The sequence below is a fragment of the Gambusia affinis genome, linkage group LG02 (genome assembly GCF_019740435.1).
Source record: "Gambusia affinis linkage group LG02, SWU_Gaff_1.0, whole genome shotgun sequence".
NCBI classification, from domain to species: Eukaryota; Metazoa; Chordata; class Actinopteri; order Cyprinodontiformes; family Poeciliidae; genus Gambusia; species Gambusia affinis.
Window position 1 is genome coordinate 24,270,857 of NC_057869.1, and position 72,089 is coordinate 24,342,945.

Here is a 72,089-nt window from a genome sequence, read left to right on the forward strand (position 1 = left end):
GAGCTGGAGCCATATATATATTTTCTAGAAATGCTGTCATGGCTGCAGAAGAGACTTCGTCTGTCCGGAGGATTCACCGCTGAGTTTTTGCAACTACAACCCACATAGTTACCTGTTAATATTCATTCGCAGCAAGCATGTGTGCACTCTGATAAGAGTCTCTGCTTCCCTGAGCGTGTTTCCACTCAGCCTAAGACTCCAGGTAAATATGAAGAATGAAGCGATGCAAAGACAGTTCTGTTTTTCTCCATGAACCCTGCCTCCCAGGTGTTCTGCTCAGTCAAAGATCATTTACTGCTGGCTGAACCTATAGCCAGTCAAGGTTGTTGTGAAGTGACTGTATTAATGAGTACCGTGAAATATGTCTGGACATAAATCTTGGCAGGTGTTTGAAAAATTCTCCAGATTCATGCATAAACAGACTTGATTTTTTCTTTATTTTTTTAAGTCGACTTATGAAATTATCACAATTGACTAGACTCCCGGTATTCTGGTGAAACATATTAACAGGTGGTTCCTCAAAGCTTGATATGTAATCTCCTACATAAAAGTCTCAGGCACAAAAAGTAGCAATACACTTTAATAAGCAGCATTTAGAACAGGGGTCTTCAAGTCTAGGCCTCCAGGTTTGGTTTCCTGCAACTTTGATGTATCCCTGGTTCAACACTCCTCAATCAAATGGCTGAATCACCTCCTCAGCATGCAGTCAAGGTCACCAGAGTGCTGCTAATGACCTCATTATTGGAGTCAGGCAAGTGGAAGCAAAGCCACATCTATAAGTTGCAGCACTGGCCTTTGAGGACTCCATTTGAAGACCCTTGGTCTGGGGAAAACCATGAGTTATTGCTTCCTGAACTTTAAGAAAGTCTCTCAAGCAGTTGTTAAGGCTTAAGCATTGATTAATCTCTTCAAATAACCACTTATTAGCAGTAATAGTGAATAAACTTTAAATTAAGATTACCTTGGTACAGCTCAATAACTAGAATCTGAACCCAGAAGGCACTCAGAACAACAAGAACGGTTACAAAATTTTTTAAATGTCGTATCCATCTGCAAAATGTGTTGATTGGGTTTCATCTCCAACTCTACTACAGGTTTATAAGTAAACATGAACAGTAGGCGTTGATTCATGAAAACATTCAAGGTATTAAGTTAGAGGCAAGCCAGTTGAGTTTTGGGTATCGCCCGGGTAGAGAATACAAATCTGTGAGTAGCACGGCTCGCCACTGGTATTTACCCTGATGTCTTCATCATTGCAAGATAGCTGCGGTGTTCAGCTTCTTAGAGGCAGAGGCAAGAGGATATTTGAAGAGCTCAGTGAGGTTGGAAGTCAAGGGGATTATGGTCACGACGTGGGAGCATAAATCTACAAACTTTGAGGATAAGATTACTTAGACTGATTCCCCTTTACTTTGTAGAAACACAGGATTGTTAAAGTCAAAGGGAAAACAGATGCAGCAAGTTAGTAGTGATTCAAGTTGCACAGATAAGGTTTGTGTTAATTGTACTTAATGTAACCGTAGCTCCAGTTTGATGCAGTCCAGTTCAGAAATTGATTCAAATGAGGACACGGGCTGAAGTCAAAATTCCTTTAGCTAAATTAACATCCAAATCATATAAGTCAATTGAGGGCAAACTTGAAACAGAGATGAGGTCAAAAACGCTGCCAAGACCGGCAAGGAACCAAATCAGAGAGGTGGTCAAAGACATCAACCCGAACATGGAGTCTGGACTGCAGAGGAAAACGGAGTCGATCTGGCAGAGTGTGGGGACACGGAGAGTTCAGCTCTCCGTGTCTCGGAGAGTTCAGCTCTCCGCAGAGGCAAGAACAGGTGAACATGATGAGCTTTATTGGCTAGAGTGAGCTGCAGCACAGCTGCACATGATTAGGCATGAAGTAAACACAAGATTTGAGGCCAAAGCACGCTGAATCCAGATCAGGCAGTGACCAACAGAATTTCGAAGCCTCACTCAAGCATTTCCTAACTCCTATGATTGAAATGTGGGTATTTTTGGAAATCTGCATGAATTTAAGTTCATCCATCCATTCATTGAAAATCTATTCTTCTTACCTCTGTTTACTGAAACCTGGTACACTCTGTGTTTGCGGAAGACTAGAGCTAGAGATCCATGGGCTGACCAGCTAAATAAGACAGATTCAAGAAGAGAAACCAATCAGAATTGTTTAAGACTGATTTTAGTCTTGAAACTGACTCTAGTCAAAGAAACTTAACTACACAGCAGGATACACAAAGACCAGCATTGAGAAAACTCAGACTGCAGCACAGAGCTAACAGCATCCCCGTCTCAGTGGAGTCCGAGGACACAGACAGGCAGACAGACAGACAAGCAGACAGAGAATGGCGTTTGAAGCTAAGCCTGCCAAGCACCAGTACATCTGGCTGAGAAGCAGAGAACAGATATCTGACAGAACCAGAGCAGAAACCCAAGTTGCTTTGGAGAAAGTAAAGAGTCATCCAACCCCACAGTAGGAACGCTCACCCTGTTTTATAATTCAGATTGTTTCCTGGTATCAGAACCAAACGATGCAAATTTGGAGGTAAATAGAATCAAACGTTATTCATGCTGTTTTCCAGACTATTTTCTATCACGACCTCTTTAACAATTCAAGAGGAAAAACAGACCATTTTAATTTCTGATTGTTTTGTAAGAGCAGTAAGACCAAAGCTGTGTAATGCAAAATAAAGAATCTCTAAAAGTTTCAAGAAGGAATTCGTAAATGTTGACAATTAATTTAAACAGATATGAATCACTACAACACAATGCAACAGACCTCTTTCAATATTTTTCAACTAAACTTTGTAACTTGGCCGTCTTAGTTCATCCTAACTAAATGGTGGCTAAACAAAGAGATCTTTGTTGATGTGTGATAATGTCTCACACATCCTAATTACGATGTTCTGCTGAGTTCCTGACACATTTTGAACATCTGTAATAAAAGTAAACCTATCTGAAAGAACCGGTAACAATGACTTTGCGGAGAAGCTTAAGAAAACAAAATCCACCCGTCATCCTCCCTACACGCAATGAAGTCAAGTCAGATATTTGGCTCTAAGTTCATTCTGTGTGTACGGAAATGGCAGACTCTTTACGAGAGGGCCTAACATGATAATTCCAGTGAATAAAAAGAGCCTTGATCTTTATTTAACCACTTCAAAGACAAATCTGCTGATGTTTGGGATGGAGCTTGTTCCACGGGCAGGAACTCTTGTAGCACAAGGCTGCGCTTCCAGCTGTTTGCTTCTGAACAGGAGATGTGAATAAGTAATTACACTTCCTGCATAAAGAGGGTTTAAGTCTGTTTACATGGAATACATAAATCAGCTACTGTATTAAACTTCATAGAATGACTTTAATGATTCATGTACTCATTGCGGGCCTATGGCAGTGTAAATACAGCTTTTAAGTATTTCAACGGTTGTATAACATTGAGTTCTTCTCAAAGCAAAGCAGAAATAATTTAGCCCTGCTTAAAGAGGGCAATAAATTAGTTATACTTGTGCAAATTCTCTGGAACATGTCTGCATTGAATTCAGAATTTTGCCATCAGGAAACAACCAGAGAATTTTTAAATACTTAAACTTTAAGTTCAATAGACTCTCTTGTTGTTTAATTTGAAGTTCTGACCAGCTTATTGGTTAATATATAATGCATGACAATATTTAATTTTTTCAACAATTTTTGGGTAAATATATCACCTTTTATCAAGTCTTATGCTATAAGTTGCTTTAAAATTATGCATGTTTTCAACTTAGTCCTATTCACCAGTCATAGCACTTATACAATACTCAAGCTAATGTAGCCGACTAGAAGATGCAAAGGAGTGCTAGTTTAGAGTTTCCTTAAGGAAAATACTTTATAACTCCAGTTATTTTTTGTTTTTTTTTTATTCAGGGATAAAATTGTTACATTTTGCACAAACTGACTTGTAAATTCTGAAGTTTATGTGGATTTTCTTTTTGAAGAAATAAAATGCAATATTAAAAAAAATCATAAAGATTTTCAATAAAATCACTTAAATATATAATGGCCATTTTTTCTTCAAAATTCAGCCAATATTTCATTAACACAAAAATATTATCAGGGATTGAAACTTAACAAATTGGTGATAATCTTTAAATGACATTCTTTAAATCCTCTCAAAAACAGGAAATATAAACATTACAGTGCAAAACTTTATTAAGTTGCACACAAAAACTAAGAGTGAAACAATCAGTCCTCTCTAGAAATAGTCTGTCTTGATGCTAACATTTTCTCTCAGGCTGTAAGTGAAAAGACAGGAAAAAATATTACTGCCTATTGCAATTGTTGCAACATTTCAGACACATTGTTAACTTTAAATCAGGTTATTTGGGAATAACCACTATGACGTGGCTCAATGATGAAGCCACTAAGCAGGTTTATGGAGCTGATTGCTTCCAATGAGTTCATGCATTTCACCTGAAGGTAAAAGTGAAAAAAGAAAACAATATTTTTCAGGTAAACATAGGAATGAAGGTCAGAGACTGTTGTACTGGGAATGTTAGTCTGGGTATTAGATTCTCCCAGATCAGCAAACAGGGGAGCTGCTGCTCGCTTCCAGCTACTTCTTCATTAATAAAATTTACACCAAAGTGTTTGTCAGTTTTCAGCCAGCAAAACAGCAAGGTACATCAGGTAATACATGACTCACGCAAATTTCCCAGGATGACCTGCTTCCTGATGTCACTTCATTGCACACATGTGACCTCCATCTTGCACTGGATGCATACTGTCTATAACTTTTCAGTAGCCACAACAAGAAAGCCTCATAGGCTATTTCTACAAACCCACCAACATTTGATTACCAGACTAATCATCCTCCTAAAGATCAAATTGCTTCATTGTCATTAAGACCTTCAAGACTGTTCAATCATAACCAGATCTCAGCCAAAAAAAAAACTTTATTCCACCACTAACCGAACCATAATACTTTTCCGCCTCTAGTACCGACCAAAAAGCAGCACGGTTTTTCCTGAATAACTAAGTGTCTCAGCAACCGGTCAATGTCCAATTTGGAGTTGTGTGCGTTGCACAAAAGGTGGAAGCCCTCTTCCACTAGGAACACAGTCCATACTGATCTTTGTGTTTAAGTGGCAGGATCATAGCACTGAACCTGTTGCCTTGGGCATCGCGGATTCTGAGCTCCAGATACTCAAGAACCTTTTGGCTGCAGCTGAAGCTGGCTTGCTTGGCTTTCATTTGGTGGGGAAGTAAATTTAGTTGTGATCTCATGAAATAAATACTAGGCTTCTTTTCAGACTGGTGGAAAGTGATGGTACATGTGGTTGCAGTGATAATAAATGTAACTTAAATGTTTTAATCAAGTAATGGGACAGAAATATTGAGTCAACTTAAGTTAGTTTATTTTTCATTTATGTCTGTAGTTGAGCTCTGGTTAAATAAAAACGACAAAAAAAGTAAAAACAAATGTGTTGAGAATCCTAAATCCAAACCACATTTCTCTGGATGAAGAAGAGCATGTTTTCTTCTGTATCTCGGATTAAAAACCTCTGGTTTCTGCCCCTGTCGTGCTTTTTGATGAGCACAGACCTGTCTGATCGCAGTAATGGATCGTTGCTGACAGCACTGTCGCTGTGATGTTTTGTGGTTTTTTTTGTTTTTTTTTACTCTGAGCAGAAACAGAAAATCTTTCATTTGACCAATCAAGAGTAACATCTTTGCTACATCAGAGTGAGTCTACACCTCGCTGCAGGATGCATTTCCATCTGTCCTGATCTGCGTCAGCTCCGTTTTCCACAAAGGCACGACCCAAATCAAGAAAAGCACTCGATCTGTTCTGCATACTCAAGGCTGTTTTTGTTTTATTTCGACTGTGAAATTTTGAAGCACATCGTCAACAATCTTGGGGGACAAAAATTGCTCTGTTGCTTCTGCATGTTAGCCGGAATGATGTTGTTGTGAAAAATGTCGACAAGAAACATTGGGTTAGCATATAAAGTGTAGAGCATCCCTGACCTTAGACTAGCCCAGATGAACCATTACCATCAAACTGACGTGAAACGGCGGTAAGGTGCATTAACAGCGTGTTCCTCCTTTAATGAGGAGCACTGTATCTTGCCCAGTTCCTTTCATTAACATAATATTAGCATTAAAAAGGCTCAAAGTAAGTGCATTTTTCTGAATAATGCAAGTAAAAGACATGTCGTCCTCCATGCGTCTTTTCCACACGCACGGAGCTGCTTTTCCTCTCTGAAGTAAATGTCTCTAAAAGCTTTTTGAGGGGGGGGAGTGGAGTGCAGTGGAGTGGACAACAAAGCAGAGCAAGAGGAGGCTATAGTGCCAAAAGAAACCGAATGGTGACAAATTATGAACAACTCATTACACTGAGATGGTAGTTTGAAGCAAAACACAATCAGACATGGAGGGGGCGTCTCCTGGGACGTGTCGAAAGGTGCCAGTAACTCTGTCAACGACGAAACGAGTCGCATTCAATTTCCCTAAAGAACAAAAACCTCGTTAATACTTTAATGTCTGAAGAAATAGGATTTTTCTCCGGTCTTTCCACTCCGCTTGGTTTAGTAATTTAAATTGTTTGAAAAACATAATTAAGATAAACTGATGTAGAAAAGGCATGATGTGCAAGTGCTGTTGAGTCCACAATTATTCATACCCCTGGGAGATTTAGGTTTAAAGTGAGGCAGCCCGATTTCTGGCTGGATCTGTGGGAAGAGCTAAAGATGAGGGAGATGGCGAGAGGCCTTCCAACCTCAGAGACTATGAGCAAATTAAAAGTAAATTAAACAGCTTTGATGTACAGTACAGACCACAAGTTTGGACACACTTTCTAATTGAATTCAATGAGAAGGTGTGTCCAAACTTTTGGTCTGTACTGTAAATAAAGGAAGGGCATAAATAATTTTCAATGTTTTTTTCTTCTTCAATATGTCAGTCATTTGATAGATTCCTACTTTTAAATAAATAGGTACTCTACATTGCTTTAATGTAAATTTTACCTGCCTTATTTCCTTCCAGAAACAAACTTCTTGGCTAAATGAAAATGGATTCAAATCCCATCAACCAGTCTACAGCTTATAGTGATTTCTTTTTCTTTCTTTTTTTTTCTAGAGTGTACAAAAAACTTTTTCCAAAGTGCCAGCGGACAATTTATGTCTGTTTCTTTGAACAGCTGGTGTCCATGTTCTCCACTCTATCAGCACCAACATTGTTCAGGATGCCTGCTTTCAGTTTTTTTGCTGGATTTTAAGTGCACTGAAGATATTCAGATAAAAAAAAAAGTCACGTTTAAAAATAGCCTCAGTTTTGGTTTGGAGCTACGTTGTCTGTGAATTTATTTGTTCTAATTTTTTAACACATAAGAATAGCAAAGAATATGAAACCAGGCTTATAACCTTGATACCTCATACTGTCCTGAAATATTCATAACGCTTTATTTTTACCAAATTACTCATAATACTACTCCGTTAACAATATTAACAATAAATCCTTAGCACCGGGTTTTTCTGTTGCCACCAAAAGGGAAGGAAAATTTGTCTGATGGTGGGTCAATGGAGATAAGTAACCATTTAAAACATTGCAGGGAAGTTTAAATTGCTGCACTTCTGCTTCTAATCTGCTTTAGCTGGGAGATAATCACGTCAAAATATAAGATTCAGCACTTATCAAATGTGAGGTTTGCATTTGAAGAACACAAGAGCCCCATCTCTAATATTCTATTTGCATTAATATTGCCACATAAAGCTACAGTGTCGTGAATCGATACTTGATGCAGAGCCGGGTTCACAGCCGCTATTTATCTGTAAGTGCTGACGTTTGTTAGCTTTGATAAATCCCGTTTGAAATGTTTGTGTAACCTCAGCTTGGAGTGCTCCTCATAAGTGATAAGAGATCGAAAGTACAGGCTGGGATTGTAAACAGCGTCGCCTGATTCTAGCGGGTTCGCCGAGATAACATTCAGTACACAACAGAGGAAGAACCAAACATGTATTTAAACAACATTCTTGCCCCCTACTTTAATTGCTGGTTGTGAAGAGCAAAGCAGTTTTCAGGTGTGTTTACTTATTAAACCAGTGGAAAATTTAAGCCCTGGCTTTGTCTTAAAACAGCTGAGTTGTATTTCAGTTACATAAAAGCATTCATTTTTGATTCATATACTTTAACTTATATCATCGATTAGAAAACATAATTATGACACTGTGCTGCACTCTGTATTGGTAGATAAAATGAGGTATTTTTTTTCCCTTTTTAGTTTAAATCTAATTTTCCATTGAAGAATAACAAAGTGGTGTTTGCTAAAGGAACGTTGGACTGATAATAAATCCGTCCATATTGTTCTCGACATATCGGAACAATATGGATTGACTGGACGGCTATCATATTATTTATTCTTATTGGATAAAATCCATCAATCATAAGATTAGTCGTCTTGACAATAAACTCTAACTTATGCTTGTTTTGGTGTTTTTTAATTGGTTGGTCCTGAGAGCATCACTAAATCTCAATATGCTGTAAGATACGATCAAATTTGCTGTTCAGTGATAAAAATGCATGGCTTAAAATAACAGCTGTACTGAAGCAGCATGCTTGAGCTCAAGTTTTATTTTCAGAAAAGTAATTGTAATTGTGGGGACACGTGCAGTGACTGGTCTGTTGCCAAGAATTTTTAACACTTTGTCATTTTTAGCATTGCTTCAATAAATATACCCAGTCTCCAATCAACACTGCTGTACTTTTTCATTTTCTTTCGTCCAGTTTTAGTTTTAGGGAAATAAAAAAGAAAATAAAAAATATCCCACGCCATTAAACTTGAAATACAGTTACCTAGAAGGTGAAAACAGACTAATAAATGTGGTTTTGAAGCGTTTCATCGCTCGGCGAAGCATGATTGGTTAGAATCAGATGAAGTGGAAATAAGCAGCCACTAAGACAAAATAATATTTGAGGTTTTGGTTTGGCACTTGCATCCGGAAAGGTCACGTTCCCAGAGCTGTGGTTGAGGTGGAAGCACAAGCGGAGGAAAAAAAAAAAGGATCAGCCTAAAACTTTATTTAAAAAGAGAGATAATAGCATCACGGAAGAATGGTGCCCTAAGTCCACTCTCTGCCGTTTAGCTACGGAGCTTAACGATCAGCCTGTCTGAGGGAGGGCATTGCCCTGCCATGCCGCCGAGCCTGGCCTCTCAGTTTCTCTGGTGTCTGGTGAAACGGTGTAACCCTCTACTCGTCTCTCGGATTGAGTTATCAGCTGTTTGGATGCCGTGGTGTTAAAGAGAGCCTCCGTGTGGGCCAGCACATGTTTCCCTGGTGGCATCATCAAATCCCTGTGGCTGGACTCCCCACTTTGCTTAATATCCCTTGTCAACAACTGCTTTGGGTTCACTTCTCGCCACTGGTATTCTAATCAGTGACTATTATGAGCTAAACAGTTACACCAGCCCTGAGGCCAGCTGCTGGCCATGTTTAGATGGGTTTGGATGCACGCCTGAATTGCAAGGGCCTGCCAGCATGGGGGCAGTGCAGTTTGTCAGACGCTTCACAAATGGACTCAGACGCACCGTAAAAACACTTAGAAATTTATTTGTCTTTGGTATAAGGGCCAGAAGACGATTCCTGCTTCAGTGGTTAAAAATTTACTCTTGTCATGATTAGTCTGGGCAGTTTATCATGCAATAACTGACTTTTGTGACCTGGTTAGAAATAGAAATACACCATTTGGAGCACTGTACTAGTAAAGAATTGATCTTAAACTCTGTCTAATTAAAAATGAGTTAAAGTGTCTAACTGTGTTTCTCTAAATTTGTTCTGTATGTTATCGAACATTTATGAGATTTGACAAAACACACAAAGCTGTAGCATTTAGAAAATAATTGATTTACCTTTTTACCTAATGTTTGTAGAACTAGAATATTTCATTGTTTCTCTTTTATTCATTCTTCATTGCTAGTAAAGGAGGTTTACAGTCAGAAATCTCTTTTGATATTTATTACCTTATTTGTATCATGAAGTGATGGTAAATTAACATTTATAATCTGTTGATAAACTCTTATTATTCTGCTGAGAATAAGCAGACATGATGTAACTTTAAATCATATTATATTTCAATTAAAAATCACATTGACTTTTATTGGAGTTGTTCCCATCAGTGTTTCTTTCTTCATATTACATTTTTGTTTTCATGGCCAGTTTTTTTCCTAACTATATTTTCTATTTTCTTGCCAATATCTGTTTACTGTGTGTTTGTTTATTTCTTGCAGCACTGGAGCAATAATCAAATGAAAGAAAACAGAAACGGTGTACTCAGTCAATATTCTATGACAAAAAGGTTTAAAAAGAAAACTCCAACCTGCCCACCCACTTCACCTCACTAATATTAACACCATCCAGCACTAAGACTTTTCAATATTTTATTGATCAACTTAGAACAATTAAAACAGCTGGACAAAACATAATGCACAATAATAGTACTTCATACCATTAGCCACATTGGCCATGATTTCCATCATAGACATGAGATGTTTCCTATGTGCCAAATAAGCTTCAATATAATAACAGATGAAAATAACATTGCAATGTGATAGCTACTCTAACTACATGTTTTAGCATTTCTCTGTGAAATGTAACCCGCTGACTGCTTCTCCTACAAAAGAAAGAATCTTCTTTGTTCACTTCAGTCTTCACCTTACTGGTTGCCCTTCCCAATATGGTGGACATGTTGATGTGTCGCTGCTGAGACACTCAACGTGGCATCTAGTCATTCTTTCTCCGATGGGCCACAATGCAGCTTCTGCTAAGGTGCACTGCCTCGTTGGTACGGTAGCACAGCCTTTCACGATTTGTATTGCAACCATGGATGGAAGTAGATGGGTGTTTCTTCAGCTTTAATACACACAATGTGGAGGGGAGTGAATAACTCTTATTTCATAATAATTAAAATCATCATTTAAAAACTTAAATTTGTTGATCTGAAACGATAAAGCAAAAACTGAAGAAATCTGGAAGGGCAAGAAAACCTTTTTGTACCTCACATTAAACTATCCTGCATGTCAGTCTTTCTTAGTTACTAATTTCCTTTCAGAGCTGCGTGAAAACATCACTTGACACAATTAAATTGATCTATCAAAGATGTGGGGTTTTTTTTTTGTTTGTTTTGTTTTGCCACATTGCTCAGCTTAAGAATTTGCACACTTGAGCTGTTTCCTCTCACTGAATGAGAGACTGTGTGAAAGTCAGAAAGTGATGGGCAGTGGGCGGCTTGCCAGCGTCGGTGATAAGTGGTCTACTGCGGGGCTATGAGTGTGGAGAAACCAGATAGTGGGGCCGGCAGCACTCAGCATGTTAGAGGTGAGAGACTGCGGCAGCAAGGGCAAAACACTGACAACAGCATTACTTCTAAGTGGACAGCTTGAAGATATTAACGCGAGACACTGTTTGGCCATGTGTAGCGTTAATGATACATGAAGCAGAAGTGGTGCTGAGAGAAAATTTAACTAGGCGATTGTAAGTCAAGGTGAAACTCCCAACAGCGAGTCCCAGACGTCCGTTTGCGCTCTGGCCGTCTTTGTTTCCAACTGTCTCAGAAAGCACAAACCACGTTTGCGACTGTGGCAGGGTTTTTTATCTCACAGTGAGTTTCTGTTACAAGTTTCAAGTCATGCAACATCTTTGAAACCACGCTCTGCTTTGATTGGCCGCCTTTAGAAACATCCTGTGGTGCTGCGTTTAGCTTTTCGCTCTCGTTTTGACAGCAGCTAACGGGCACTTTTGAAGCTTTTCTTGATTTCTGAAACATGTGACTTATTGTCCATAACTTTTCTTAAAAGACTGCCCCACATAACCTTTGTAGATGTATAGAATAGTCAGAAATGTTGCAGGAGGGGTCAGATGCAGAAAATCTGTAACTGAAATAGCCAGTCGTTGTTAACGTGGAGATGTTTAAAGTTTAGTCCGGATCTCTGGAACACAGATGTGATTTGATCGCATTCCAGATCCTTGGAAGACTGCGCGCTGTCCTGAATTTATTGCAGTGGGTGGAGTGAGGTAATTAGAGCTATCGATCTGGCTAAATGATAGCCTTCTTAGTGCTGAAGGGCATGCGCTCAGCAAGCCCTGGTGTTATCTGATGACCCATAAAATCAATGGCGTGGCAGGTGATTTACCTCATTCGATTTAGTTCAGAACCGAGTGGGTTCGCATGAACGAAAACAGCACACAATGCCGTGCACTGTGTACTACACTCAATATAGGCATGCACGAACTCTGCACAGTTCCCTCTGCGGTATACATGAATACAAAAACCTCATCTCGTCTTCAGTCCTGCATGTAGGTGCTTGTTCCCTTGGAAACCACATTTTGCTCTGGTCCATAATGAACTCAGTTCTTTAGTTTCCTGCTGAGCAGCTGATGAAAAAAAAAAAAAAAAAAAAAGATCATTACATGGAGGAGACATTTAAAATGTCAGTAAGATGTCAGGCTGCTCTCACCTACTTTGTACATCCCTCTTCCTTTTTTTAATAGACAGTTTACATTGTAATAACAAGGCAGTACTTCTCTGCAAACCACGGATACTTATAAACCTGCAATTTTCAGGATTGCAGTCTAACCTTTGTTTTATCATCTTAAAGTTGCAGCTGGTTCCCCCCAGTAAAGATGAGTAAATCAAAAACCTTAAAGTAAAAGACATTTTTTATTGCAGTAACACAATCTTACACTGAGAAATTGAGGAAAAACCCAGGCTTTAAATTAAGAATATTGATTTAGCTGGGGAGAAATACATGTATAGAAACCTGCCTATTAAAATAGGCAGGTTTAAACATTTTTGTAGGGGGTCTGAAAATATGCTGTATGTGGTATTTGTACCCTTAAAAATATATGTTAAATAAACAAAACTGAATTATTTTTTTGAAAATATGCTTTCTACTGTTGGACAATGCCTCCTAACCTGCAAATTAAATTGTTGCAGACCTGGAGAGCTCCTCCATTGACAGAGTGCTGCATCCTAGGTGCACAAAGGAACGTTATCAAAGATCCTTCCTCCCAGCAAACTCAGTAACGCCTTATTTCCGCTGAGCAGTACCGATTTTGTAAATCATCTGTTGGGGGGTTTTTATACGCATGCATGTATATGCATATGTACTTTTTCTTAAATTTCTACTCTGCGGCTCATTTCTGTGAATCAAAGTACAGCACGCTATTTTGAATAATAATTTTGTCTTATGCTATACAAATCTCCTATTCGTTATGTTTTTCATATTATTACTTTTGTGTGAATCTGCATACTTTGACTTGCCTGTCACTGTTCTGATGGTACACCTGAATTCCCCCACAATGAGGATTGTTTCTACTCTAGATTTGTTTTATTTTTTTAAAGTTGAACTTCTAATTAGTAATCCACGACTCTGATATCTGGAGTATAAATAATACATGTCACTGAGACTCATTTTTTTAGCCACATAGTTCTAAATTTATTAATCTGTGCTTTCAGCAGCCCACCCACATCGTGGCCACTGTCCCAGTTGGGAGTAGAGTGAAGGTTGTAATTTTATTGGCTGTGGTCTGCCAGAAAGGTTTATGTACCAGGGCTTCCTTTCCTCTTCTTGCTCTGCCGTTAAATCAGTCTGACAGTTAGTGAGAAAAAGATGAAGTATTATCAATCTCCACCTGAGGCAGCTTCATATAAACTCATCAGAATTTAAAAATTGCATTGCAGAAATTCTCCAAAGCCGTATGCAAGTACCAATGGCACCGGGTCTAGTTTGACTTCAAAACTTAAAACCTGGCATTTTCTGGTTTGGTGGTAACCATCCATGTTGATTTCATTCTTCCCAGACTGAAGGTTCCCTGTTATTATAGCATTGGAAAGTCACAAAAGAGCTGCCACAACAGAGTCTCTGATGCTTGTTGTTGTTTAGTGACTGAATTTAGCATGAGCAAACCAAAAGGCAAATGAAACACAGACAAGAAACTGCAGTAAAAGAGCTTTACATTCTTTTTACTTCACCACCAAACCACCACTTTGTTCATTGTAATTTATAGTAGGCCAATAGTCAGTTTGCCTTTACACCAATTAGTCTGTCCAATTTGTACCCATTAACAAACCATTTAGCATACATGTACTGAATTATTGCAAATCTCGTTAAATATATTATTGAATTACAGACATAAATATTCACATAAGTGCTGAAATGTCACATTTATGGTATGTTGTATAATTTCTACAGATTTTATCTTGCACTGTGGTTCTGATCCCCAGTTGGGGCAGTCAATTTCTATTTATTTATTTAGATACAATAGATTATCACCCATAAGCAAATTATATCTTCTTTGAAGATATAATTTGCTGGACCACATCTTCTTACAGCAGGCTATAAACAAAATTTATGGGAAAATGACATTATATCATCAGTAGCCATTTTGTGCGTGAAATGTCTCCAAGAAGATGCGAAGTGATTCGTGGTCGGAATCAAATGCACCAATGTTTTCAGGTAAAAAAAGCAAACGTATGTGGCGGCCAGTTGACCAGCACCACTTATTGTTTCCATACCAACGTCACCAACAAAAAGCCAGCAGCAATTACCAGATTGTTCCACTTACTCCTGAGGCCGCCACTGAATGGCAGATACATGTAGAAGTGCACCACCACAAAGCATGTTTAAGCCTCGAGTTATTCTCCATAAAACCACCTTAACGCCCGGATGTAAGCAACTAATTTCTCTGGAAATCAAAAGAGTTGGTGTGGCCCGGAGCCAGGGTTTCTCTGGTCAAAACAGAAAGGATTGGTTCTCAGTTAGACACCGGCTCCAACCACAGCTGTGGGAAAGGCTCCCATGTTGGCCGTGTGTGTGTGTGTGCGTGTGTGTGTGTAAAACACTCATTCGCTTGTTAAAAGCAGAGAAGGTCTCTCCATCGTCACGAGGTCCTCTTTCACTCTCCGGCTGATGGACAGGACCAGGTCACTTTGTTGACCTTCTTTTCCAATGGCAGCCACTTGGATGGTAATCACGAAAAATAACACCACCGCCATAAAGAGCGTTAGCCTGAGCCGGCCTGTGGACCTGGTCACAATGAGAGCTCTCTAAATGGGCTTATTAATCACAAACAGCACAAGAAGCAAAGCCGTTCTGAATTCATTATGGATCTGTTGGAGCAGACTCAATCATTAGGTATCAACAAAGGTGGACGGCGAACACTGACACCTCTTGAGAGCCTCGTGCCACATTCCAGCGCCACGAAGCACAATAACAATTCATCTAACCACCATTTACGAAACGCTGCTGTGAAAATATTCTAATTATGTTTCATATCAAGGTATTACAGTGCATTATCATTTTGCATTTAAAGACCAAACTTAAACCAAAAGACCTGGGTCTGTTTAAAGCAGATTTTTCTTCTGTTTTCATAGTGTATCTTCATAGTATAGCTTTGATTAGGCCCCGTACCTACACACCAGCCAACAGCACATGCTAATGCAGAGGTTACACAAAAAAGGCCTTCACCTTTTTGATCAGGCACTGCTCATGTCTGTGTTTGTCTCTTTTGATAAGGTCCTTTCATCTTGTTTGCATTGATTAGAGGCTGACGAGTCACAGTGATACTTAAGGGCTCTATTCATGTCTGCTGCCCCCGCGACACACACTGGGCCCATTGTGGCGAGGAATGTCTCCTTTCAAGGCCCGAACTCGCCTGTGAAAGCATGTCAATAATCCTGAGTCAGTGGGCGCTTTAGAACGCCACAGCGACCGTCCAACTGAACACACCGCGGTGGAAATCCAGCCCCCAGTGCTGCACTCCTCTAATTCAAAGCAACTGGGATGACTGGAAGTGGCGGCAGTTGAATGGATGAAGTAATTAATCTCATGGATGCTGGAATATAAACAGCCTCACAAACGTGATGTCACTCTCAGAGGAAGAGAAAAACAGCATTAATCAATTTCACCCCTTGCTCATAGCCCACAACGTCCAAAAAAAGGTCTTCAGGCTAGATTTTTTTTTTTTTTAGCGTTGCAGAGACAATTTGTTTTTTACACTTCAGTCCTCCATCAGAGTGAGCATGGTTTGATTTTGTTAAGGATTCCTACACCGCCTGGAAACACTGAGAAAGTCTGGGTCTGATTTAAGCATGTTTAATGTCTTGATGAGCATCCATCTATCCATCCACCCACATTTGTCTTTAGCCGTTTGTTTGTTCGATCAATCATTAGTTTGTCTGCTTTTGACACTATCTGTCCGTCTGTCCTTACATCCATTTGTCCTCTTTAGACATTAGCCATCCATCCATCCATCCATCCATCCATCCATCCATCCAGTGGTAATCCTAGGCTGAGTCTTTAAGACTCCCTATTTCTTGTACAAAATGAGAAGAAGAAAGTATAACCAAATGAAACTGTGGTTTGGATTATTTATTTACGCAGAGAATGTGATATCATAAGCAGATTAAATGGGATTTTACTCTTTAGAGGCCACTAACCCTATTAAAAATATACATCAATCATATTTATTTAATGGCTGCTTTTAGTTGGTGTTGGGGGTGTGGGGGGGCAGCGAAAGCCAAAGGAATCCACTGACGAAGCTTCTGCAGAGATGAGGGTGCAAAGAACCAATCATTGCTCTGTAAAGAATTAAAAGCACCTCTGCAAATAGCCTCAATATTTGTGCAGTGCCTCGGAGTGGGAGTTTCACAGCGTCTGGGTTTCCAGTGCAAATAAACAGTGCAGAGGTCTAGAAGGGCGGAGCGGCCCCACTTCTCCCAGCGGTGAAGCCCACTTCTTTGTTGTTGCTTAATCTAGGCCACTCTCTATTGAGTGGGATGAAAAGTGAATCTTTGTGTGTGTGTGCGTGCGTGTTTGTGTTTGAATTGGCGTCCATACGTGTGTGTCTGTGTGTGTGTGTGCGTGTGTGTGTGTGTGTGTGTGTGTGTGTGTGTGCGTGTGTGTGTGTGTGTGAGATGCATCCATGACCGGCTACGTGTCAGATGAAGCCGTACGATAACGTCTGTTTGTATGCGGTTCTTGAATCAGAGGCTCGGGCCTGTGGAGACAGTCGCTGTGTTTGCCAGTTCCCAGATAACCCACATCCTTACACAGGGCCTACACATACCAATCCCAGGAAGCTCAGCGCAGAGCAAACTGTCAAATATCTGCGCCACTGACCAACAGCTCCACTTAAATAAACACTACAAGCCCACTTGACTACAGATATGATGAATGGACGATGATGTTGGAAATCTAGCAGCTCTCCTTCCTCTGCCCACTGAGGCACCGATCTTATGAATATGTGTCCCATGTTTGTGGGTTAATGCTCCTCTTGAGTAGCGTATGTAATAATGTCTTTCACGCCGATTCTGTTGAAATAGTGTGTAGTGTAAAAGTAAAGGAGAAGTAAAGCTCCTGCAACTGTTTATTTATTAGTGGAACTCCAATCTGCAGTCTTGTTCTTGTGAACTGGACTTGATTCTTTTTTTTTTCTTTTTTTTTTGCATGCTATGTCTTGTACATAGTTGTGAAGATTTGTATGCACACCCCAAATAAAAACCCCATTTGGATCTAATAGTATATCAACAGGATAAGCTCAAATGTATGATGAGATTTATTCGACTTTCAAATTAAAAGAAAATGATTCGTCCAGGCAAAAGTCACAACGGAAACCGTCAGCAAATACAAAAATAAGCCAATCTGAGAAGTGGTTTCTGAGCATGACACAGGCTTCCTCAAATTATCTTGCCATCATTTTGCAAGAGAAGTGAACTAAAAAGTTGAAATTGTGCAAATGATTGGAAAAACATTGAGCAATGCGGTTATATTGGATTTTAGTGCCACTGCTCTTTTCAGGAACTGGAAAGAAAAAAAGAACTGTGGTCTAACACCATTAATTCGTTTAGCGCACACAGTCACACTTGGCTATTTAATCACTTTAAGGGTGCTAGTAGAGTGAAAGAGCCTAGGTAGCAGGTGGATATCTTTGAATCTATGAAGAAATTGAAACTGTTGACTAAATTACTGCAGGAAATGTAATTAGTGGAACCTTGTTAACGAGCTGAGCGCTGTCGCCTCACCTGTAGTGCTGCCATGTATTGTCAAATGCACTCATAACCCAGAATAACATTACAAAACGGAAACTTTTACCTGTTATCCGTTTCAATGCTTAAGATGCCTGACATTGCAGTGATTCTGAAATGTTCATTCAGACATTATGTCCTCTGAGGAAACTTGGATGTTCAAAAGCAGACTTGAGTATTATCTTGTTCAAATGTCTGTTGCCTCTTAGAGTCTGTGATTGTGACTGCTACTGGAACAATGAATCATTTGCAGAAGTTTTATGTGAAACTCTTCTTTAAAGTCTCCCAGCCAGTGTGTCACCCTGCGACATGCCCTCAGTACTTGAGTTATTATCCCAACTGATGTCGCCACATCTGCAGGAGGGATCCATTTGTTGCTAGGCAGCAGCCGAAGCACGCAGCGTGCTAGCTACAGCTCAAATGCGGTACTTTGCGCACTTCACTGTGCATCATAAAAATGATGAAGTATTACAAAGCGGTGTTTCGGTCTGGGAAGAACAAAATGTTCCAAAGTGAATCCAATTGCATTATTTTTATTCGCATCTTGATTTTCATTGTATAATATTTAATTTATTTTGCACAATCCTCTAATCTGTAGCTTAGGTTTGTTGTGATGAGTTTAGGTGATTTTTCACTAACAAACCATAATCTTAAGAGGTGTGCATTCATTTTAGATAAAATAATCAATGTGTCTTTTTTAATTTATTTATTACACCAGATTAAGTTCAACATTTAACAGCCTTTATAAACCAGTAAAACCACAAATGTCGTGAAGGCTAACCAAACTCGGTCCACCAACAGAAATCCAGTGCTTAAATCAAAACATGAGGAGCCTAAATGGACTCCTAGATAAACAAACAAATGTAGTTTTAAAGGAAATTGAGGGCAGAAACAGATGAGCGAAAGGAGCCAATGTTTGAGTGAGGTAAAAGCTTTGTTTTGCAGCAAATGTTTTTATGGTGGTTGGGGGGTTGAAGAGTTGGGGAGGGCATGGGGGGGGAATCAAACTGATATTTAAGCCCCTACTAGCTTTTTTTCCTGCTTTTGTTTTATGCAGGGCTCTTTTTACCACATGGTAGTGACAGATTGTTTGAGCTGAAAGGAAAAGCCATTCGAAGCTAATTAAGCAGCCATTCCAGGCACTGTTCGCAGGCAGGAGGGAGAGTAGCACAGGCATTTGTCAGCGCGGTACCCAACGTGGGTTTAATTGACAACGGGGACTCATGACTGACAGCGCTTCCAGCACTCAGCCAATCGTAAGCGGCGCAGGAAGACAGCTGGGTTCCCATTGGATGGAGAGGAGTGAGGCGGAGGTAGAGGCCCCCACGTGGGGTGTGTAGCCTGAGCAGCGCATGATAGGCGGAGACACGGAGGTGTTGTAGTCTTCCTATTGATGGTGATAGGAAAGCTTGTACACGCTTAAGGTCTCGTTAGAAATAGGTCGATCAATTCAAGTCACTCATAGGACGCTCTGCTGTAGATAAAACATCTTTTTATATTCTGCGAATTTGAGGTTTTAATAAACTGAGCATCAATAAAGCATGTGCTTTATTGATGCTTTTGGTTTGATAGCCAAGCGAGCATGTTTTTTTTTCTTTGTATATCTGTCTCTTTCTTGTAGAAGTGTTATCTTCACGTTCCAATACTAATATTTGTTTTAGGGTGACATTGCTTTAATTTATATATGTTCACCTTGCATTTAATTCGCTTAAATAAGCATACCTCTTGGGGTGACGTTCACACCACAGACGTCCTTGGATGACCAGAGTTTAATAGATGTAGACAGCATTTGCTCTGCTTCGCTGAAATGGACGAACATATAAATTATTACCTTTGTTTTGAACAAGTTGTTGAACACTCAGAATGTCACTTCACATCCAAAATGGCGACCGTGTGAGGTCACTCTATTTGTCCAATGAGGACGTCTGTTTTCTTCCAACCCCACGTGGGGATGCCGCTCAGTGATTGGTTGCTCGTGCGGAGCTCCGACGAGGAGCCTGATTGGTTGGTGCGGGGCCCTCTCTCAGCAGTGAGGTCCTCGTGTCAGTGCACAGTCTGTGTGTGGTACAGCGCGAGGCGGAGGAACTGGGTACCCAACGGCAGGCTGGCGGTGAATTTCACAACGCTCGATATTTTAACACAAAATAACTGGTTCGGTCGACAGTTCATACTATCAGGAGCTACTGGAGACCTGGCGTACTGCTGCGGGATCTAACTTAGCCTGTTTTGAAGTTGTCTGCAGTCGAGGATTCGACCAGCGTCCGATCGGACGGACGGAGCGACGCTCTCCGCCTCGGAATCGCCGGGCTTTAAAGGACTCTCAAGGGGCCGAACAAGACGAAGCGTACGAATACAGGAACGACGAAAAGACATCTTTGTTTTGCTCTTTAAGTCTTCAGTGGCGGTGGAAAGTCGACGATATTCCGCAGTGTGTGGATACTATTTCTTACCTGTATAGAGGAGGGAGGAATCAGTCGAGACAAAGGTAAAAAGAGCTTCACGGAGAGAGCCGCTAACGAGGCGAGTGGTGGTGAGGCTTTTATGGGAGCAGACTTCTTGTTTTTTGATCACCTCGGACCACCAAAACACAGTAGATGTTCTCTCTTATTACGAAGGAGAACTCGGTGCATTTATAAGAAAAGCGAAGCATCGTGTCCCTGTGGGTGTATTCAAAACTAAAACTTTGGGATTTATTCTTATACTTGGGAAATTTATCACATTTTCTCACTGCGATGCTCACTAAACCGGCTGCTACAGAATCTGTCATATCTAGGGAAATATTTTCAAAATCGCTCCCAAAGACCGACTTTATTTATTTTTTTTATTTTTACGTAACCGACTCCGCGGTTAGGTCACTAAGGTGAAATTGGTGTCGCTTTGTGTTTTTGTTTATGTGATCCAGCCCCTGAGCGGTGCCCCGTTTTCTGTTTGTTTAGGTCCAAAGCGAGGCTGAGGAGGTAACACATCCACTGGTCGGGGTCTGAAAGTGCGCCTGGCAGCCCAGAGAAAGGCTTTGTCCGCCGCCATCCTGCGTTTACAGGGGAAGGGGTGGCGGTGATTTACCGCACCTTCTCTGGGATTTACGACAAAAAAAAAAAAAAAAAGGTGGGGGGGAGAAAAACACGTCGATTCCCTTGTGTAAAAGGCTCGACATGTATCCACAAGGCCGGCATCCGGTGAGTAGCTGTCTTTGTCACTGTTTGTGCATTGATGCAAATAAAGCACCCCTCTAAAAAAAAATTGCTTAATTACCTGAGAATTGAGCTGTTGCTATTTATGGCTTGAGTTGGTGCCAAGCTGTGTTGCACCTTGTGTTATGGTTTAAATCATTGTGCAATTTGTTGTCAAAACGACAAAAGCCATTTATGCAGCAGTTCTGTGTGGATGGATTAAGTGGGTGAAGGCAGCCTTCTTTCTGTTCTGCTTCTTGAGGCTCAGCAGACGCATAAAATGCCACGAAGAGATAAAGAACTGGGTTTAGCGAGAAAAAGCAGGAGGTGGTGGCAGGAAAGTTATCTGCTGATGATGTTTACACCTGCGGTGTTTCCACTCCTTCAGGCACCTCACCAACCAGGGCAGCCTGGCTTCAAGTTCACGGTGGCAGAGTCCTGCGATAGGATCAAAGACGAATTTCAGTTCCTGCAGGCCCAGTACCACAGGTAATGACTAACTGACTGTAAACAGCTCTGGCTTCCTGGAAACAATAGGAAGAGGAAGCTGCTACTGGTCGCTCCTTTATTGTAGCCTCATGCACCCCAAGCCGACACTTGCGGCGTATAAAACCTAAACTGCTTTCTGACGTTTACTATAAACAGTTGATGGCGTTTACTTTTCTAATGGCTCTCTGTTCGGATCATAATCGGTGAACACCTTCTCTCTTTTTGTCTTTCTTTCTTCCTACAAGTCTCAAAGTTGAGTACGATAAACTTGCCAACGAAAAGACTGAAATGCAGCGCCACTATGTCATGGTAAGTGCTAGAATTGTAAGCCATGAATCTGATTTAATGCCGTACCCTCCCATTTGCCTCAGGTGAAAAGTCACAGGTGGTGCAACCTAGTTGTTTTTCCAAGATCTTGTTAGATTGTTGACTCACGCTTGTTTTCATTGGACGAGGAGCAGCAGGGTGGGGGTTAAGGGCCCGTTGAAATTCTAGACGGGGTCAAATGTCCAGCTATTGATCGTAGGGTGTGATGACCCCTTCCCATCTGTGTCTCTGGGTTCCTCCAATCCCCCCACCTTCACCCTAACACACCTAACAGGATCCAAAGGAAGTTAATGGCTCCTCTGCTGGCTTAGTGCATGAATCAGTGGGTTTCCTGTGGGGGTCTTATTGTTTTTATTTTAGTAACCTCCTCAGAGTGAAACAAGTGTCACAACCACAGCTTTCTCAGACAGGGGAAGAGTGTGAGTCTGCTTAGACTTGCTGCCAACATGCTTCCTGTTTGATCAGATGTCAAGTGGACAGCTCTAAGTACATGTGTTAGAACCACATGTGCCCCAAGTGAGCACCTTTGATCGGCTTTTGTTATCCCCCCGGTGAAACTCCTAACAATCATTTTCATGAAAATTTCTAACCCAATAATCATTTTTCATGCATAGTCTCTCAGATTGATGTTGCAAAGTTTTAAGTTGGTCAACAGCTGGGCCTAGTAATATTAGCTGTAATTTGTCCAAGATCCAGTTTAATTAGAAGTTTTTCTGCTGCTCAGTGTAAAACAGTAAATGAAGCATGGAGGGATATTATTGCTTGTATTAAAAGATTATTAGTATTTTAAGTCATAAATGCTTGCCACTGCTTTTAAGACAAGGTTTAATGTAAAAGTACACTCAGATAATTTGTACTATACTCAGTTCAGAGTTCATAAAACAGGGACAAAAACAGATGGTTTTGTAAACATGACCCAACTCAAAGGTTCTTGCCAACACAAGCTTCACTGAGCGTCCACAGAGCAACCTGTCTCCCTTCTGCTGTACCCATATAATATTATTGTTTGTGTTAAAGAACTAATGACGGACAAGGTGTCGATTTCACTTTTTTGAATCTGCTTTTTGTTATGGCAAGGTGTTATTAGCAGCTGTAAATTGTGTATCTTTGGTAAACAACTACATTTTAGTTTGGATCTGGTTAGTTTGGCTTTTGACCATCACAGAAAGTGTTGTGTTTTTTTTGTTTGTTTGTTTTTTGGGTCAGGTCTTTGAGGTCATAGGTTGGGGTTGTGTTTAAAGATAACCTGTCACTCAGACGAAACCAGTCCTCTGTTGCTGTACACAAAGTACACAAATATCGTCGACTGTTTTGGTCAAAGTTGTTCTGCTTTTTTCATTCACTCCTTTCCTAAAGCATCTGTTCAGCTTCTCCCTTATGGTTAAAATAAAAATATCTTAGTCTTTCATTTTCTCATTACTGGGTCAAAACGAATTACCTACAACCACTTGTGTTAAACCTATTATGGTGTGTATTTGAGGATAAATACCTGCCTTTGAGTCTGATGTATTGTTGAAGTAAAACGTTTGAGGTTTAATGTTTTGTCTCTCTTTATTTTTCAGTACTATGAGATGTCCTATGGACTCAACATTGAGATGCACAAACAGGTATGTGGCCACATCAGATATGGTCTATGTACATCCAAAACACTTGTGTTTTTGTTTTTTCCTCCCCTAGTGTTTGAAGAGTATAAACATGTGCATGCATGCATATCTGACCTTAGTTCCTGCCCTTATCCCTAAATGCTTTTCAGAGGCGTACCCATACAGGCTTCCTGTTGTAGAAATGCTGACAGGTTAAACAACATTAAGGGCACACTCTCTGATGAGGCGGTTGATGAGATTAAAGTAGCTGCCAGACAAACTGGCCATGTATGCTTTTGAGTGGTTTGTCTTAAGCTACTGTTTTTTTTGTTTGTTTGTTTTTTCTACCAGTAGATGTTTGGATTTCCATGGCTAAGGAATTTAAAAGCTCATCTAATCAGCGAACACGCTGCTGTCACCTCATAGATGAACTGGAAGAATATCCAGTTTGTTTCACACCACCTAAAGAGTCTTTTCGGTAGAAGAAAAGTCGTTTCTGTGTTTCACAACCGCCTTGTTATAGTTTGTTTCTGTCGTGTTTCACACGTCGAAGGAAGCAACAGTAACTTCAGTGGAGCTTCACAGAAATGCGCGAACAATAGAACGTAATAGTGACTCATTTGGATGGCTTGCTGAAATTCATTAGTTACAATCCTCTACCTGAAACTGCCCTGGAGCTCCCAGGAGGTGAGGCAGCACACTCAATGACTTTGGTTTGCAGCTCAGTGACGTCTCACCAGAAATGTTGAGCATGTAACGCCCTCATCAGGCTCCAATGAATGGATAAGAGACAGTTGTTGATTCAAATGAAGGATTTTAATCATTTGTCAAAAGAAAAGAGGGGACAAAAAACACTTTGTGCCATAAACGATACAAAAGGTTCATGATGCGAAGAGTCCTGGGTCACCGCTAATGAAGGAAATACCAAGATACTTGAAAACTTACTTGGAAACAGAATCAAATGAACCGCTGAATGGACTTTTGCTTTCTGCAGGAATACCTTGGAGAAACGGGAAGCTTGATAGATGGTGACTTGGTTTGACTTTTGGACTTTTTATGTAAAGTGCTCAATGTGTCAGCATGAAGTTAGCTTTCCCTGGCTTCTGGTGAATTTTTATTTTTGTAAGCCTTGGCTTAAATTATCTGGGTTACAGCCTTGTGGAAACTGTGGACAAGCAAAAATTGCATCATATGTTTATCTTTCCCATACTGCCCCCTCATGCATTCATTCACATAAATGTGCCCACATACTCTCCGTTTTCCAAGCATTCTGTTTGTGAATACTGACACATGGCTTATTATAGTAGATGCTTTTATTATATTAGGAAAATAATCAGCTTATATTAAGGCAACATAACCAGTAATACCTGTGGTTTATCTCTGCCTAGCGGTCACTGTATGACCACTTTCAGAAAATGTAAGAGTAAAAAAAGATCGGTAGTGACCTAATCATTCTGTACCTCATAACTCAAGACAGACCTACAGATATCACACCAGTAACAAATGACTTCATGACATGTTGAAGAGGTAAATTCAACCAATTGATTCAGGTGGGTTGGAGCAGGGATGCATCTAAAAGTGTCAGGACAGTATTTTTGGAAGACTGGAATTGGAGACCCCCCTTACTCAACCTTTTCTTATAATTTTTTTTAGTTTAAGCGTCTACAACAGACGGTGGCGTTGTGTCGTGAAACTTGTAGAAGTGAATCACTTAAGACTGTAAGTGGTGTGTTATGTCAATGGAAGATGTAAGCAGGGGATTTAAAATGGCTGTTGTTGAGCACGAGATCAAAAGTATAAACAAACAAAAGTATGTTGGCTGCAGTGGAACAGATAAACCTGTGAGTTTGTGAGGATTAACAACCTCATCTCTCCTGTTGGCACCAAAAATACGAGTTTCTCACCTAGAGTGTGACAAGATGTCATGTAAAAACCAAAGACGACATTCTTTTAGACCCCGTTAACTCCTCTATTAACATTTTCAGAAGCAGACCTCTCTTTTTTCAGGGGCAGTATTATGTAAAGTAGACTCATTTTCTTTAGCTTTACATTTAATATATATTTATAATATAATTGTAAAGTTACTCCATTTTATCAAAAACCTAGATGGAGTGTTACTTAGATTTTTTTTTCATGCGTGTTTGAGAAATCCTTGAATCTCTCTGAATCCACTATTCAGTTGTGTAAAAATGAAAGATGAAGATCCTCCTTTGTGACTCTCCCACTCAGCTCCTTAAGACTAGCCAGCAGCAATTGGCAAACACCTGGTAACACATCAGCTTCGCTCATTATATGAGCTACTTCTCAGTTCAGCGCCGGCTTAAAACGTTGCTAAAGGGTTAATAGAGGAGCCATGTTGGGATGACATCCTGAAGGTGGACTTTCAGAAAGAGCAAGAGTTTTTTTTTTTGTTTTTTTTTTTTAAAGAGATAGAGGCCTGATTTCAAGGCGTTAAATTATAAAGTCAAATTTCTTTCAAGTTATATTAGATGTATGTAGTATTTTTATAACAACTGAAGTTAACGCAGTTACGTCATTTTGCTATAAAATAGCACTATGTGCCTGGAAAACACATAATACTTCCCCTTTTTAAACTTTTTATTGCTTCCTCAGATCTATTTTTTTTTTGCCTCCCCGTTTGTACCATCGTATTTTTTCGCCGCCTCTCCCACCACCGCAGCAAGGGGACATGAAAGATGGCCCGCGTTGTCATTAGCCGCAAAATATGATGTACGAGAGTGGCAGTGCGTGAGAGAGGCAGGGGGCGAGATGAAGAATGGTGGGGTGGAGGCCTCGTGGCCGTGAGATCCAGAAGGTTAATGGCATCGGCGGGAGGGGAGCCCGGTTGGAGGAGCAGCATGCGTTCATGCGCTTTAGTTGGCGCGATACGCTAACTAGATGCGTTTTCTCATCATCAAGGCAGCCAAGCCTGCCAGCCCCTGCCCCTTTCTGGGCTTTTTATCAGCGGTAAAGCAGGTAGGAGTGATACGCGGCCCAAACGAGTGGGAAGAAAGCGTGGATGTAATCTGGAGACTAGGCGTTCCGGGGTAAATGGGTTAATCGACTTGTCCTGTGCATCTCCTTTGTTTGTCAATAAGCCCAGCGGAGAGCTCTCTGAATAATTTATTGCTCCTGCCACCCTCCTTCCTTTTTCTTTCTCCCGCTCCCTTCCCTGCTGAACAAGTGTTTGTGATGACATCAGCGAGAGGTAAACAGACGGCCCCTCGTCGTCACCGTTGTTCATACGAACGGCTGGATTATTGGAAGCAGGCGGGCGTGTTACTTTGCTTGCGTTGAAGATTTATTGTAGTGTGAAAAAAAAAAAAAACACATTATAAATTCACTTTGTTGTTACCCCAACAAATCTGGACTAAAAAGGAACTCATGTATAAACACCGACACACACACACACACACACATATCTATAAATATCCCAACATAGAAACACTGTTTGTGTCTACTTACACAAACCTACAGTAATTGAGGTTCCAGCACACTGTTTCCCCTCTATGCTGCTGAGCAGAGCGGTTGTCATGAAAGGGAAGGTGTGTGTGTGGCTGCGGCTGCCGGGAGGTAATTTGTTTTGACAGTGTCTCTTATGATGGCAAAAAGTGCAGGGTGGAGGTAATCACCCTTGCTTGCTGTCAATAAGTGATTTTAATTAGCGCAGCTCATTAGGCTGCCTCAGCAACATGCCCTGCTGACTGTGGTGGAGGTGTGTGTGCGTGTGTGTGTGAATGTGAGTGGGGTGGAGGGATGTGGGGGGGTTGCTTTGTTTTCAACTCCCTCTGCTCTCTCTCTGTCTGGATGTTTATCACTTTCATGCCTCCTTATGTTTTAAGCATAGCTTTTTGCCTGTCCATTCCAATTAGATCTAGGATTAAGTGGAATCACAGGGATTCAAAGTGAACTTCTAGCATTTTCATAGATGTATGCCGATTATCCGATTCGTCACTTGTTGAATGAGCGAAGGCGGTGGTGGGAGAAAGTGTTTTATCGGGTCTGTTTCCTGGAGAAAAGAGGAACAGGGAGGAAGGAGAAACGGAGCTTGTGCAAATGAATAATTTATAGTGGATTCCTGGAATTGTTTGCCAAGGTGATGATGGTCGATCTGTCTCAAAGCCAATATAAACTGAGTAGGAGAACACACACACACACACACCCACGCTCAGGGGAGTTTGATGAGGTTACTTGGGGCTGTGAGACGTGCTTTATTTTGATAGCAAGGCCGGAGAAGTTGGTGAAGGAGTGTTGCACTATTATTGTTTGGGGTGTATGTTTTCTAACTGACTGGTGTTGGGATTCAAACAGAGGAACGGTATCTGTCACAGATGCTCTGCTTCCATAGGTTTCCCTGCAGAAATGTTGCCTCTTTCTCTGCATATTGACTCTAACTAAATTGTCACGCACATGCAAAATGTTCCTCATGCATTCGTAATGAACAAGGTACCTCTAAGTGGCTCTTTCTTCCTCTTGCCCTGGCTGAGAAGATAATTCCCAAACAGCCATCTCTGCCTCCTCATCATATGCCACTTGTTTTCCTCGCCAATTGAATCCTCGTCAGAGACTCGGCTCTCCACTCGGGGGGGCTAATGCCTGGAGCGACAAACAGCCAAACGGCTCTCAACGCGCCATTGACAGAGGGATGCGGTGGAGAGAGCGGGCCTCTCCAAGCTCTGGTGCTCCTAGACAACGCTGAGTACCTGTAATTGTGGAGCTGCAAAGAAAAGCTTCAGCTGGCTCAAAGGCCTCTGTTTCCAGCGGCTTTAAGTGACTATAAACCTGTCTCTGCTGCTGAAAGCTCTGTGGAAAAATGGTTACTTCAAAAAAAAAAAAAAAAAAAATGAAGTGGTCCTGTTTTGGCTTCTGTAAGCCCACAGCGGGTGTTTTCTGCATGTTCATGTTTAGCTGTCAGGAATCTGTCCAAGCACACTTGTTCTCATTACCCTCACCGGGTGGGTGAACAGAGGAACAAAATCGGGAAAGGACGGAGAAAATAGTGCAACTAAGTGCATGGGGATCTTATTATGATGTTTTATTGAACTATTATGATCATCATGAAGATTACAATAAAAAAAAAAACGTATTTTTTAGGTTACTGTATGTTTGTGACTGCATGGCACAGCAATTGTAGTGCCACAAACAAATATTATTATTGAAAAATATTCCTATTTGAAATAGGTTTTTCACTTGTCCACTTAAAGTGTGAGTTTTATTACTAAACTGTTCACAGTAACTACCTTTTATCATATTTTCAAAGTCATACAGAACAAACAGTGGTCAAAATAACAAATATGACACTTGCTATCATACTGCCGGCTTCCTTTTTGTATTTACCATCAGTAAGTGAAATCTTACCGATGAGTCGAAATTCTTACCACTCTAATCCCCAGATGAGTTTTGGGCTGCAGTCAACATGGGGGTCAAAAGTTTTCAGAACATTTAACTACAAAGAAGCAGCTTTTTTTTTCTTTTTTTTTTCACATTTCTCCAGCTCTTTTCTCTGCCGCACCATTCTACAACAAAAAACAAAACGGCGGAGTGCAGCGCCTGAATCCCACGATTTCTAGCCTCAAACGGTGGCCCTGAAGTGGTGATTGGCTGTGAGCAAATGGTTGCCTTTGTGCGTAATGCAGTTGCGTTAATAGCTGAGTGTATCAGCATACAGCTGTTTCTACAAGCCCTGTGCTGCTCCCCCTGCAGCCATTTCCAGGCAAGTGGCGTAACACTGAAACACATTCACCCTGCCAGTGTCATTGTATACGACCCCCCCTCTTACCCCCCAGTAATGATGATGCTTTATGAGTCTCCAAAGAGTCCCCCACCCTTCCTCCAAGTCAGCTCGCCATCCGCCCGCCCCCCACACCTCCTCCTCAGCCGCCTCCGCATTCCCAGTTATCCCTCATTAATTTCCCGTGCCGATCAGATCGACAGGCCGAAAATTCAATTTAATGACCTGCCTCTGTGCTGCTCCTAATATGATTTTACAGGCTGTTCTGGTCAGAGCCCCTCAGCCCAATTTACATAACGATAAGCCGTGCCAGATAGCGTTGCCCCGGCAACAGAAGAGGGGAGGACGAGGAGGAGGAGAAAGGAAGAGGAAGGGCATAGAAGAGAGGAGTGGAATTAGCATGAAAGGGGTGTGAAGACGCTTTGGGAGGGAGAAAGCGCCGTCCGTTTGAGGTCAAACAGGGGTTGTGAGATAAATCCTGACAGGACAGCAAAGGTCTGCCCCTCTCCTCCCTCCCCTCTTCGTCTCCTGCTCCGCCTGAAAATGAAAAGGGTGACAGAGGTTTTCCAGAAAGCTGCTGGCACCTCCTGTCTCTCCAGCCTTTTCACATTCAAACAAGGTTAAGGAGTAAATGAGCGGAATGCACCGGCGTCCAAAATGGCGGGAAGGACCTCTTCAACCCACACACACCTGCTGGGCCTCCACCTCTAATCTCTCAGAATCAATTAGTTCACCTCCCCTGGTTCAGTCAAACCGCATTACCTTAGTGTCAAATCAGAGGATTTCTCTCCTCCATTCATCGCCGCTTCCACCCCCTTTCACTCCGCTTCCCACTTTTGTGTTCCTCTTGTGCTCCTCGACTGCGGAAAGTGCAGGATTTAAAAAGGGAAATTGGCTCGGGCAAAATGTCATGGGACCTCCGAGTGCAGTAAGACGGGCAGTGCAGCGTATCCATTTGCCCAAATGCGGCGCTGTAAAGTGCATTATGTACATTGAGCCCCCGCAGTATCAGCTTACTCTGCCGGCTAATATTATGTGGTCGATACCAAAGATGGCTCTGATAGATAGGGCTGGAGAGTTAACCTGTCTGCTTCAGCGTGCCCTCCCCCTCTCCCCTCTCTCTCTTTATAGGCCGTAATTTTGAAGTATGGACCTCATTAGGCTCTCTCCAGCCAGATGGTATTAGCATATTTCAGCCTCCTAATGAAATAAAGACTTGAGCTTAATGGAAGTATCGGAGAAGGGGGGTGGGGGGGAGGAGTAAATTTGTTCTTGGGCGGTCCCAATTTAGTTAGAAATACAATTTGGTTAGAAAGTGCACGTTTTACCCAGATGGACGCTGCAAACAGTTTGGTTTTATAGGTAATTAAACTGTTCAGTCTGTTGGTGCATGCAACGCATCGTAAGCGTGCTCTTCTAATATTTTCTTTCTTCTCTCCTGCAGACGGAAATTGCCAAACGCCTCAATGCAATTCTGGCTCAGATCATGCCGTTCTTGTCACAAGAGGTGAGTTTTAGCCGCGCAAGCTGCACCTCAGAGGAAATAAGCTGGTTTCTGCCATGCTGTTCATGAAGAATTCAAAATATTAAAATAGAGGCGGTTGCTCAATAGCTGATTGGTTGCTTTGTTGTAGCATCTTCCAACAGATTGAGTTTTAACAGAGGTGGGTAGAGAATCCAAAAACCGTGTAGCACGGCTTCAACATGTTGTTACTCAAGTGAAAGTGAAAAGAAGCTGTCCGAGAAATTACTCGAGTAAAAGCAGAAAAGTATTTGGTAAAAATGAAACCCCAGTTCTGAGTAACTGATTAAAATAGCAATATTTTGAGATTATGTCATCAGATAGACCAAAGTATAAATTTATCAAGGTCAAAATGAAAATAATTCACTACAAAGTAACAAAACCAGGCAAAAGAATAAAATTCCAAATTAGCTTCTTTCAGTATCAATATAAACATTGTTTATTTATTGTGATAACGATCCAATCAAAAATCTTATCATGATGAACAATGCGATAAATGCCCAGTTCTGTAGTACTCTGTAGTAAAAATACTCCTAAAAGTAAATATTTTTTCCCCCATAAAGTTAATTAACTTAAAGTAAACAACTCTGATTATTAATTTTACTGTTCTGACCTCAGTTTATTCCCACCTGGGTTTACTTTTGTGCATGTCCTTTAGATTTAAGCACATATTATAGACTTTTTCTTTCGGGTTTTAAGGCGGAGTGAAGGGTCTATTTTCTACTTCGAGAATCGGCAGACGTCTGAATGTGTTCTTTTTAGCTGCACTCGTCTCCATCTTGTGTCTGATCTTTTGTGTTTGTGTCCTGCAGCATCAACAGCAGGTGGCTCAAGCTGTTGAGAGGGCTAAGCAGGTGACAATGACTGAGCTGAATGCTATCATCGGGGTACGTGGACTTCCCAATCTGCCTCTGACTGTGTGTATACCCCTTCTTCTTCTTCCATTTAACCCAGAAGCACGGACAAAACTGCATTCACAGAGGAGGACCGGCACTTCTCATACATTTATCGACCACTAAAGGGTGCTACATTATGCTTTTGGATTTAATTTCAACCCCATCTTCGTCTGAAGGGCTACATTTAAGAGAAATCCTGAAAAGGAGGTCGAATCCGGTAGAAAAATTGGGATAATTGATAAAAATCTGCAGCGCTGTTTCTGTTTATTTTAAAGCGGTGCCATGGTCTTTTCACTTGTGCAGACTTGTCCCTGTCTTGAGTGGTTTATTAATTTTAGAACAGAAAATGTTTGCCATGATCTGTCAATGTGGTGTTCAGCACTGTAATTTCTCTGATTGTTGCCATTTTCAGCTCACAGTGAGCCTCTGCTCTGAAACGGTCTTCCAGCTGCGATCAGATTAAAGAGTTTCTCACATTTCACTTTGCTTGCTCTTTAATTACATGAAGGTTTTCAGCCAACTGGCTTACCTTTACCTCTGGACCAGAGAATTAAAGTGTTCAGGTCAGGACTAGGTTTGGGATTGCAGCCGAGATAACGGGCATTGAACATCTGTAAAATAGATGGGATTAAAGTTTAGGTTACGCAGAATGACCCAGTGTGGAGAGCGGGGACGTCTCCTGTTGGTCGCACCTGTGAGAAATCTCAATTTACTTGATGGTTTGTACAGCTGCGGGTCTTAACATTTACAAGATTTAGTGTTTCCTCCGTTCCAGGTTTACAACGATGGCTTAACTGACCTGTGAACTAAATCCAGTCTTTTGACTTTACAGGGTTTTAATCAGACAACCTCCAACTTTTTTTTTATCTAAAATGTCGGTTGTAGCTTTTCTCACTCTTTTTACAGTACAGGAAAATATCTGGCTGGAGTTTATTATCAAAGACTTTGAACCAAATGAGACCAAAACAATTACTGACCCTTAGTTCCCACTAAATGATGGTCGCTCTCAGACAAGTAGACTTTAGATCAGCTCTGGTTTTAGTTGAAGTTTGAGATCTGCGCGGCTGCAGCACGGACTGCAGACTACAAAGCAGACGCCGAGAAATCGTTCTGCCTTTTTCTCCTCCGTTTTGCATAGTTGTCTAGCCAGGGGCAACACATGATTGACTCTTACTTGACAAGTGTCAGAGGTGCTGCGTCATTTGCATGCTCCTACCTTCATTTCCATAAGTCCTACATTAAACCAGATAGTAGCTGGATACTGGTTGATGGGGCAGCTACAGGTGGCGTGGTGCTCTTCACATGTCATGTAGACACTAATCGGCGGGAGACTGCACAAACCTCTACACCTGGCTGCTTTTAATATCACTACAGCTCATTTGCTTACCACAATGGCCTCTTTTTTTACATATATTTTGTTTGGATATATTTACAGTAGTTTTTAAAAAAACTTTTTTTTTTTAAAGTGTTCGAAAGCTATACTAGAATTTTATCGTTAAGGTATAAGAAGTTGGATGAGTTTTTTTCACTGTTTAACAATCAAAATAAGCGAAAACTTTTTTTTATTTTAATACAGAGAAGCAACAGGTTTATTCCTGCTGTGGCTCAATTCTCCTATCAAACTCATAGTGTCTGCTTAGTTGGTCTGCTGTCGCCTTTCTAGGGTTGTTTGTCCCTTTAAAGAGAAAGTAAAATTTCACTCGGTTTGTTTCTGTCTTCCTTTTCTTCTGCCCAATATGGATGCCACGGGTTCTCCAGAACCTTCGCTGCCAAGCTGGAATCTCTTTGTCCTTCCTCTCGGCCCCATTTGTTGTTTTTAAAATATCTTGCGGTCTAATTTTCTTTTCGTTCGATGGCTGAGGAAATGCTGATGAGCTGCAGAACCTGTTGTAAGCCACAGTGGGTAATGCGCCGATCATTGCCAGACTTATTAAGCCAGTCTGCCAGCTGGTTTGTGCGGGGTTCTGTTGATGCTTGTTCCACCTGACAGTACTGTTCTGCAGGGAGCCAGCTTCGCCTAGTTAACTTTAATTGCCTGTTTCCTGTGGAAGTTGCCAGAGCTGCAGCAGCATTTACACATAATGAAAAAAGATACGTGTGAAAGAGAGCTAGCTCTTTATCCATGAATATTGAATTGGAAGCAATTTATTTTCTGAAAATTCCTCCCCTCCCCGCTTTTTTTTTCTTCTGTCTTTCTCTCTCTCGCCCCTCATGACTTCCCTCCCTCGTCTCTCTTCTCCTCAGTCATAGCACGCTAATGAGGCTTCTTGATAATGATCCCTGCACGCTTTTCCTCATTAGGCACACTCAACAGGGACGTCCCTGCCTCAATCCCTCGCCCACTCTCTCTTTTATTCTCTTGTTATTTTTGTGATTCTGCCTCTACTTCCTCGTCTTGTTCTGGCTGCCCTTTCCTTTCTCGTTTTCTTTCTTTTCGTTTTCCTTCTGCTCGCCTTTCCGTTTTTTGCAAGAAACGGGCAGCTCTGCTCACCGGTGCAAACATCGATTCAGAACGCTGGCCCTTATTTGCTTGCATCCATCTCTCGGGTCCAGGTCTAGCGTGACATAATGGGCCGACTGAATAATGGCCAGCTGTTAAATAGACTTTTGAAATGTGGTAACCCACCCTATGTACTTTGGTCTACTTTCTCCATTTTGTATAATGAATGTATGGATCAAGTTATTGGAGTTCTATCTTGCAAGCAGAGAGGCAATCTTTTTTTTCCCCTCGTTTTTTTTTTTTTTTTGAAGAGGCAGTTGATGGATGTGCTAAGTGTTATTTAACCTTGTTTTAAAGCACTTGCTTCCCTCTTGCCTGAGTGGCTATTTAACTCCTGTCTGTCTACTCTCTTGGCTCTGACTGCCTCTCACAGACATTCATGGCCTCTTGGGAGACGTGTGTGTGTGTGTGTGTGTGTGTGTGTGTGTGTGTTCTCCACTATCTCCTGCTTAGTGGTATTCTGCTGAGGCGGGGCATGCTGGCTTGGTTTTCCAGAGTGTTGAAAGGATTTGAGGCTTTCATGAGCAGACCTATTGATTTTTTTTTTTTCCTTCTTCTTTTTGTCCCAGTTATGATTGAAGCAGTTTTGGAATGAGCATAGCTGTTTGGTACCATATCTGATGGCCAGAGGTAATGTGACGTTCAATGAAAACATAGCTGATTGAAGGTCATGCACCATCACAGAAGAAAATGGGACAAACATGAAAGTCGCTGGTATGCAAAGAAAAACCAGTCCTCCACGCTAAAGTCAAGAAGTCATCATTGTTCATCTGGATGAAAACCCGAAAACAAAGATATTTCAGTCTAATTTAATGTAGCCCTGAGCTGAAATATTTCATGTCTCTAAACAAACCATATTGCGCCCATGTTGTCAGCCATTGTTTATCTGTTTTTCTCTTGGTAGCTCCAGTATTTTTGGAGAAAAAGCTCAAATGATTTGGTCTTGTTGGCTATCTTTTTTTAAAGGATTTATATGACACCTTGCTTCCTTACATTCTGGTTGTAACAGCTGTTTAGCAGCTGTTAAATTATGATTGACTGACTGCTGATCCAACCAAAATAACTCGCCTTCATCTCCTGCTGGTTGCTGTGATTTATTGGAGTCGCATAACTACATTCCCTTCCAGCGGACTTTAGAAAATAGCTTAATCATTTTTTGACAAAGCGGGAATAAAATGCCTCATGGTCTTTTTCATAATGGAAAAGGTGAGTCAGACAAAAAAAAAAAAAAATCCAAAAGCAGAAAATGATGAAACGTTGATTAGATTATTAAACAACTTCAGGTTCCTTTCAGTTTGATTCAGAAAAACGTCTTGAATCTCAGGGGGATGTTGGATAAAATGTCGTCATTACACATGAGTTCAAACTCGTTAACTGTAACATTGACTAACGTAAACTTTTTGAGAGTGACCACTAAAGAGGTTTTTGGAGTGAATGTATTGCAGAGGTCCAAAAATAAAATATTCAGTTGTTTTTAGTTTATCTGGTTTGATGTTGGTATATTATTAATTTAGTATTTTACTCTGCAGTAAAGTTAATTTAAACTGCAGGTTTAAATTAACTTAGAAAGCGTACAATTTGTTTTTTAGTTACATAAGTATATATTATATAAATATTAGTTGTATTAGTTTACCCTTAGCTATCAAGTAAACATGAATTTGTTTTAATATTGGAACATGAATAGCACTGCTTCCTCCTGCTGTCACATTTCAGCTACCATGCTGCAGAACTGGAAAGTATAACACAGAGGTTTTGGAGTGAACGTATTCTACTCTGTTGAGCCAAATGATTCATTGAACACATGAAAACAGTTCTGTCCCTCAGACAGCAGGTCAGCAGCAGCAGTAAGCCAGCACTGCATGTTGATCCACAGCTAAATCCAGATTGTTTGGCTTTGAGCAAAAACGTCTCCGAAGCCAACCCGGGCAGAGCACGGTCACTCATAGAGGAGTCACTTCCCAGCTGACCCACTTGTCCTTTGTCTCGTCTCCTGTCTCTCTGTGTTTGTTTACAGCAGCAGCAGCTTCAGGCCCAGCACCTCTCTCACGCTGCCCACGGCCCCCCGGTCCAGCTGCCCCCTCACCCCTCAGGCCTGCAGCCACCCGGCCTCCCCCCGGTGACAGGTGCTGGATCCGGTTTGCTGGCTCTGGGCGCTCTTGGCAGCCAGACCCACCTGCCTGTGAAGGATGAGAAGAACCACCACGACCTGGAGCACCGAGGTGAGGAGCAAAAACAGCCTGCAGCCCTTCACTGTTTCTACCGGCTTCATTATATTCCATCCAATAAACACAGTTTTCAAGGCCGAACTGTAGACAGAGCTACTATGAGGGGAAATGTTGTGTTTTAGCAGATATCCTTCTTAATGTAGGGGTGGGCATTTAAAATATTTCAAAATACCTCAAAACGTATTGTTGGGATTATTTTTGCTGTTTTCTCTACTGTTTGTTCAATGAGAGTATCAAAACATTCGAAAATATGATTAAATGCATGTTTGGTGCAGTTCAGTGTCACAGATCACACTTCTTTATGTGTATTACATAAAAAACTGTTTTTCAAGGTTAGTATTTGTTTTTGGGTCTACGTTATACAGTCGAGCCATACAGTTACCTAAAAAAAAAAAAGCAATAAATAGTTCTTATCGTCATATTTATTGTGATTGTACAACAAACTATTGTGATAAAACTTAAAGTCCATATCGCCCACCATTACCTTAAAGTTCTGATCTGATGTGAAAATAGGTTAATCAAATAATAGGAAAGTGGAACAATGAAAACTATTGTAATATATATATATATAAAACGTTATAGGATGCTGCTTTTAAATGCTGCTTCATTTGGTTTCCATAGCATCAAAAAGTACATTTTGATCGTTAAATTCTCTCTGAAAGTGTTTCCTCTTGATCACGTCGTAGCTAACCTGATGGGTTACACCATGCATTTGATTGCTGCTCTTTGATTGCAATCTTTGTTGCCTTCCCATACTAATTTGTGATTTGCTTTCCTCCCTCTTGGCCCCTCATCTTTTCACTCGCCTCTGGCCATTCCTCTGAAAGAGCGCGAGTCCAGCACGGTATGTTGACTCTACGGCTCTCCGTCCTTCTCTGTGTGTCTGTCTGTCTCTCCCCCGACTCGCTCTGTTCCTAGCTCATCGTGTTTGGTCATTAGGTGTACTTAATGTAGACCTGAGCTCACCGTTCAATAGACATTGGTGCTGTCTGTGTAAGAACACACACATTTTTAAACTCGGGGGCGGTGTACGGTGCCTGAATCCAAATGACTTCTGGGTAAATAAGCCACTGCCTTCTAATCCAGGTGGAAAATGACTCCAATCACTGGACGAGGATTAGTAGCCTGCTACCTCCTTTAATTTCAGCACAATTAAAACTGACTTTGACTCGCCTTCCGTTTCTACTTTAGAGGATTTACTATTACAAGAGTCCTTGTCATAGCTCATTGTTGTTCTTCCTCGTTCAGTAAACATTGTATTCCTCTGCTGCCTTCCTCTTCCTGGTGTTTGGTATCTTCTCATCACTCTGTCTTCTCGTCCTTCGTCTTGTGTCGTCCCCATCTCTCCATCTCTTCTCATGTTGAAGTCCTTGTTTTATCAGACTGGCTTAAAGCTCTCAGTTAGCTGGAGTGTAACGCTCTGTTGGATCTGCTCAAACAGATTAAGTTCCCATTGACTGGCCATCCTGAATGGGCTCACTCATGTCAGAAGGAAACCCTAACCCCCCCCTCCACCTTCTCATTTGGTGACAAGCGGCTGCAGTACCACCTTACCTGCTCTCTCAGCCAGCCTCTCCTCCCTCTTTTTGTTGGCGCGCGCGCACACACACACACACACACATACACACACAAAGTCTTCCTGTTCTGTTGTCTCAGGTCATCTGATACCACAGTTAAAGGGAAGTGCAGGGTTACTGAGACAAAGCAATCTTTGAAAGGCCTCCGGCTCAGATTCAGACGGGCTGTAATACTGTAGGAGACAGCATCTCGCCAAGCTAGACTTGTGGCTTTGTTTTTGCAGCAGGAGCTGAACGCATCGGCCCGTTTTGACCTGAGGAGGAGGCGGAAAATTGGCCCGACTCATTTGGGAAAGCTCTACTCCTTTATAAAGGCGGCTGCTATCCATTAGCTGCTCTACCTCGGTTTAGTCCTCCATCTTTCTGATAATTGTTTCGATTTTTTTTTTAAAGTCGATTCACAACAAGAATTGACCTCTAGATGTGCTTACCCCATCTACCCACTCGTTGACCTTCAGTCTGCCTTGCAGGACCGCTCCACTATCTCAGACAACAAAAACCCTGTTTGCAGCTTTTGAGAAAGTGCCAACGTGTCTGAACGTTCCCATTAGTGGGGGAGAACTCATGATTTTACTGCTAGACTGGTGTTGCTTGCCAAGTTCCTTTCCTGTTTTTAGTGTCTTGTCTCGTCCTTCTGTCCCTCACCCCCACTAATTTTCTCACTCTGCCTGTCAGGACCCTTCTCTGCAGGCGGCACACTTTGTCTCGCCACATTGATCCTGTCCTGGTTTCCTCAATGGTCTCTTTTCTTAATCTGGTTCATTTTCATGTCAGTTGCTGTGATTTTTAGTTGTTTTGTAAACATGTGTTGGGAATTCAGAGTAAGTTTGATTATAAAAAGTTCATCTGGCCGCAGTGGCAGTCCATAAAATTGTCAGGTTTTATTTAGAGTTCATGTTTTCTCTCCAGCTTGACTCGTGACGAGTCACCTTCCCAGTTAGTGTTTTTGTGGCTTTGTGGTTTTGCTCAGCTGCCTCGTCTGTTTCCTCTGTGCTCCAGTGCTTTGGCACCAGCAACAGGGCTGAGCTTTCCAAGAATCCTCTTCAACCCCCCCTTTTTTTTATTCCAAATCAGTCCAGCAGCATTGTGCAGTTTGCTTACTGTCAATATTATCGCTGACCCCACAAAGGAAAATACTACCTTCCCTTCATGATTAGTCATGAGTCTCATTTATGTCTTAAACATTAACATAACACAGCGGCTCCAGTTTTGCTCTAGAGTCCAACATCTATGGAGAAATGTTGACACATTTTATCCACATTTGTTTTCCAAGAAGATTCCCAGTTGAATATTTGCTGAGGCTGTAAATCTATACTGTACACACAATGCGCCAGTGGATACTGATTTAAAACGAACAGAGTATGCCAAGGTAACTCGATGAGACCTCCGGCCTCATGCGGTCGTTGTCGGTGTGTTTGTGGCAGAATAACTCGGTGTCGCCATCAGACAGCCTGCGGGTAGCGAGCGAGAAGCACCGCAGCTCTTCAGACTACGGCCTGGACTCGAAGAAACGCAAAGTGGACGACAAAGACAGCAACAGAGGATATGTGAGTGTTTTTTAAAGACCGGCTGTCTATTCAGGGTTTTTTTTTTATGAAATGTTCGCCTTTCAGAAGACAAACTTACAAATTGGGTTAATATATTCAAGGCTTGGACAATATGGCTGAAGGACGTATTGTCTTCAATACGTTCGATAGTTATTGATTAGTTGTTTTTTTTTTTGTTTTAAATCTCTGAAATACATGGTACATGCATTAAACTGCACCTGCGCAAGTCACCCAACAGGTTGTTGCTAGGTGACCAAAGAGTGCCCAAGTGTGTTGATGTCACCAACCTTGCTTAGCTGGGCGTGAGAGGTTGAGCAGCTAAAGCCTTTCCCGCCTACATCCCCCAGAATCCCTTGCAATTCTGGATCAGAGTTCAGTGAAATTACTGAACATTCAATCAGACGTATTGATCACATGTCTATTGCAATATATATATAGTTATTGATTTATTGTCCAGCCTTAATATCCATCTAAATAGTTCTGCGTTTTTGTGCATGTAGGTCAAATAAATCCCTTCCCACTAATGTTGCTCGTTTATTTCAGGACAGTGACGGAGAGAAAAGTGACGACCTGGTGGTGGACGTGTCCAACGAGGTAAGACGGGCGTTTAGCTGCTCTGACACATTCATAGACGGGAAGGCTGCAAAGAACCCAAACACAGCCCTCTTTTGTCTGTCCTGAGCACCTTTCACTGTGTTGCCAAAACGTCTGACATAATATTGGTTGTGTGCTTTGAGACTGTTTACTCGGTGAATTTCCCTCTGCCATTCATGCAGAATATAAGACAAAGAACACAAAGAGAAAAGGGTGTGACAGGTGAATGAGAAGTGCATGCGTATGTGTGAGGTGGGGGGGCGGAGGGGAGCATGAGCATACATCGGGATATTTATCTGTGTTTGCACATGAGGCCCCAGCTTGTTTGACCTACATGTAAATGCCAGTGGCTTTCCTCCGGCCTGTTTGCTCAGTCTTGCACTCCGTCCGTCTCGTTTAACTCCGCAGGACCCAGCCACCCCTCGAGTCAGCCCCGCCCATTCCCCTCCGGAAAACGGCCTGGATAAGTCCCGGGTGCTGAAGAAAGACGCCGCCCCCAACAGCCCCGCCTCCGTTGCGTCTTCGGGCAGCACGCCGTCGTCTAAGGCGAAGGACCACACCCATGTGAGTGTATCAGGATGATGAAACGAGGGGAGAAGGGAGGGTTATGGTGGAGGTGATGAAGCCTGAACTGACAGACTAAAGGAGCATTTGGCAAATGAAGTAGGTGGCTGTGTGAAAGAGTAATTCGGAGGCTTAGGAGTTGGCTGCTGTGCAGGATTTGAGGGAGCAAAGGGGTGGATGTCTTCTCAGGAAATCAAACTCTATGGCTCAGTCCTATCAATCTCCTTCATGGCTTACCCAGCAAATGGTCATTTCTCCGTTGCTCTGAGGCTGTAAAGAACCCAGAGTCTCTGCAGAGGGATATGTGCTGTCTGGTTTTTGTTCGCCGCGTCCATAATCTGCTCCTCTTCCATTCTTATAAAAAACCAACATTTAACCTGGCTTAAAATCTTTCCCTACATAAACCATTTTACTGAATATTGCTGAAGATACAGTGGCCAACAGTGACCGTCTTACTACTTCCTCTTGCCATCATTATAAAACTCAGTTTCTTTCACTCCCTTATTAACATTAACTGGCAAGGGATGAATAAATAATTATGTGGGCCAACATCTTCCATAAGTCCTGACAAGCTTAGCTTCTAAGCAACGGTTTATACCCTCATACTGACACACTATCACACACTCACAACCACGGCTGTGACGAGCGCCCATGTTAGATTGGATTAACTCGAGCTGTCCGCTCAGATTGTCACTCTGGATTTTCCTGCCTGTGGGGTGTTTTCGACTCAAACTTTGGAAATGGACTAAATAATTTCTCTGTTGCAGAACGACAAGTCGTCGACACCGAGCCTAAAGTCCAACACGCCTACCCCGAGGAACGAGGCGCCCACACCGGGGACCAGCACGACGCCTGGACTGCGGCCTTTATCGATGGGAAAACCGCCCGGCATGGAGGCGCTAGGTAATTACTGACAAATCGGTTATTCTCCTCATTATTCACTATGTTGCTTTTAACAAGGCACCCTTTTTAACAAGCAAGTACACACAAGTTTCACTGTTATTGCTTGGGGGGGGAAAAAAATCTACCACAGTCTCACTATGTGGCTTCTGTGACCTTTCCTTTTACTGCTGCAACAGTTTTACTGCACATAAAACTAAAACCAAGGAAGAGTTTAGTAATCAGTTAAAGGGCATTTCCTTCTCACCATCAGCTGCCCCGGCCCTCCGTACTCCCCTGTCCATCGCTGGTTCTTATGCCTCTCCATTTGCCATGATGGGTCATCATGAAATGAACGGATCGCTGACCAGCCCCGGTGTCTATCCGGGTCTCATCTCACCCCAGATGAGCGCTGCTGCAGCCGCCGCCGCCTACGGACGGTCGCCAATCGTAAGTCCCACAGGCTTTATGCTGAAATTCTCACCCACGATGTAGAAAAAGAAATGCAACAAAGATCCTCCTCCAAACATCTGCACCACCATCGCTGCAGTAGGTTAAAATATTTGACTAAACATGGAGAAGCATTTAGTTTTATACCTCACTAATTCAGAACAAACTTAAGATCCAGAGAAACTCCTACTCGTTTATGGACTCTATTCTTGTTCACCTTACTAATCGAAAACAAGCTGTAGACCTAGAGAAACTCCTACTAGTTTATATTGTGTAGTACTTTTGTCTTTTTTGTTGTTACCTTTGCCTTTTTGTCTTTGGGTTTTGTCGTTTTGTTTGTATTTCCTTCTAATTCATGTAAAGCACTTTGAACTACTCTTCCAGATTGTTTGTCAGACTTAATCTGCATATTTCAAGGGATTTTCCTGAAAATTGTAGCTTGGCAGTTTCTCAAGAAAAACCTAAGCTTATTTGATTTCTTTCTTTTTTTTTTTTTTTTGTGCAGGCGGGGTTTGACCCCCATCCTCACATGCGAGCTCCAGGCCTGCCGGCCAGCCTCACCTCCATTTCAGGAGGAAAACCGTATGTTTACATTTTTGCTTTCGCTCTTTAACTACCGTAGATTTTGTTCCCAGAACTTGACTCGCTTCCATCTCCGTTGTCGTTTCCAGAGCTTACTCCTTCCACGTGAGTGCAGACGGTCAGATGCAGCCCGTGCCCTTCCCTCCAGACGCCCTCATAGGCCCGGGCATCCCGCGCCACGCTCGTCAGATCAACACGCTGAGCCACGGCGAAGTAGTGTGCGCCGTCACCATCAGCAACCCCACGCGCCACGTCTACACTGGTGGAAAGGGTTGCGTCAAGATCTGGGACATCAGCCAGCCAGGCAGCAAGAGTCCTGTGTCCCAACTTGACTGCCTGGTAATCAGATGATTTCACATTTTAAGATGGAGAAGATGGAGTCGAGTTAGCCTTACTCTACATTTATTTCAGGATGTTCAGCCATAAGGGGATCCCAGTGTGCTAATGAGGTCTCAAAGTAATGCATTAAGGCTTTTCTTGAGCATTAAATGTAGCCTGACTCTCCATCCTGCTACAGCTGTCCACAGATCCCAACAGATAGAGATGTGAATAATTCAATAAAATGTCTCACTGCTGTGCTGAAATTATCCTTGGTGAAGGGGGAAAAAAAAACCCCTGCTGAGTAAATGATGTTGTGATTGGCCAACCCTGTCTGCCATTAAGCAGCTCATTACTTTCTCCCAACTGCCTCCCGTTTCTCATTTTGACTCGGTGTCTTCATGCTGTTCAGCTCATATGGCCTCCTACGCCCTTAAGGTGTGTCCAGAGTGCAGTTTGGTTTTATAAAGCCATCAGGGTGCCATTTTAATTTGACCAATAGCTTCTACGGCAGTGTTGATTTGTCTTTCTGCTCTTGTGGAGCCGGCAGCCCAACTGTCTCTCGTTAAAGCTGACATTCACATCTTCACTAGATAAAGTCAGCTGGTAAAAGAAAAGGTGTTAAAAGTGGATGTACTGCAATATGTCGGTTTCTCTATGATTTTCTTTTTTTTCTTTCTCATCTGGAATTCGCACCACTTTCGTTCTTTTATCTTTTCCAGAACAGAGACAATTACATCCGCTCCTGCAAGCTGTTGCCCGACGGCCGCACCCTGATCGTCGGCGGCGAGGCGAGCACGCTGACCATCTGGGATCTGGCCTCGCAGACGCCCCGCATCAAGGCTGAGCTCACTTCCTCTGCTCCGGCCTGCTATGCTCTGGCCATCAGCCCCGATGCCAAGGTCTGCTTCTCCTGCTGCTCCGATGGAAACATCGCCGTGTGGGACCTCCATAACCAGACCCTGGTCAGGTCGGTACTTCGCTTAAACGGCTGTGTTTTGGACACAAGCCAGAGGGAAAACAAAACATTGCATCGTTTTTTGTTTTTTAATTGTGAAGAGTCAACAGAAGGACAAGAAATGTTTGGCAATGTTGTATTCTCTAAATGGTAAATATAGTTTTTGGGTTTTTTTAGTTAAAAAAAAAATAAACGCACAATGATACAAATTTACTCAGACATATTTTTGATGCATCTAATGCTGAAACAATTAATTGCGATGAATCAAAATAATCAACTAATTTTGTAATCGATTAATTGTAATATACAGATTAAAATTTTTTTTTTTTCATAATTATGTTCTACCAGTGTTTTGTCAAGTGGCACCTGGTTGAAGCTTTGTGAAAAATAAAATCTCCTGTTAAGCGCATTTTCCAATCCAATTATTAATTGCTTAATCCAACAGATCAACAGGCTAGTGCTACACTGTATTGATGCAAAGTCAAGCAGTAAGGGATTGAGCTTTTCACATGTTAAAAGTCCTTTGCTACAAATTATGAAGCGTTCACTAAAGGAATGCCACGCCACTTCATTTTAGGCAATAAAAGATGACCGGTAAAATTTTAAGTGAAATAGGTTTTAAGTGGGTAATTGAAAAATCTTTGTATTTGAATAAACAATTACTAAAATAATTGTTAAGTCGCAGCTCTGGATACATTCATGTCTTTTTTTTTTCAGGCGGTGAAAAAAGGCACGTCTCACTTTGTCTTCATGTGTTTTGTGCATTTCAGGCAGTTCCAGGGCCACACAGACGGAGCCAGCTGTATCGATATTTCCCACGACGGGACCAAACTGTGGACCGGAGGGCTCGACAACACGGTCCGCTCCTGGGATTTGAGGGAGGGCCGGCAGCTTCAGCAACACGACTTTACCTCACAGGTACAACCTGAACAATTTGCATTTCCTGCAAAAATGCAGTGTGACTGCTGCCAGCGGAATATTTTTTTAGTGGAAATTGCAGAAGCATTTAAAGTCAATTGCAGAAGACTTGCAGAAATGTTAAAAGTAGGTAAAAGCCTGCAAAACGCTTCTACCTATAGAAGCTCTTCTATAGAGAAACTATAGAAGAGTAAAATCTTTCTGTAAATGCAAAAATCCCACCTAGAGTTTATAATGGCTCATAAACAACAGTTTATGAGCTAATATGAGGCATAAGGCTAAAGCTAGCTGAAACACTGTCTACAGGTTAGGACTAGCATGTTGCTCTACCATTCAATGTTAAAAACCCCAGAAATGTAATGAGCAGAAACATTACAAAATAAAACAGTCTGCTTTGATAGAAGATTGCAAGGTGTTCTGCTCATCATATGTTGAATATAAACGGCAAGAAAAATAATTTTTAGCTCATCTAGTGCAGAGCAGCTTATATGCTGAAATTAGCTAAAGACTATTACAGTTTATGCTAATGGTTGTGGGTCACTAGCGTGGGTTTAATGTTAGGAAACATTAAACCCACAGCAAGATGTTAGCTAAAAAGCTAATGTTAAAGGAAATGCTGTCAATGCTGACCATCACTAGCATGTTTTCTAACATTGACTAAATTTAGTAGATTTTTATAAAAGTAGTCCAAATAATTTTAGCTTAAATTTTAGCCTTGCAGCACTTGCACTAATTAAACACACAGTGATATTTATTGGCAGTGAAGTAGACTTCCTCCGAGGTTCATTTATGTTTTTGTTGCAGATCTTCTCGTTGGGCTACTGTCCCACTGGAGAATGGCTGGCTGTGGGAATGGAGAGCAGCAACGTGGAAGTACTCCACCACACCAAGCCAGACAAGTACCAGCTGCATCTACATGAAAGCTGCGTCCTCTCACTCAAGTTTGCCTACTGTGGTAAGTGACCTGCAAAGAGCTGGAGAAAGTCCTATGGCGAAGGACAGTCTTTAAATATCCAGCAGCAAACTGTTGGGGCGTGTGGATGTATTTACAAATAAAAACCTCCTACCCAAACTCTACTCAGAGCCTGCGCTACTACATCTGGTTGTTCAAATCAAAAGTGAACAGTTTCTTTCCCATCAGCTATGTTCTTTTGCTTTTATATATAAAATATTAATAATGTGCAGCATTCAATGTCACAGTACAGAAAGTGAACATTTTATGGATTCATAAGAGTGAAATATTCCAAGCCTCTATTTCTTTTAATTTTGATTATGACTTACTTACAGACAAACAATACTCTGAGAAGGTTGCAGCATATTCATAAAAAAGTTTAGTGGAAGAAAAATATGCACCAGCAAAAGGGATTGTTGAGCAAAGAAATTCAAGAATACATCTTTAAGACCAAACACTAGATAAGATAAAAGCATGAAATATTTCATGCTTTTATCTTTAAGGATCTCTACAAAATGAAGGCTTCACTTTCTGAGACTGGCGAGGAATATAGCACTTTTATAGATTAAAATCTTTTTTAAAAACTGCACGTCAAGTCGGACAAATTCTGAGAGTGAATTGATCAGGTTGCATTTTCCCATGCCTGCAGCAGATAATTGAAGATATTTTGATAATTTTATGTGAGCAGAGTTTTAATAGTCTCTTCATTATCTGGCAGCACAGGGAAGACTTCAAAACCTCTAATGACAAAAGGAGATGATTCTGCACAATTTTACTTTTAACGAGCTGTGAATTATACCGGTTTTCCGAAACCAATGGGCTGATGGTGGTTTAAGTGTCACTTCCCTCATGTGTGTAGGGCTAGTGGTTAAAAATTTCAAACAACGATCATTTAACAGCAAATCAAGCGCTTCGAAAATGTTCGTTCGCATTAATTTATCCTCGGAAACCAATGAGCACAGCCTCATCTCCTCCACCAGCGAACTGATTCATTCAAATGAGACCAGAGCTCTTAGTGTCACTGATTAAATCAGCAGCCAGCTAGCGAGTTGGTTAATTAATCAGAGGGTCATTTGAATAATTAACTGGGTTAGAGCTGCAAGTCTCCTTCATTATGTGTTTTATGATTGTTGATGAGGTAATTAAAGTAGCATATTTAAAACGGTTCCAGTTGCTCTGTTATGTCTGCGAGGACCCTTAAAGGTGTTTCATCTGTGCCTGTAGGTAAATGGTTCGTGAGCACGGGGAAGGACAACCTGCTGAACGCGTGGAGGACTCCTTACGGTGCCAGCATTTTCCAGGTGATGATCGCAGTTCTGGACTATTTGACCAAATGCTGCTAAATCAATACAATCACATGAAAAACATTAGTGGCTTAGTTGCGTGTTGTTATCCTGAAATAAAGAAAACAGTACCACAGCTATTTCAGACAGAGATCGATGGGGTCAAAGGTTTCTCGGATCGGGACGGTCTTTGCAAATAAACCAGCAGTTTGTGACGTTTTAGTGACGACTGAAAATGAAGTCAGTAAAAATGTGTGGAGCCAACAGTGAACAGGAGTCACTCGCGCTGAAATTTACTGTTTGCTTGACAAACCAGCTTAACCTTGATATGTCACGACCACAATGAGCAAACTAAACGTTTTGACTGTTTGTGTTTACTTCCAGTCGAAGGAGTCGTCGTCCGTCCTGAGCTGTGACATTTCTGCAGATGACAAATACATCGTGACAGGATCTGGTGACAAGAAGGCGACGGTCTATGAGGTCATCTACTGAGATTATTGTCCTGGTTTAACGTGGGCTGCAACAGATTGAAGCAAGCGACATTTTTCTCTGACTTATTCTGGAATTCAGCTGCGCTGTTGGCCTGTGAAAACTCATACTGGAAGGATTTTTTTTAATCCCTTGTTTTAGGGTTGTACTTTTTTTTTTTTTTTGGATGTGACAGGATGGAGCGGAGCTTCATCTGTGAGAAATTAATTCCTCAAAACATGTACATTGTGTACATACTGGATTAAATAAGACATTTTATATATTATTAAAGTATATATATATACATATATATATATATTTTCATGTCCTGGGTGTACTTGTGACCATTGTTTTGGTCTCTCTCTCGTCTGAGAGAGAAACCAGAAAACGAACTGAAACTTTTTCAACTATTGCACCCCGATTGTTTTCTAAAGCACATTCTGCAGGCTGATCTTTCCAGGAATCAAACGGAGGAGCCTGAATCTTGCAATGTTGAACATTTCATGGAGATTTCTTTTTCTTTTCTTTTTTTTAAAACCGGCCTTACGTCACAACGCTCTTAAAGGACAAAGCCTGGTCGGATTCAGGCGGACCCTCCACAGGAACAAGTGGGACGTTGATTCAGGAGAAGAGACGGATGTAAATTTCCTTCCTGTATAAAGAACTGTACACGTGTCCTAATGTTCTGGTCTGTGTGTGCTTTCCCTGTTTTTGTTGATCACCTGTGGCAGATGGGGGATGTTAAAGCTCAGTCTAACCCTTGGACCTCAGTTGGCAGCAGAAGCCACAAACTGAATGACTGTGCGCTTTTTTTTTTTTTTTTCCCCCTCTTTCTAACTTGACGTTGTACTGATCTCTCGCTGCTCCACTGATTTCTATTCAAACTAAACTCCAGCAGTCCAGTCCGTGCTGCTGGGATTCCTGTGCCCTTTTGCATCCCACAGATATTCCTGGAATATGTGTATTTGGCTGTGATGGAGAGGAAGGCAGAGTCGGTCTGTCTTCACAGAAATGTTCAGTGCCTGTAGATGCTTTCAAGGACAGAGGGAAGCACACTCGCATGTAAACACATGCAGTCGTTAGCGAACGAAGCTGAGGGTTAATACTTCTGGTTTGTTTTACTGTGCTTCTCATCCCGCCGGCATTTACAACTAAAGGGGCAAACTGCACCTCTGATTCACACCAAAGTATGTAGCAACTGCTGTCAGCACTGAAAATAAATGTACAGTTGTTAATGACTCAATAAAACAGTTTTTTTTCTAGAAGGGCTTGCCTCTTTGTGGCTTTGAGCTGGGATTACTGATGAAGGTAACTTCTTTTGAGCCGATTATGGCCGACTCAGACCAAGATGAAGTTCTGATTGTGTTTAGGTTGGAACACATTTTGTCTTCATAAAATAGCACCACAACCTTTTCAATTATTTAAACTAACACATGACTTGTGGTAAAAGGATCCTTATTATGTATATAGAGAAACATCCACAGCAGGAGATCTGAGCTTCAGTGCTTTACAGCAACTGTGGCTTGAATTTATAGTTTTGGGGGGAAAAAACTATATATATTCATCACCAGGTTATTTTCTCACAGACAGAACTTCAGTAGCCTTTTGGTGAGACCTCGGCTTCACGCTACCATTTCCTAATTGGTGCAATAATCCCTGTTATCGTTGGATCTGGACTTAATCATTGGCTAAACCAGCTAAACCGAAGATGAGCCTAATATTTTCCTCCACATACTTTTGCGGTTAAAATTATGTTAGCTGAGCACTTTCTAAGCCTGTTTATACATTTCCCGTTCTCTAATTATCAAGGCACCCTGTTCTGAACAACCTGTTCTACCCAGACTTCCAGGGCGGAGCGCATCATGTACAACGTGTGCTGCCTTGTCTGTCAATAAGGCCCCGAATGTTCAACTCCAATTTAAGATCCAGCTGCACAGAATCAGCAGCGTGCATGTCACGACTGATGGATTTTGAATAACTACCTACAACTATGAGGAAATTATTCACCATATAATTTCCGCCAAACCCGGATGGATCTGGTTTGAGACGTTATTCTTTTGCCCACAGCTGTCCTGGCAGGAATCAGTTCTCGGTTTGAACATCGCTAACATGGTGCCTGGTGGACCAAGGCGAAGTTCAGCAGAAAGAAAGTAAAGCGGGATTGTTTTGGCTCACCTCGGTGTGACGACCCAACTCCTGCAGACCTGCTGCACCGTTTCCATGGAGCCGACAACATGGGCTTTGTTCGGCTCTGTGCAGCTTTGATCTATTGGGGGAAAAAAAAAAAGATTGAGAATGTGAAGAGAGTTCATTGGTCGAGAACACAGACGGATTGGAAACATGAGTTTCAGTACTGTCACCTGAACTGGTCACAGATAAACATCTTCACCTGTTCCTACATTTTTCCTTTTTTCAGTTTTTGGTTTTTATAAATACAAAAGTTCAATACGAAATTACCATAGATGGATTTTCTAAATGTGCAAACCATAAATACAACCAAGATGATATTAGGAGCAAAAGGCTTAAAAAGATGAGTACACAAAACATTTACGTTTACCATGAAACAGCTGGCATTACATTGGAAAACCTTTCTCCCAATTTTTAGAATAAACCCCAACATGGAATAACAACTTGCCAGATTATTTCAATATGAGAAGCTATTCAGATATTTATTTAAAATGGAAATATAAATATTTTCATTACTAGACATTTCATTGATTATTGCAATGACATGGTAATTAATCCAAGTTATTACTTAAAACACAAACACTGGAAATTAGTTATTGTGACCACACAAGCAAACAAGAAATGAAAACATTTAAAACAATGGGAGCAGATTTAAAAACACTCATGCAAGCATTGCCTATAGTTTAGAAATTCAAAAGAAGATATACGTGTAGATATTGTATCTAGCAGAACTCTGACCATGCATGTTAGTTTGTTTTTCAGCTGAGCAGGGAAAACGGCAGGCGAGTTACATTTCTTAAAACCCAGACTTCTACCTTTTCCCCACATTTAAAAAACTTAAATCGAAAATGTCAACATCAAATCGAGCACCAGACGAGAAATTTAAATACGGAAGAACATTCCTTTACAAACTGAGAGGAACTCAAGAACTGCTAAACTCACCGACCACTTTATTAGGCAAACAACAAGGAATCTGAAACGTTCTTCACTGAATTTGGTCCATATAGACAGAATAGAATCACAATTACAGCAGATTTGTCGGCTGCATCTTCCATGATGCAGCTCAGCTGTTGAAGTGTAGTGAACAGGCCAACATCGTGATATTCAAGACAATATGAATATCAGATATTCATATTGAGGTCGTGAACTCTGAGCTTCATTACCAGATGCATTATATTGATGAAAACATCCATCAAAAATGGATCATTGATAAATGGATATAGTTGACAACAAGACTCAGGAAGGTAGTGTGAGAAGTGCACCAAGAAAATATTGTCAATATTATCAAAGCCTGAACTGTTGATGCACTTCTAATATAGTTTTTAAAAGTCTGCCTGGATGTAAATAAGAAGCATAATATTAATAATGCATAAAAAAAGCTAAACTCCTTATTCTCCCAAACACTAACAGGCTAACAGACAACAACCACTTGAAGTCACGAGACCTTTTTGTGCCTCAAAGATGAGTTTCTTAGGTTTTTCCTTCTCATTTTATTGTTTTTCTCATCGTTTCCTCCTTTGTATTTTCAAAAGGTTCAAATCAGAACCGGTTCTGGAAACCCAGAAGGGAGAGTCTGTGGTTTCAGGCTCGCTGACGGGAGTCGCAGTGGGAGGGATGAGACACGGATGGATGGATCAGCCAAACCACAATCACAGAGAGACACTAGTGACTGATTACTCCTGCTTCACTTGAATCACACGAGCGACAGAAACACGTTCGGTCACACTCCCATTTCACACACTCCCACACACCTCAGGAGAAGACGCGGCACTTTGGGAATTTGCGGCCTCGCGCTGATTTCAGAGGTGATCCTGCAACGTGATGTGTGGGTTTAAAAAAAAAAAAAAAAAAAAAAAAAAGTCTCCCTAAATCAGAAACATGCAAATGGCGACCAGCCCCTTCGACCAGGAGGTTGCAACTCCTCGGGGATTTCATTTCATCAAGCGCTCGTGGCGTCTACTGATAATGTCTGTGAGTCGTGTTGGACCGACTCGACGCCCTGAACGGTTGCCATGTCTTTCCTTCTCCCACACTCGCGCTCTGCTGCCACTGCAGGAGGTGAGTACATTCATTTTCACTTTTGTGGGGGTGCTGGCTGCAAGGCTGTGATTTCTGACTGTGCCTGTGAGAGAGGGGGGTGGGAGGGGCGGAGGAGGAGCAGGGTGGGGTTGGAGTGTAACATGGGGTGATTTTAGCCGAGCGTGTGGGATGAAGGCGCTGTACATATGGCTGAGCTACGAATGCAGACAGGGACATATTTTGCTCAAGTACCTTCAGCACATTCACCAGCAGGAAAAAAAAAGAAAAGAACAGAAAGAAACTGAATCAAACTTGTCAGATGGAAATGTTTGTTTTGCTGAATGTGCTTTAAGAAGACTTTTTGTGGCCTGTGCTTTTCAAACCTTTCAGCTTTCCACCAACAAAATATCAGTGGAAAATACCAACCGTGGCTACCAGCAGATTGAAAACTATGCCACAATCCAGCCCAGCAGCTCCCGTGGCATGAAGCACACATTAATATGTACAGCCAGAGGTCAGTTATTCTGACGTAAAGCTGGGATAAAACATCTAAAAATCTCCAACACAAACGTCAAATTGGTTACAAATAATCCGGACTTGACTAGAAGAGGAGCGAGTGACAATTTGTGTTCACCGCTACAACTTTCAGAAGACTGAACTAACATAACAGAGATCAGGAACATGCTTCTCTTACAGATTATCAAAGAAAATATTACTTGTTTTAAATAGGTTTCCTCATAAAGTTTATGTATCAGGTTTATTTTAAACAGGTAATCTATCACTCTGGTTGTGAAAACACTGCATGCAATTTAAATAGTGTTCACTTTGAAGCGATCGTTTCATATAGATTTCCCAGAAGCAGCTTCTGAATCTATCCATAAGCAGCACTTTGCCCGAGTTTCTTCCCGAACGCTTCCTGCGCCTGTAAAGAAACTTGTTTTCACTTCCCTGACAGAGCAGAGCTTTTCCATGTGAAGGAGAAGTGATGCAGGTCACTCTCATTTCTCTCCTCGCTCCGCTGCAGCAAGGTTTTACTCCCTTTGACTGACAGCCGTGGGATTTCATCTCTCTTTTAAAGCACCACGAGAAGTCATGGAGAACAAAACGAAGGCTTTTTTTCTTCTCCTCCTCCTCACAGAGGCAGGACTTGAATGTGTTTGTATTTTATTTGCTTCCCTTCCTCATGCCATCCTCTCAGCTCTGCTGCAACTTCTTCTTCTTCTTCGCATTTGTGCATCTGAGATAGGAGCTTCCTATGACTTTTCAGGGACCCTGGAGGAGAGCTGAGAATGCTTGAAGAAAACATAAGGCATGAGGCTGCCTCTTCCTCCTCTTCCTCCACCTCTCCTTCTCCAGCCACAGAATAACCAAGTGCTCACAGAGAGCAGGAGAAGATTAAAGGGAGGTTGCGTGGAGGCAGAGAGCGTTGGTGCTTTAGCTCCCGGAGGTCATTTGGGCGTCTTTGAAAGCAGTCAGGCCTCGCTGCATCTGACCTGTCCTCAAGATGAGAAGCTTTCATCAGCCTTCCCAGGACACAAGAGCCCACTCAGGATCAGCGTCACAAATTGGAGGAGGTCTCCGTGTGTGTGTTTCATATTGTTATGTATAATTCAATGCTTTTACTCCCATAAAAGCCGCTGCCTTGATCTCTGATCACACAGACCATCGAGAGCGATACTCCAACTGGAGTTTTCCACGTTCTTTTGTGTGGGATGAGGCCGCAGTGAGATCTTTTTGAGATGAAAACAATCAAAACTGTGGAGGAGGCCGTGCTGCAGGAAGATACCGTAGTTTCCAGACCATAAGACCCCGCACCCCCCACATGCTTCGAACATTGTGATGCGGCTAGTTTACAGCTTTTTGCAACAGCTTTGGAAAGGCTGGACTGTAACATGATGAAAAGTGTCGGAGGAGAGAGACAACAAAACTGAGTGTGTGTGTGTGTGTGTGAGGCTTTCACCAAAACCATCACTATCTATCTATAGATATATATACAGATATATCTATATATAGATAGATATATCTATCTATATAATATTTATTATATAGATAGATATATCTATTAAATATCTATATCTATAGATATATCTATCTATATCTATAGATATATATATCTATCTATATATAGATATAGATAGATATATCTATAGATAGATATATCTATCTATATATAGATATAGATAGATATATCTATAGATATAGATATTTAATTTCTCCATGCTTGGAGAAGTGGCCAACACAGACTGAAAGACTTTGTTCACTGTGGAGTCAGTGAACGAAGCTACAAGCAGATTATAACCCTGAAGGAGCCCAGAAAATCGATATCATCGTTCACAACTTCTTCTGTTCGCCCATCGGCCCGGTTGAAATCCTACTGGAGAAACCGAGGTCAATGGGAGAAATCTCAGGCAGAGTCCTGAAGGGAGATGAGAATCAAGCTGAATTGCATGGAAAGGCGTTTGCCCAGCTAGTCTTCCACATGGAGTCGATGGGGTAACGGGTCCAGAAGGGAACCACAGACCGCTCTCCCAGGCCAGACTAGACACATAGGTCATCTTCATCAGTTCATTTTAAATCCTGCATCGTATTGAAAAACAATCTAATTATTAATAATGTCACCAAAAGCTGCTGATGCTGGTCATCTGACAGAGACATGAGAGAGAAGCTACTATTCTTTTAAAAACAGATAGAAACTTTTGTTGACCAGTTTGTTTAATGGTTAATATACAAGAAAAGTGAAGAACCAACAGACTCATAACCAGTTTACAGGAAAGCATAGAAACGGACTATTTATCTCCTTCTCATCTATCAGCAATGTGGGCTGCTGACACTGAGCTGCTATTGGTGTCCAGCTCTCAATTACACAGAAAAAGCTGGAAGACATTAAATTGTCTAATGTTTACATTTCCGCATCACACAGAACAAATATGTTGGAGTGGGTTGTTTACAACCCATCAAATATGGAGCGGCAGCATCATTTCTTTGGCATCAATCTTTATTCTTTACTTATGCTAACATGTAAAATTATTAAACCAAAATTATTTCTTACTAGCTCTTCTGCAAGCAGGCAAAGTTTCTTGTCACATTTTACAGCAGCAGCAAATGTCTGTAAGTTACATTTAATTTTACTTTTAAGATATTTTAAGTTGAGTATGATTCAAAATTTTAAGCCTGATAGAATGATAAAAATCCTACTTAAATGAATGGTTTTAATATACCATTGTCAATCTAAACTTAATATTTAACTATTAAATCCCTGTTTTAATCTCTAGCCTCCTGAAATATAAACTTCCATCATCCGTCATGATTAATAATCACCTCAATTGATTAAGTGACTCAGTTGCAAAGGGTTAATAGTTTGAATCATGAAGAACTGACCTAACCGTTTCCATAGCAACGATAGAAGCAAGACCTTTCCCCAGAGCTACAGTGAGCTCATTGTTGCTATGACGACTTCTATGTCATAGATCAAAGGACATCTGAGATTATAAATGCTTCCTTCTCAAAGTTTCAGGTAGTTCACAAGAAACTCTTGAACATTTTAGGTCTGGATTTTAATAGTATTGTTACAATGGAAGAGGTTTTAACCACCATGTTTTTCCCCATTACCTTTGGGGCGAGATATGTAATAACAACTGGCATTAGAAAAATATTTAACAAATTTCTTCCAGGAGTCACTTTTGACACTTTTCAGGACCAGGGCCAAGAGTTCGATGAATTTGATGCTTTCCTGTTCAATCCTTCCCCGGCTGGGGAAGTTTGTAGAGAGGAAATGGAGAAATCTCAGGATGAGTGCCCAGTGTCCAACCATGACACTTTTGATTCATTCAGAAAGCAGCAAACCTCCGAGGTCCTTTGCAGTGAGGTTTCAGATGATGACCTTGAAGAGAACGATTCCACAGATTCTTCAGATTTTTCAAATTCTTTTGATTCCTACGACACCTCGGATCTATACGAGTTCTCCTCGTCAGGCTCCGATTTAAGTTTTATGATTTTTCAGGCAGGTAAAATAACTCCTGCTCTAGCAAAAAAGGATTTGGAAGATGATGGCCAAGAAGAGACTGCGCTCATGGAGAAAAAAAAGCAAACGTCTCCACAGCCGTCAGGATAAAACCTGGTGCATCATATTTTGATGCACCAGGTTTTATCTTTGTTACATCTTTCACGTTCCTCCAGATTTTTAGTTCTTCTCCCACGATGGAAATTGGGTTTGATTCCTCCTGAAATCAACAATCATCTGTCATGGTGAGTGGTTGCCAGGACTCGAAGGCAAGCAACAACGACGGACGCCAAACGCAGTTGTCAGGCTAAAAGTGCAATTAATTCTGTTATAGATCCAGATTCCAATTTCCCATTAAGAATAATAGATTAATTATTCTTCTACAGAAATGAATAATTAATCCCAGGTCTTCAGTCAAAACATCTAGAGTTACATATTTTTCTGGGTAATTTAAACTTTCTAAATTTAATTTAATTCTCTATTAAGCCTATATATGTATATTTATACCTGACGCACGCGAACACATCCACATCACCAAGGCGCAGCAGAACCAGAACGATGCCAACGACATCACTTAATTTCTATTCTTTTTGGCAAATGTTTCGATAATATTTAACTACTTAATATAAACAAGTAGGTTTGTTTCTACTACTTTAGAACAAATCTACAAAATAAAGAATTGTATCTTCCATTTAGTTTAGTCATTTTTAGTTAGCTTCATCCCACTGTCACAGTTTGATGAGGCACAAAGTGCCAACAGGCAAATAAAAATAAAAATTTGTAAAATTTTATTCAGGATGTACGCGTGCCAACACACACCCGCAGATAAATATGTTTTGACGCACAAAAAAACATCAACAATATTTTTCCACAATTTTGTAAATAATAAACAGGGGAAAATGTCAAATAATTATAATAAAAATAATAATAAAAAACAAAACCTAATCATCTGGACTCCTGATGATATTACTATTCATAAAACCTGTAATTGCGCTCTGCTGTGGTTTGTAAATTTATTACACAAAAACCACACAAATCATTTCAGGCCCCTTTATGACATAAAAAAAAAATCTAACCAACCTGAGTATTTTTAGGATTTTAGCCATTTTAAATAAAAGAAAGCAAGCAAGAAAGAAAGAATGATTTCAATATGCCCAAATAAAGCCTAAAAGTTTAGAAAAATAAACAGAAAGTAAACACAACACCTTTGATTGTGCTTTCACTGGCAAAGTCAGGACGTCATCCTAACACAATTACTTGGCAACACGCAGCAGAAATGGTGTCTGGCAGTCAGACACCAACAACAGAAATCAGATCTTCATTTTGTGTTACAAGCAAAAGAGTTAGTGTGAAAAACTACTAGCAGCACTGCTGGGGTGAACACGTGGGTTAACAAGCTCAGCAAGGCAAATAATTGGTACAAATAAGTCATTAGCACAGTGGAAAGCCTGAGATAAAATGTGAAGGAGCACTAATTGAACATGATTATAAACTTCCTTCCTTCCACCTCTGCCAGTTGAAGCTGTAACGAGGAGGGCCTCACAGATAATTAGGATCACGGGGCAAAAGTGGCACCAGGGAGGAACTCCGAGGGTTCCCCGCTCTCTGCAGTCAGACAGCATAAATGCTCCAACAACAAGAGTTGATCATCTGCACATTTTCTCAAGCTGCGCTGTTTTAATTAACCCTTGATCACATTACACCGGGTTAGGTGGAAAAGCTGCAGAGAACTCCCCTGGTAATTGAATCGTAGAGTTTCAGCATCACGTCGCTCTTCAGCAGGATTTCGTGTGCATGAGGAGTTCAAAAGATAGCATGTAAAAAAACAAAAAACAAACACTGACTGTACCTGGGGGCATTATGACTGCTGATAAACTTTCATCAGTCCATGTTCGTTACTCGCTTTAGGTCTTTATATCTAAATCAAACCAGTTCATGTCCAGTAAAGGAGACAAATGGTGCAAAATCCACTTTTTAGCCCTTAAATAGATTTTGTTGGAATCTCTAGCATTGCAAAAAGGTTGAATTTAGTCTTTCCTAGTGCTGCGTACATGTCTTTATATTCTGTTTGGGTCACATCTTTCAATCAGTTCAGTTTACTCTGATCCCCATCAGGTTTCTTGAAAAATAATGTCACAATATTTGCATCTGGTTATGAACTGATGTTCATAACCAATTTTGTGAATCCACCATTTTTATTTCTCACAGTGATTTTGTCTTCCAAGTTCAGGGAGGCCAAGATTACTAGTGTCAAAATGTTCAGTTGTTGAGTGCATTAACCCACCGTCAACTTGTTCGAAGTGCCTGGTTAAACTTGGTATTTCTTGTAAATGGTGCTCTTTGTTTCAAACAGCGTTAAAATGGATTTACCAAAAGACTGATGGAGGGGTCAGTTCCTTCTGTCTGGAGAAACAACAGACAGCGAAGCGGTAAGCTGTACATAACGCTAACATGCTAAAACTTTATTTTAGACATGAATTTATTGTGTTGATGTCCTTGTATGTTAGCTCTGTGTGTTCACTTGTAGCTTCTTGAGGACGTAACCATACGGTGTATTTTGAATAGTATTATTATATAACAGCTCGATATTGTTTCTTTTGGGAACACATGACCTTCACATGGTGATCTTGCTGCTAGCGTTAGCTAACTCTTTATCAATGTTCAGGCTTTGTTTACAAGACATGTTCATTTATATTTACCGTATTTTACGCACTGTAAGGCGCACCTTCAATAAACGGCCTGTTTTAAAACTTTTTTCATAAGGCGCACCGCATTATAAGGTGCATAGAAGAGACGCTATAGTAGAGGCTGGGTTATACATCCATTAAATGGAGCTGTGCTAAAGGGAATGTCAACAAAACAGTCAGATAGGTCAGTTAAACTTTATTAATAGATTACAAATCAGCGTTCTGACAACTCCGTTCACTCCCAAAATGAATAAACAGCTGTTTTATTATTTTCCCCGAGGTAACATGTAGTGCAACAGTTATATCACGTAGTGGAGGGGAACTTTTCCTTGATTCAATAAAAAACAGTCTGATACTGTTACGGAAAAACAAACGTTAGTGCAATCACAATATGGTAACGCTCTAAATAGTAGAACAGTTAGCTATATCACATAGTGGAGGGGAACTTTTCCTCGATTCTATAAACACGTAAAAAACAGTCTGATATTGTTATGGTAAGTCAATATAGTGTCCATATTCACAATATGACCAACCTTGTTCAGCTGTAAATGTGATGGATTGAAATCTGGTTATTTCAGAGACTGTCAGGTCTGGTTTGGCTGAGGTAGTGGCCGGAGTCAACCAGCAGGGGGAGTCTAGCGCTTGCGCTAGCTATAGTGAAGAGCACCGGAACTTCCTCCTTAATTATTAATAACCGTTGGAGCAGAAGCACCGTTTCCAGCTCTTTTATTAAAATACTCCCCTTCTTCAGGTATGATACTATATATATGCAGACCTGTGTATTGTAAATGAGTTTATTCGCCGAATGTTAACAAATTCAGTTGTTAGTGCCGAATGTTAACGAATTCTGTTGTTAGCGCCTTTGCTAGCACCATTGCTAATGTACTGCTGTTCTAGCGTTGATATCATTGTGTATGTTTGTAAGCTAAACTGAGTTATTGATAACCGTTGGAGCAGAAGGACCGTGTCCAGCTCTTTTAAAATACTCCCCTTCTTCAGGGCATTTACATAAACCCACAAAATAAACATGTAAAGCTCACTTATTAATTTATTCCTCGTCCACGAATCCCTCGAATTCTTCTTCTTCAGTGTCCGAATTAAACAGTTGGGCGAATACGGCGTCCAACACGCCCGGCTCCGTCTCGTCAAAGTCGTCATTAATCGAGTCAGTGTCGCTGCTGTTGTCCAGCAGCAGCAACAACAATTCCTGCCTTCTTGAAAGCTCGGACCACAGCTGAGAATGACATATCAGCCCACTGGCAGATAGTGGCGTATGTCGTCCGGCGCTGTCTCCCCATCTTGGTGAACGTGTGTTCGCCTTCTGTCATCCACTGCTAACTGCGTGGGAAGTTAGCTAACTGCTAACGGCTGGATAGACACCAATATCCAGCCGCTAGACACCAATATCTAGCGGCTGAAGTTCTTCTTCTACGGGGTAAAATGAAGTGCTGCTTACCTTAGTTGTGAGACCTCTTCTGGCTCAATATTGGTACATATATAAGGCGCACTGTCGGCTTTTGAGAAAATTGAAGGTTTTTAGGTGCGCCTTATAGTGCGGAAAATACGGTATGTATATTTTTTGTTGCCATCTTTTTATCAGTGAGTGAACGTAAGGTCTCGACAGTTGCAAAATCTCACACATCTTCTGCTGGACTGTCAATAAACTCCAATTGTGTTTTTTCCATTAATAACATACTTTGTCAAATCTGAGTTTTTGCTTGATTTTCTTTTATCTGTGAAAAAGCAGAAAACAACTCGCTGAATATCCTCCATTAATGGATTCCAGATTTTCTGTCAGGTTTCGAGACACTGGGTCTGACAAAACAGCCTCTAAGGGGAAAAACTTAACTTTACTTACAGCTGTCAAACACAGACACTAATGACGCTCTTCTTTCTTATGATCATGTTACCCTTTTAACATTTTGTACTTTTGCAGTTTTGTTTTTTGTTTTTCAAGTAAACATTTCATACTAATTATTAGTAATTTTAGATCATTTGCTCATCATAGTCTTCTGTGAACGAATGTGGTTATGTGGTCCAGGAAATCCTGTTCAGATAATTTCTCAGAGTTATTTGGAATTTGATCACAAGTCGTAATTTCTCATATTTCTGAAGAGTTGACGGCTCCGCCGGGGCATCAGAACCACAATACGAAATGGCGTGTCTTCAGAAAATTATGGAAGGGCACTCCAGGTCATGTCACATTATGGCAAAACTATTCCATGTTTGCTCAATTTAATATTGACATTACCTTCATATTTATCACATAATCTTTTCACATTCTTACAAAGTAACACTCATAATCTAGCAGCCTTAATGTTCCCAAATACCAGACTTTATTTGCTGGGATTCCTCTATTTTGCTTTAGTGTAACTTTTGCGCTACAAATACACACTCTGCACGTGTTCAGTTATAAACCAACGCTGTATTTCTTTGGTAAACATGCATACCAAACAGACAGGACTGTAATGTACCCAATAGTCGTCTGTACAAACTTCCAAAATATATTTAGAAAAGTTTTTATTTTTATTTTTACACAGTCTAAGATAGTCAACCACTTTTCCACATTCACAACTTTGCAACTTTTGCTTGCATTGAGCTTTTAATAAAGTTCCTCTGAGGACATTTACGCATTTCAACCAGGTTTTAACATTGGAAGTAAAACCAAAATACAAATATAAAGTAATAGTCATTTACATTTCTTGCAGAAATGTTTCTACATGACAGCATATTTTACATACTATTTAGTTACTGTTAAAAAACTGGCTCCAATATATTATCACACTGGCAAGTTGTTTTAAAGAATTTATATTTCATCTTAATTTCTAAGAAATTAGAATAGCTGTTCTAAAGCGAGAGACTGTTTTTTATTTTTATATATAAGCAGAGGGAGAGGAGGAGGAAAGAAAGCTCACGGGAGGTTACAGAGGAGGTGAAGTGAGGCCGGAAGCCTGACAGAGAAGGAGATGGGCTTTGTGCTCCATGAACAGGTCATTTGTTTGGGTGGGTCAGTGTGGTAAAAAGCCCCCAGGGGGAAACGAGTTAATGTGACAGGCAAATGAGTGTGAGCCTGTTCCTGAAATTTCGACAGGCTTTATGCAAAGCGAGAGGCAAAAGGGGAAACTGCTCATTCAGTGTCGGATCTCAACGTGGCAGCAGCGTGTAGAGGTAGAGGGTTTTAGTGCTTTGAAAGCTGAGTAACAAATGGTAGCAAAAGTCGACACTATGGTTTGCAAAGTGATGATGCTGGAATATGCACGTTTCACTGTTTTTTTTAAGAGTTTTCCTGGTACATTCATAAAAATATCCATCAACAAATCACTTCAATTATACACAACCCCAAATGATGCAAAACTCCAGGTGGTTTAGCTGGGAGTAAAAACCAAAGCAGAGGAAATGAAATCATCAGACAGACACTGACGCTCTCAGGGTGAAGATGGATGAATGTCAAGTGGCGTTACAATGTCGCATTTGTTGGTTTATTGTTCTTATGGAGGCTGATTTGGTTAACACAACAAAATACACTCAGAAAAAGGCTTTTGCAGGCATCCGTCTTCAACTTATCTGAAATTGAGTTGCTTTATATTCAGCTGAAATAAACTTTTGCGATAGTTTAATAAAGAAAATCTTCATTCCTAATTTCTCTTAATTGCTAGATTTCTGATAGTTTGGTTTGATTGGACTATTAATAAAATGCAAAAATTCCACGAGTTAATATTGTGATTCTCATAATAAGTATATTCTTCTGTAAATAAAAGAGAAATCTAAATACCGTAATTTCCGGACTATAGAGCGCACTTGATTATAAGCCGCACCCCCTACATTTTTAAAGGAAACAGATTTTTGTACATACATAAGCCGCACCGGTGTATAAGCCACATGTGCCTACATTGAAACATGAGATATTTACAAAGAAAGACAGTACACAGAAAGTGTTTTTAAAGTTTTAATAATATGCCGTAGCTTTTCTTTCTGAACAGCAGCAATATAGCAAAACAGCACTAACAGGGCTGGTTTAAATAACAAACGGATAATAATATGCCATAGCTTTTCTTTCTGAACAGCAGCAATATAGCAAAACGACACTAACAGGGCTGGTTTAAATAATATACTGGTTAAAAGTCACGGAGAGCCGTCATCCTCTTCCTCCTGTGCACTGAAACCATGGAAGTCTTCAGTTTATGTGCAGCAGCTCTGTTTTCTTCTTTATCGGCCAGCTCGATTGCTTTTAACTTGAAAACTGCATCATATGCATTTCTTCTTGCATTCTCCATGATGAGGGTCTGTTCAAGCCAATTTTATTCATGCACAAAGCACGATGTTACATTAGTCTTCCTCTACAGATATATTCCAGCTGTCTCACGCTTACCTTTTCTGCTCCAGCGCCCCTACTGGCCGTTAGAAAAAATTCATAAATAAGCCGCTGGGTCGAAAGCGTGAGACAAAAGTCACGGCTTATAGTCCGGAAATGACGGTAAGTGGTTGGACTTTTTTATTTATTTATTTTTAGCAAAAACCATTTATTGAGAAAATAAGCAATATTTTCAATTCAAAACCCCCATTTGCTGCTAATTAAGAGACATATGAGATCAAAAACAAAGATATTTATTGTTTCTAATACAGATTAGAAACAATAAATATCTTTGTTTTTGATCTCATATTTAGGCTATTCTACCATCATATTGGTGCAAATAATTACATTATTTAGATTTAAAGTGTTTCAAGAACCCCCAATCATTTGAAAGAAAATCCTTCTTTAGAAATGTTTGACGCTAGCATTAGCATTGGGGACGTTTGTGCTGCTGCTACATGTTTTGCATTGAGAAGCTATTTTAGGTTTGAATAGTTTTGATGATGGGCCAACTCCTTTTAGCGCGACTTGACCAAAACAAAAGTCTTTTCCAGTATCCCGTTAGGTCATCTTTAAAGCCAAATGAACCCCCAGTGGGCCAAGAGAAGCAGTTTTGTCGTTGATCACTGCTGTTTGCGGATGATGGTCATACGGCAGATTTATGGACATACCAGAAGTACGCAAACACATTTAGGTTCAAGCAGCATGACTACACGTTTTCATAGCATATTTTTAAGGAAACGCTATTTAAATCAGAAGATTTTCATTTAATTGGACGTAACTGGTTCTAAAACCTAACAGAACTGTACTGGTCTGGACCTTGGTTTGACTGACTCCTTTAAGATCAAATTTGTTTGGATTTTACTTGTTTTTCGTTTCCACCCTGAAATAACTTTTGATTGTAAATACCTGCAATTTTAAATGTAATTTTGAATTAAATTATGTTCAAGTCATTTCTATAGTGCCAACACACAACAGAACATATCTCACGATACAGTTTTTTTTAAAAATCTTTATTAAACTTTTCTTTTACCAGGCAAATAGTGTAAGAACCAGCTGCTGTACATGACCTGACCAAGACACTCCAGGTCAGGTCATGTAATTGTTCTGAAACAAATACTGAGACCAATTTCAGTAATTTCAGCTGTGCTGAGTCAGCTGAAATTCTGTTAGAAAAAAGATCGAGTGCTATATTGTCTGAGGAAACCGGAAAGTTTCACCTGCTTCACAGCAATCCCTCAACCTGAACAACCAGAGTGACTATAGCAATCAATGGAGCAGAAGTATAGCCAGAAAAACACCGACCTCGTCAAGAATGTTGAACATGTTACCGTCAAAGGTTAATTTTGACTTATAGAGCAGGCCATTCTTTCTAGAAGGTCTGACCATTAAAGTTTTATTAAACAAAGATGTTGCGGTGATATACGAAAAACTAAATAGGTGAAGCAGCTTCAGCCATAGCCGTCCTGACTCCTGGATGCATCAGGGCTTCTAGAGCATTTGTAAGGACACTTGTAAACACTAACGCATTTTATATTTGGCCCTGTTAGTGGGGGGAAAAACTGCCTCAGGAAAAACGGGCAATTTCTAGAACTACACAAGCAAAATGACTTCCTCTCCATTCGCCCTGTTTCTCAGGCTGAGTCCTCCTCCGCCGCCCCCTGTCACGTACACACAGACGAACAGACACCAACACAGTCACAGCGTATTCCCTCTCTCGACCTGTCTCACACACCATTACCCCTGTGAGGCGAGCAGACAACCCCAGCCAGCGGGGAGGAGGAGCGGGAGCAGCATCATGGGTAATGTCAGTAGACACATGTCAAAAGTACAGCCTGTGTCTTGAAAAAGCTGTGTGTGGTGTGACAGCGGTCCGCCCGCCGCTAGCCCTGCACCCCCACCACCACCACCCACCACCCTGACTCCATCCAGCCGACACAAAAGCATCCTCTGTCGGCCCAGAGGGAGGAAGAGGGCAAGAGAGGAGCCAGCAGGGAGGGTCATCAGCACTGCTCCGCTGGGGTAAATGCTTTTCCTCTTGTGGTCTCACCTCACTGCACAGCTATTGTCCTCAGGTGGAGAGAGGGGGGAAAAAAAGGTTTTGTCTGTGTGTCACTAAAAAGCAAAGTGTTAGAGAGAGGTTTTATGTGTGTGTCAGATGTTAGGAGGTGTGTGGGCGTGTGTGTGTGTGTGTGTGTTGTTTTGCCCTCAGCACAAACTGAAGCAAAAAAAACCAAACTCTTAAACCCTGAAACTCCTGCAGGGCATCTACAGATGTGGTTCATACAAAACGATATTTAATCAGAAATGTATCAATTGTAAGGACGACTATCTGAACAGGTTACAGGAGTCCATGTAGAAAATCACATGAAGGATTTGATGTGAGGACACGGAGTCTGGCTCATGGATGTTTACAATGAAAAAGAAAAACAACAAAAAAAACCTACAAAATAATTGGGTCTACTTTTTTCAACAGCTGACCATGGACATGTTTCTTCCAACCTGAATCTGATGGAGAATCTGTGGAGGGAGCTAAAGATTAGGGTGATGACAAGGAGGCCTCACAAGCTCAGTAATGTGGAGCTCATTAAAGACAGAAACACCAGTTAGCAAACGTGGCCCGATCCATCGGGAGCCGGTTCCGCCCGGCTCTGACTCTCATGCGTCATTCTGAGGGATTAGCTTTCTCCGTGTAGCCGTGCTGCTGTAGGCTCAGGCTGCTGGAGGACAAACTGACCACCTCTCCTCACTTTTTTCTTCTACTACTCTCCAGTTTACAGAGTGAACGCCACAAGTCAATGACCTTATACAATCACCTGGGTTCCCTTAGATAGAAGACTTTTTAAACTACTTTGAATAATTCACAGAGCTTGCTGTATTGATTGATAAGTAGGACTAACTGGAAAGTGTGTGCATGAATTAAATGAGATTTTCTTTGCAAGTACTTCAGGATGATATTTGTTTTGAATTGTGACTGAGGAAATAAAAAGTATTGAAATTGATTGGCATAAAACCAAAACAAAAAGTTTGGTCATTGATTATAAACCTGATCTATTAAAAGTAATAGATTAACACATTTTTGAAAAGTTGACCCTTCTTTCACATTGTTTTCATTTTAATGCTTCTGTCTAGTTTGCTATCTGAGCAAACGTCTTGGTTTAATAAAGTAGTTTTATATTTGAAATGGAGTATGAACAGCTGTGAACCTCTAAACACGTCTCCTTATTCTCTTTTTTTCTCACACATACAATATTCCAGACTATTTTACATTTGTTTTTCTTCACTGGTGTTGTCAGGCTACTATAAGCAGACCTCACAATGAAGACATTTGTTAAATAGTGTCGTTTCGCTAGCAGACAATGAGAGTAATCTACAAACACCATCATTTCCTTGTGCTTTTTCTTTTGGCTGCACTTAGCATAATATTTCTCCAGTAAAATTTTTTTGCAGCTGAGTTAATGCTTGAAGTAAATCTGTTTATGCATAGCGTTTGCAGTTTCCTTGACTCAACAGATCTGTGTATCTACATTTTGGCCACCCAGTAGTGAGTTTCTACTCGCAGCCAAACGCAGACCATCACTAAAAGAGTTGAATCTATACCTAAATCCTCAGTGAAGGACCATACTGACCTCTAAAATCTCACTCCCAAACAAGACAAAGTGGTTTGTTTCTCGATCGAGCGTTGGATGCTCTCAAGTCGGCCTTTATATTTCCCTTTCAGCCTCTCCACAGCAAGATTACTGAAGACAGAGAGGATTATAAGAGGCAGAGGTAATTGCCCTCATTTCTGCAGCAGACAAAGGCCAATGTTCTGACTGCTCTTATGTAAACTGTTAAGTGTCACTCAAGTAGTTTTCAAGGCTGCAGAAAATTGTATGTCTCTCCTTTTCCCATGACAACCACCAATCTGAGGATATTATGAGTTTCCGTATTTTGAAGAGCGAGAGAGAGGAAAAAAAAACTATTGACAGACTGCTTCTATTTAATGACAGAACATATTTTTCTTTCTTTTTGTAGAATTGTTCACATCAGAATCAATTTGTTGGCCAGGATGAAAATTACTGCTCCTCAAAGCGATTCAAGTTTCTCACTCTGAGCAATTTACAAACCCAAACTAAAAGGGCATTGTCGGCTAAGGCCATATTGTCATGCCAATATTGGTTTTAGATACCGTAGATGTAAAGCATCATCTTTGCACCACCGTGTTATAAGCTAACTTTCTGTAACGGTACTTCTCAGTAGATATATGTGAGCCTGTGGATGTGCTTGGTGTCGCTAAGTGCTCACCGGCTTTTAACATCAACCTACATCGTGTGCCTTCGTTTTTCTGGGGGGTTTTTTTGGACCTAACCTCTTTAGCGAACATAGAGGGCATTAGTTTGTGATTCAGGTCCTGATGAATGGGTTGCCACGGCATACCCGCATGGATGTGTCCCCATAAACACACACTAATCCATCAGTGAATTGTAACTAAGCATTAGCCTCGCCACAAATCCTTCTGCGTGCCACGCTAAACACCAGTTCACGGGACACCATCTGGTCTTCTTCCCTCCAAAAAAAAAGAAAAAAAGAAAAAAATGAGCTCTTGTCAACCAGCATGAATGAGCACACAATGCTAAAACCCCAAAGAACAATCAAAGACTCCAAAAGCTAACGGAAGATGAGAAACCCAAATACGGCCCCATTACTCATCCTCTGATCCCAAATGGGATGTCCATTATAGCACATCGACCACAGGGGTAGAACCAATCATAACCCAGATTTTATTTGCATATGAAAGGATTTTGCCTTGGTATTTAGCATCCAGAGAGAGATGGCTCTGGCTCGGATATCAAAAGATATTTAGCCCTCTATTCAGCCATCAACAAAGAACGGCCATTCAGACAGGCGAGGAGGGAAGCAGTGCTTGCTGAGCCATCACAGAGCTCATTTGTTCTCCGCTATTTACTTTAGTCTCCCCTTCTCCTTCCCTCCGCCCTGCAGAAGCTGCCAGCAGGGATGGGTGGGTGACTGACTGGGAGCCCTCCTTCTATCGCTCCATCCCAGTGGGAGAGATAAACAGCAATTTGAATTGTGTTCAGGAAGCAAAAAAAAAGAAAGAAAAAGGTTTTGATTTGCATTCATTTATCGGTCAATCAGCCCTGCTGACAATCATCATCAAACTGTCAGTGTGCCGTTGTGCAGAATTATTCATTTGGTTTAACTTCCTCAATCGGTGTCTAGTAGTTTCTTTGTCTGTGTATCTGTGAGAAACAAAATCTATTTGCTGTGTGTGTGTGTGTGTGATTTATTCTTTCAGTCTATTTAGTCTCCTACAGAGAAAAATGATGATCTGAGAGGAATCCTAATGTGTGCCACCACCCATAAACAACCTTCAATGTACTTTCTCTGAGAGGAGGGGCATTTGTAATTACAGAGGTGGATTAAGGGGTAAAGTGGAGGCCAAATGCACTTGCTTTGTCATCTTAGAGAAGTAAGGGCAGGTCAAGTCTCACTGCTCCAGCTCAGGTATTAAACAATTGATTGCTAGGAGAAGGAGTGGAGGGAATTAACAGGTGGCTCCATCTAAAGATGGGTGATGGTGTGGCAGAAGACAAAGGGAGAGGAGGGGAGCAGATGTAATAATTACTATATAAGGAAAATCTAGATTGAGAGATGGAAATTACAAAACATTATTATCGTTATCTGTAATAAAGCCAGTAAGCATATGAAGAATTCAGGACTTCTGCAGTGAAAAAATAAGATAAAATGAAAGTCAGTTGTTTAATATTTGGGATATTTAATTTTAGTTGAGACATATCGCTAGTTGTAGACTGTTTTAAATCTATGTATACACGTCTTGCGCGGTGTATGAGTAAGATTTATATTGTTTTGACGATATTTCAAACAGTCAATTCAAATTAACTGAGTACAAAAATGATTTATTTATTTCACAGGGAAATTAAATGCTGTCATAACTCGTACCATTCAGCTAACTTAAGTAAGTTGTGGATGGTGATAACATGTGAACACGAGCATTTTCCTTAGAGCTGTGATTAGCAATTTAATTTTAAGCTTTACTCTAAGTATGCAAATGATTCGTTTTCATAATAAGGCCAGGACTGTACAAATTCTCACAATATTTTGCATGTGCTAATGTTCTTTTGTTTTTGTGACTTTCTGACATCCGTCATGTCGTTCTGAGTGCTTAGCAGCTTCCGCACGTTCCTGTCACAATTTTCAAACTAAAAACAAACAAGTGCAAACCTTGTGACAAAGTGTGGATGCTTTGTAGCAGAGCCTCTTCTCTGTGCCTCAATCTCTTTATCCCTGGACTGAGCTGGCCCTGGCCTGAGGCCCGTTCCCAGGCTGTGTGTGTATATCTTTATCCTCCCAGCGTGGAGTAATCTGGGGGTAAAAGGCTCACTACTGTTTTTACATAAACAAAGACTTTGGGATGAAACAGAGAGAGCGCCACGGCCAAATCCCATGCCTGGCTGTCGGCCACTGCTCCATGTGGCTTTCACCTTGTGGACACCACGCTGGTCCTGGTAATTACACAGCACAGGCAGGCACCGTGATTAAACTAAGTGACACCAGAGGCCAAGGCAGGGTCACCACACAAAGTACTGGTTAAAACCATCAGTGGGGTGGAGCCATCGGATCAGACTCCGCTTCAAACAGCAGATTAAACAAACAAATAACTGGAAGCATAAAGACCTGCCGTATCAATTTTTCTTGAGTTCAGAGCCCCCTACAGGTGGACAGAAGAACTGTGTTGAACTTTGCATCATGATTACTGTAACCCATGATGCTTTGCGTGAATTGATTTCATGCAACCAAACTGTCTCTCGCAGAGAATATACAGAGCAAACTTTTACACTTGAGACGGGATAATGCAATCACAGCTGCACTTTGGTTTAGATTCACAGATAAAATTATTAGATAAGAGCATGAGATGAATCAGGATGTAAACCGTGTCACTACGGTGTTTTTCACTGCCTGGTTCAGAAGAAACACTTTTAAAAAAAAAGAAGCTTTGTTTTTAACCTCACAGATTTACAGATTTAGTATATATGTTAAAATCTGTCAAATCTGAATCTAAACAATTTGCATTGTTTTCTATTTCTGCTTTAACTGTTATATGAAATGTTTTAAAATCTAGTTGTTGTTTTTTTTAACCTCGATTCGGACCGATAATTGAACCCTTCTGAAACAGAAACCTTTTACGTGACACAGTGAGTGGCTGATTATTCAAACTAACTTGGTGACAAAGCATTTCTCCAGCAAAAGCCTCCAAACTATTTGACAAGGAAATCCAAGCGTTGACCTTTTCAAACATTTTTGTGTGTGACTAATGACTTCAGTGTTTTACCACTGGACAAGATGCGAACACCTTCCTTCACAGCGCTGCACCACAGAGACCAGTCATGCTAGCAAACTCCCAGTACAGTTATAGGAGCTTTAAAAACACAAACTAAAGCCTGAACCAATGACAAAAATAGCTGCCATGAATGAATGTTAGTCTTGGGTCTATGTGGTCTGCATGCTCAGTGATACTCTGCACTTTTCAGTGTAATTTCAGACCCAGCTCTTCCCGCTGTGTCTTCGGCGTGTTCATGTGTGGGCATGTAGCTGTGAAACGTTTATTTGCAATACTCCCCTTCTGTTCCTGTAACAGTGTCAGCTATATCCCGCTGTATTTAGTAGCCGTTTATGTGAAAATTTACTAGCAGCCATCTGTCATCTGCTATCTATGCAAATAGCAAGCCAGCAGCACCTTTTTTTTTTCTTTTTCTTTTTTTTTCTTTTTTTTCCTGTTTTTTTGCATTCAAAGGACTTTGTTTGCATTTAGGCTGTCGGTGATCAAACAAGCATGCCGTCATAACCGAACACGCCGTACCTGAGGGGTCCGCAGGCCGCCACCGGCCTTGAGTCAGACTGCCCACGCAGACACACACACATCAGTGGAGTAAGATAAGCATGTGCAGTTGCAAGATGGCATGTGAGCGTGTGTGTGTGCGTGTGTGTGTGTGTGTGTGTGTGTGTGTTTATGTGACAGTGACTGTTTAACCCGTTGCAACTGCCAGACTAAAAGCAGAGGACACAAATGATATTTACAGAACTCAGATAACGGCATGTTCAGCAGATGCCTGCACCGCTTACGAGTTATCGCCGTTACAGACACACCCTTTATTACGCACAGCTGGATGAAGCACTGAATTCCTACCAGACAGTGGGGTTGTAAAGCCAATCTCTCTAGATTTACCAAGTTCGGCTTTGCTGCGACTGACCGTCAGCCGTGAAGGTAAAGATAGTTTTAAGAGATGAGAACGAGGAGTACAGAGACAAATGAAGAATATCAACTGAAGACGATGAAGAACCTGTGAGTAGGTGGCAGTCGAGGTATGAATATAATAATAGGAAGAGCAGTGCGATGATGAGATAACCTGCAACATGACAGGTTATCAATATCTTTTTGTTGCACACACTTATTTTAACAGCCAACGCCAAACCAGGTCAAATAAGGAAGATGGTTGAGATATTTGAACAAAACAGGCTGTCGGTCTCCAGGGAGTGAATTTCTTGATTGATTAAAATACATTTAAAATACATTTGTTGTTGATCTCTAACAAATGTATTATGTTCCTTACACCGCTGACATGGTATAATTAAGTTGTTCTATCACCAGAAATGCTTGACTCCTTTGACAGAAAACAAGAGTCGATTTAAAATAATAATACGTTTGTTTTAACTGTGATGTGCTTTCTTTTATTTCACAATTTACCATATCATTTCTGCTGTCTCTTTGTGTAACTTTGTTAGGAGAGTTAACAACTAAAGCCTTTTTTGTCATATGCGCTCCAAAATCATAAATTCTCAAATTTCTAAGATTCTCATTAGAAATACATTTAAATGCTTCCTGGGCTCATTCAGGATGCAGTACAACTGTTAGTAGTATTGTGTTGCTCAATATCTTTGAAAAACATATCAAAATATCAATTTTCAGAACCTTCCTTCTGTTCATGTTTTCTAAAGATTTTCTGAGGACTTCTCAAACAAACTTAAATTACCTTTTTATTGGAATGAAATTACATCAGATTTGGTTGGGATGGGTTTATAAACAGATAAGTCAAACATTAGTCATAACTGTGAAAGAAATTACACAGTTATGAAATCTTTAAATTTTGCCAACGTATTTCATCTGAGTGGCCCATCCAAAGTCCTGACTTAGATCTGATGGAGAGCTAAAGGCTTAACAAT

The 72,089-nt window shown here is 41.0% G+C and overlaps 1 protein-coding gene across 6 annotated transcripts; it reads left to right on the top strand.

The window, feature by feature from the left end:
• The first annotated feature begins 20,020 nt into the window (after positions 1-20,020).
• Positions 20,021-48,867, top strand: LOC122841750 (transducin-like enhancer protein 3-B). 6 transcript variants are annotated; one of them, XM_044135328.1, is made up of 21 exons: positions 20,021-20,554; positions 21,006-21,245; positions 21,628-21,728; positions 21,974-22,037; positions 23,618-23,662; positions 30,814-30,876; positions 31,704-31,808; positions 36,305-36,506; positions 37,298-37,356; positions 39,514-39,636; positions 40,180-40,230; positions 40,639-40,794; positions 41,562-41,697; positions 41,948-42,123; positions 42,629-42,705; positions 42,795-43,044; positions 43,746-43,993; positions 44,752-44,899; positions 45,704-45,854; positions 47,076-47,152; positions 47,519-48,867. In XM_044135328.1, the coding sequence occupies exons 2-21, from the start codon at positions 21,222-21,224 to the stop codon at positions 47,624-47,626; spliced, it is 2,364 nt and encodes a 787-aa protein (XP_043991263.1). In that variant the 5' UTR covers positions 20,021-20,554; positions 21,006-21,221; the 3' UTR covers positions 47,627-48,867. The 6 variants fall into 6 exon arrangements, with proteins under 6 accessions (XP_043991263.1, XP_043991271.1, XP_043991266.1 ...); XM_044135336.1 differs by having other exon boundaries at positions 31,704-31,778; XM_044135331.1 differs by having other exon boundaries at positions 20,022-20,554; positions 31,704-31,778; positions 36,302-36,506.
• Positions 48,868-72,089: the final 23,222 nt, after the last annotated feature.

Excerpts from the sequence above, each read along its gene's own strand:
- LOC122841750 (XM_044135326.1), top strand. The coding sequence starts at position 21,222 with ATGTATCCACAAGGCCGGCATCCG. Across the intron at positions 21,246-21,627 it reads ATCCACAAGGCCGGCATCCG|GCACCTCACCAACCAGGGCA; the intron begins GTGAGTAGCTGT and ends CCACTCCTTCAG. Across the intron at positions 36,507-37,297 it reads CCACGACCTGGAGCACCGAG|GCCCCTCATCTTTTCACTCG; the intron begins GTGAGGAGCAAA and ends TCCTCCCTCTTG.